At 32.7% G+C, this 72,089-nt stretch overlaps 1 protein-coding gene across 1 annotated transcript; it reads left to right on the top strand.

The window, feature by feature from the left end:
• Positions 1 to 48,734: 48,734 nt before the first annotated feature.
• LOC130963369 (probable aminotransferase ACS12) lies at positions 48,735 to 54,510 on the top strand. The gene is made up of 4 exons (XM_057889496.1): positions 48,735 to 49,517; positions 49,639 to 49,779; positions 52,855 to 53,015; positions 53,150 to 54,510. The coding sequence occupies exons 1-4, from the start codon at positions 49,047 to 49,049 to the stop codon at positions 53,994 to 53,996; spliced, it is 1,620 nt and encodes a 539-aa protein (XP_057745479.1). The 5' UTR covers positions 48,735 to 49,046; the 3' UTR covers positions 53,997 to 54,510.
• The last annotated feature ends 17,579 nt before the right edge of the window (positions 54,511 to 72,089 follow it).

Here is a 72,089-nt window from a genome sequence, read left to right as displayed (position 1 = left end):
CCTCTCTATTTCTTTCCTTCCAACCAAACATAGCCTGAGTGTTGTATGGTGTGTTTAGGAATTTAGGGTAAATTGGAAAATTTGGGATATTAGGGTTTTTATTAGAAATTTTTAAAATTAAGATAAAATATATATAAGTAATATAATAATTTTATAAAATATTTGAGATAAAATAATAATTTAGAATTTAAATATAATACTGTAAAGATTGTTTTCAGAACACATAAAATTTTATTTATCAAGATATCATTGAGTTTAAATAATTATTTTTAATTTAAATTATAAAGTAAACATACTAATTATGTTTTATAAAATACGGTTAAATTCAAAATATCAATTACCTAAATTAAATTATATGACGTTTTATTATTTTTCCATCATAACTTTAATTTCAATTTATATAAAATAACTAATTAAAATAAAAACTGTACATAAATATTAATTGACTTAAATCTAAAGTATTTACAAAAATCCATTTAATCATTCCTAATAAATTAATTCCTAATAAATTAATCTCTAACTCTAAGAACTCAATTTAATAAATAAACTATAATTTATTCATAATAAAAATTTCTTAAATTTAATTATATAACACTTCTATTATTAAGTTATTAAATTATTTTTTATGTTATTAAGTTTTAAATCTTTTTTTAATTTAAAATTAATAGTATTCAACTTAATTTTTTATTTATAAAATTAAATTTAAAATTTTAATATTTAAAATAAATCATATAAAAATATTATTAGTTTTTAATTATTAAAATTTTTAAAAGATAAAATATTTAAAATTATAAAAAATACATAAAAATCTTCATTAATTTAAACTCAAATGATTAAAATTATGATCATAGACCCCTTTAGGTCACCCTCCAAAACCGTAACTATAGACCATTTTAGGTCATCCTTTTGAAAAATCGTGACTATAGACTTTTTGTGGTCACTGTAAAAAATCGTGACCATAGACCCCTTTAGGTCACCCTCAAAACCGTGACCATAGACCCTTTTTGGTCACTGTAAAAAACTGTGACCATAGACACCTTTAAGTTACCCCCAGAACTGTGACCATAGACCCTTTTAGGTCACTCTCCAAAATCGTGACCATAGACTCTTTTAGGTCACCCTTTTTTTAAAAACCGTGACCATAGCCCCTTTTTGGTCACTGTAAAAAACCGTGACCATAGACCCCTTTAGGTTACCCCTAAAACCGTGACCATAGACCCTTTTAGGTCACCCAAAAAATCGTGACCATAGACCCCTTTAGGCCACCCCCCAAAACCGTGACCATAGACCCATTTAGGTCACCCCCCAAAATCGTGACCATAGACTATTTTAGGTCACCATTTTTTGAAAAATCGTGATCATAGCCCCTTTTTGGTCACTATAAAAAACTGTGACCATAGACCCCTTTAGGTCACCCCCAAAACCGTGACCATAGACCCTTTTAGGCCACCCTCCAAAACCGTGACCATAGACCCCTTTAGGCCACCCCCCAAAACCGTGACCATAAACTCTTTTAGGTCACTCTTTTTTGAAAAACCGTGACCATAGACCCTTTTTGGTCACTGTAAAAAACCGTGACCATAGACCCCTTTAAGTCACCCTTCAAAACCGTGACCATAGACCCTTTTAGGCCACCCTTTTTTAAAAAACCGTGACCATAAGTACTCTATGGTCACCCTTTCCAAAAAAACTGTGACCATAGCTTGTCGCCATAGAGGCAAAACAGACGAAATAAAAAAACTCAATTTCCATCGGTGCTAGCAACCTATACCCAACCATTCCAACTTCTTTTCTCCCATTAGCACAAATGCCTCTCAATATCAGACTCTTTAGCTCAGACAAAGAACTTACTCGTCGAGTGCGCAACAAAATGGGGTTATCATACTCGAATATCACCCCAGTGCTACTATTTCCCATATGACAATTGGGATACACACTTACAACCACATATCTACCACTACTAGACATTTTATATTAATTTTTGGATGAAAAAACAGAAGGAAGAAAAATTGAAATGTTTGTGGAAAATACAAATGGTTGCAGCTCTTTTTATAGCTATTGAAAATTTGTCGTATCGTATCTCTTTTACAGTATAAATGTCGTAACTTACCACTTATCTCGTTTACAGTGTAAACGAAATAAGTGATAAAATTTAAATTGGTAAAAACGCTACAAATTACATATTTTCGTAATTAAAAAGTTTATTTTATTTATTTAAAAAAAATCCTATATTGTTAGCATAGTCAAATAATTATTTTTAAGATTCATTTTTTAATTTGTATTTATTGTTAGTGTAAAGAATTAAATCATAAATTGTCACATTAAATAAATAAATGATAATTTATCACTCAAGAAATTAAAATATTTTTCTAAACTCAAATTAATATCTAATAATTAGAAGTATAGCAATTGAACTCTTATATTTTCATTAGTTTTTTAACAAATATAATATATAACCAATAATATTATTTTTAATTGGTTTATATTTTTTATACTAACTTTATGTTAGATTAAAAAAATTGTCGACTAGATATGATACCTAATTTAAAAAGATCTTGTCATGAAGGATCAACAAGCAGCAAAAGAGTTAGATGCATGGTGGTTCTAATACATGACATGGAAAAGAAAATCCTTCTCTTTCCAACCATTAACTCTTCCAACCATTTTTATATCTCTTGGTACTTGGTACCATCTATGTTGTTTCCTAAAGCTGATTCTTCTACATATCAGAACTGAATATAATGCATCTAACTTAATCCTAAACATTAATTTGAGAATGGAATTAGTTATCATTTTAAAAGTTTATGTGGGTTCTAGACTATATATTTTTTTCAAGTATTATAGAACTCCTATGTCCTAATATACCTATCAGGTATCAGCAATCTCCGGTTTCCACCTTCTGAAAAGTTTGAATTTCATAATATGTAATAATTTTTTTTAATACCAAGTTGAAGGTTCCAATTGAATTGCGTGAATAATTACTGTTCGGTGGTCGGTTACCGGACAATTCGGGTAGATGTTTGAGGGGGGTGAGAACGCTTCAATCGTGATCGTGCTGGGTTCGGACCTGCTGGGTAGTCGAGCTCTCGTTGTGGGAGGAAAGAGGGGGTGCCACCTGCAAAGACACTCCGACGCTCTAGTCAGCTAGTGTGCAGGCGGAGAAATGGTTAAGTGGAAAAGTGTAACGTACCTCGAGGGAAGGGCAAGTCCTTCCCTATTTATACCGTGTCAGAGGTGGGCCCTGAGGGGACAGGCCCATTTTCCCTGAAGCTTCCTCAACTGTGTTGAGAGAATGGCGGGGACGCGTGTCCTGGCATCGTGGCGTGTGTTGAGGACTCGGCCGCTCGAGTCGGGTTCTCGATGGGTCGGGCCGACCCATTCGTGGTCTGGGCCGGACCGTAACAGTGCCCCCACGCGCCGGCAATCAGCCGTATAGGCTGTTGGCGGCCAGTCGCTTCTGTCTTTATAGTCGCTAGGTCGGTCGTTCGTGTTGGAGACGCGCTACCCGCATGCGTGCCCGTTCGCGATTCGGGGCGTTCATTCGTCGCCTCGTTTCTCGCACGGGACATTAAATGCTCATAAAGGATTGAAAAACCCCGTGTGTAAAGACTATCTTGCCCCCAAGCCTTTCGCGCTTCCTCTAAGGCAGTTTTAAACAGTTTCGCATTTTTCTCTTCCCTACTTGCTTCTTCTGATCATTTTGCTCTTCCTTCTTCTTGCATTCCCCATCATCCAGAAGTTCTTTCCGTCGTTCCAGCGTGTTTCATTCCTGCCCGAATTTTTCTGATAATCCAGGTAACCACCATTTTCCTTCTGCCTCAATGGTTCTTTGCATGTTCATTATAGGCATTTTTTGTGTGCTTGTTTTTACTTTTGTGCATAGACGCACTTTCTTTCCATCGACTATGGTGTGCCATGGGGGGTTATTGTTCTGACCTTGGTTTTGTTTGGTCTCCCTTTTAGCTATACTTAGTTTGGGTTGTGGGGTAGATGGCGTGTGGGTTTTTGGGTTTTTTCCTGGCTTCCGACCTCATGGACTAACCGAGCGGTGCCCCCACTGTAGGTATGCCTCGTGTCGTTAGCCGGGCTTCTAGTTCCGCCGTGGGTTATGACCCATATGCCTGGGTTGTTTTCGACCTCAGGGACTCCCCCAATCAGATGGGTGAGGAGGAGTTCACGGAATTTTGTCAGGCTGAGTACCTTTGTGGGGGTACCGACGAGGAGGCTAATTACGACGTTTATGTCCCTGCTCCCCACGAGCGGCTGTATGAGATTAATTTCAACGCCCCCCGGGTTGCCGATTGGATCTGGTTTTACAAGGCCATGTTCACCCAGGTTGGGGTTCGCATCCCTTTTTCTCCCTTCCAGATGAGCCTCCTTAATCAGATCTCGGTGGCGCCATCTCAGTTGCATCCGAACAGTTGGGCTTCTATCCGCTGCTTCGAGATGGTATGTGAGTACTTAGAGCTGCCGATCTCCGTCGATGTCTTCCTCTATTTCTTTAATCTAACGAACCCTTCGAAGGAGGGAAAACATAAGAAAGGGTTCATGTCCTTCCGGTCTGCCCAAGGTCGGAGGATTTTCGGCTTGTTTGAGGACTCCTACCACGGGTTCAAGGACAAGTATTTTAAGGTCCGTCCAGTCAAGGGTCGTCACCCTTTTTGGTTGTCCTTAGAAAAGGAGCGCCTTATCCCGACATACTGGAGCTTCGGGGCGGGGTCTAATCCTTTTATCAAGGTTACTTATAAAGGGATGTCGGCTGTGGATCGGCGGATAGCCGACATACTGTGGGCAGTTCTTTGGAGAAATAATGTGAATCCTCATCTCCTAATGGGTAACCGGGAGGCCGCCCGAGATTATATTCGTGAGTTGCTCTTGTCGTGTAGTCGTTCGCATGACTGTTTACTCTCGCTTTCACTAACTTGTTCATTTTTCATTTCTTGTTTGTAGTGGAACTTTCTGCCGAAGTAACCGGCATGGAAAACTTGTTTCAAACCTTCCTTCAGGAGGATGATGGTGGGGAGACTGGAGGACAATCAGCGGCGGTTCCTGCTGGCGGGGCAGTCCAGACGGCACCCTCTCCTCCTGACGTCGTCATGACCACGAATGTTGCCACTCCGACGTCCGCGTCCCCAATCCCTCAAGAAGTACCTATTCCTGGGCACTCGTCTTCTTCACGTCAGGAGGAGGAGGAAGAGCTGTCTGTCATCCCCACTCCCAAGAGACAGAGGTCACAGTCTAGTCCCGAGGGGGTCCTGACTGTCATGGAAAGGAACTTTGATGCCGGGGCGTTCATAGATGCTCAGTTGCTTCCGGGCACAGAGGAACATTTCCATGGCACTGACCTCTCGGGGCAGGCTCGGTGGATGTACCGCACTCTCCTTCGCGGCGCGGCCATAGCCCGGAAGGCTGAGTTTGAGCTTTTGGGTATGGCCTCGCTTTGTCGGAAGCTTGAGTCTGAAGTCGCTGCCAACAATAAGTACAAGACTCAAGTTGAAACGCTTCAAGGGCGGTTGGTCGAGGCGGGGAATAAACTCGAGGCCGCCGAGAAAAAGACTGCGTCAGCAGAGGAGAAGTTAAAATCTGCCGACGCATCTGTATCTCGTCTGACGGAGCAAAAGATGACCTTGAAGAGCCAGCTAAGTGCCGCGTAAGGTCGGGTGTCCGCTTTGGAGAAAGAACGGGATGAGGCGGTTGCAACTGCTAAGGCTGCTCGGGACGAGGCCGAGATGTTCAAGCAGAGGCATAAAGAGGTTAAGGAGCAGGGCAAAAATGCGATTTTCATGACTGAAGATGCCCTCAAAGCTCAAGTGAAGGTTGTTGCTCCCGACTTCGATGTGTCGGCAATTGGCGTTTTCAAGACCATCAAGGATGGGAAGATTGTCGACATGCCGAAGAAATGATATTTGTAATACCAAATTCTTCTTTTTTGTTGAGCCGTTGTATCGAAACTTTTTGTGCCCGTTAGTGGGTTTGTTGGTTCGTTTGCACGCTTGTTTGATTGCTTGTTTTATTTTTGTCTGTTGGTTTGCTCGCATTTGCGTTATGGCATTTTTTCTTGTTATAGCCGTTTATTATGCTTTTGGCCTGAAGGGCTCCCGGGGTGATCAGTCCCGGGGCCGCGTATCCTTATTTGCATAGTGGTCGCTCAAAAAAGTTAAACACAATAAGAAAACATAGGCAAACATAGCATGTGGCAATTGAACAGATCTAATCACTGTAACAAGGATATCGAGGTGCTATTACAGAGTAAGTGGCTTAGGAATAAAACCTTCTTAAGTTATCTGCGTTCCATGTCCTCGGGATCTCCTTGCCGTTGAGTCTTTCCAGCTTGTATACGCCCTTACCGATCACCTCTTTGACTCTGTATGGTCCTTCCCAGTTTGCTGCTAGTTTTACGTCATTACGCCTTAGGACGAGGTCGTTTTCTTCGAATTTTCTTTCGAGTGCTTTGGCGTTGTAGCGCAAGGCCATTCTTTGCTTTAGCGCTGTTTCAGCCAGGTGGGCCATTTCCCTGGCTTCATCTATCAGGTCCTTCTCTACAGCTTCCTCTACTCCCTTCAAGAGTAGTCGTGGGCTCGGCTCCCCAATTTCTACGGGCATTACCGCATCTAGCCCATACGTTAGTCGAAAGGGGGTCTCTTTAGTGGAGGATTGCTCGGTTGTACGGTAGGACCAGAGGACCGAGGCGAGCTCGTCGGCCCAAGCGCCCTTCTTGTTGTCCAGCCGCTTCTTGAGTCCTAGCAGGATGATCTTGTTTGCGGACTCGACCTGCCCATTTGTTTGTGGATGTTCCACCGAGGAAAACCTCTGCTTTATGCCCAGGCTGGTGAGGAATTCTGTGAATTTCTTGTCGGTGAACTGTGTCCCGTTGTCCGAGATGACGGTTTCTGGGAGACCGAATCGCGTTATAACCTGCCTCCACATGAATTTCCTGCAATTGGACGAGGATATGCTGGCCAGTGGTTCGGCCTCTATCCATTTTGTGTAGTAGTCAATAGCGACTATAAGGTACTTGACTTGCCCGGGGCCAACGGGGAAAGGTCCTAAGAGGTCGACTCCCTATTGTGAGAATGGCCGGGAGGACGTTAGCAAGCTGAGCTCAGAGGCTGGTGCTCTGTGGAAGTTGGCATTTTCTTGGCACTTGACACACTTCCTAACAAATTCTTTGGAGTCAGCCATCATCGACGGCCAATAGTATCCGGCTCGGATTAATTTTCTTGCTAAGGCTTTGCCTCCTATGTGGTGGCCGCAGCACCCTTCATGGATTTCCCTGAGGACGTAATCCGTCTGGTCGGGGTGCAAACATTTTAGCAGGGGCTGGTTGAATCCTTTCCTGAACAACTGACCTTGGAAGATCGCGTATCTGGCTGCTTCCCTTCTCAGTTTCTTAGCATCCTTTTCGTTGCCGGGAAGCTTGCCGTTCTCCAAGAAGTCGGCAATAGGGTCCAACCACGAGGGGTTGAGCTTCGAGAGGTGTAGGGTGATTGCCGGTTCCTTCATCATTCTTTGGATTAGAGATCGGTTGCCTTCTCCCGGTTTTGTTCTAGCTAATTTCGACAAGAGGTCTGCTCGTGTATTCCTTTCTCTCGGAACATGGTGGATCGTAACTTTCTCAAACTTTCGGCTCAAATCTTTGACTTTCTCCAAGTATTTTTGTAATAGCGAGTCCCTGGCTTGGTAGCTCCCGTTCACTTGGGAGGTGACGACCTGTGAATCGCTGCATATCTCCAACCTTGTTGCCCCGACTTCCGCCGCTAGGGTTAGGCCTCCTATAAGGACTTCATATTCCGCTTGGTTGTTTGAAACGGGGAATTTGAACTTAATCGACTGTTCGTACACGACCCCGGCCGGGCTCTCTAGGATGATCCCGGTGCCCCCGAACGTCTGGTTAGAGGCCCCGTCCACATGGAGCCTCCACCGTGTGCCCGTTTCTTCGGTTGGTTCTCCCGTCACCTCTACCAGGAAGTCCGCCATCACTTGCGCCTTGATTGCTTGTCGAGGCTCGTACCGTATGTCGTACTGGGAGAGTTCAATGGACCACGTCATCATCCTTCCGGCCAAATCCGGTTTCTGGAGTACTTGCCGGATTCCTTGGTCCGTCCTTACGACGATCTGGTGACTTTGGAAGTACTGTTTTAGCCTCCTCGAAGTGGTCAAGAGTGCCAGAGCTAGCTTTTCAGTTTGCTGTACCTTAGTTCTGCCCCTTGTAGCGCCCTGCTCACGAAATAGATCGGCTGTTGAGCCCTTCCTTCCTCTCGTACTAGAACCGCGGCCAGGGCTTCCCCTGTTATGGCGAGGTATAAGTATAGTGGCTCCCCGTCCTTTGGCTTTCCGAGCACAGGGGGTGCCGCCAGGATTTCTTTGAAGTGTTTAAAGGCTTCCTCACATGCGAGCGTCCATTCGAACACTATTCCTTTCTTCATGAGGTTAAAAAAGGGCAGGGCCTTTGTTGCCGATGCTCCGAGAAATCGGGATAACGAGGTCAGCCGTCCTGCCAACCTTTGGACGTCCTTGATACAACCTGGGCTCTTCATCTGGAGTATCGCTTGGCATTTCTCCGGGTTGGCTTCTACCCCCCTCTGGGTTATCATGAATCCTAGGAATTTTTCAGCTTCCATGGCGAAGGCACACTTCATGGGATTGAGCCTCATTCCGTATTGTCGGAGAGATCCGAACACACTTCTTAAGTCATTTAGAAGGTCCTCGGGTTGCGCAGTTTTCGCGAGTATGTCATCTACATAAACCTCCACTGTCTTGCCTATGAGGTCGCCAAATATTTTGCTCATCAGCCTTTGGTATGTTGCTCCTGCATTTTTCAGGCCGAATGGCATTACCCTGTAGCAGAATGTTCCTCCTGGCATTATAAATGATGTTTTAGCCTCGTCGGGCCGGTGCATCGGTATCTGGTTGTAGCCGGAGTAGGCATCCATGAAGCTCAGATACCGGTAGCCCGCTGCCGCGTCGACGAGTGCATCTATGTTTGGAAGGGGGAAGCAGTCTTTAGGGCATGCCTTGTTGAGGTCGGAGTAGTCTACGCACATTCTCCATTTACCATTGTGCTTCTTTACTAGCACTACGTTCGAGAGCCAGGTCGAATAGTCTAGTTCCCGTATGAAGCCGGCTTCAAGGAGGCTGGCCGTCTGCCTGGCCACCTCCTCCGCCCTTTCGCACGACATCTTTCTCCTCCTCTGAGCCACCGGATGGGCTTCTGCTTTGACGGCCAGGTGATGTGACATGACTTCGGGGTCTATGCCCGGCATGTCGGCCGGTGTCCAGGCGAACAAGTCGCCATTGGCCTTGATCATTTCTACCAAGGGTTCCTTCAGTTCTTGTGGAAGATTTCTATTGACAAAGGTGAACTTGTCCTCCGTGTCGCCGATCCTAAACTTCTCCAAGTCCCCCTCCGGTTCTGGTCTGGGTTTGTCGTCCACCCTGGCGTCCAAGTCAGCCAGGAACACCCCTGACGCCTCTTTGGATTTCTTCCTTAGGGAGAGGCTGGCGTTGTCGCAAGCGACCGCCGTCTCCAGGTCTCCCCTTATGGACTCTACAGATCTGTCGTCGGCAACAAACTTCATGACTAGTAGCTTTGTGTTGATTATTGCCTCAATATCGTTAATCGTCTTTCTCCCCAAAATGATGTTGTAGGCCGTAGAATCTCGGAGAACCACGAATTCAGCCATTGCCGATATTCGACCTTGGACCTGTCCCACGGAAATCGGCAGAGATATCATTCCATCTGGCTTGATGAAGTGGTCGCCCAATCCGATGACCCCGTGCTGATGAGTCGATAGGTCGGCATCCTTTAACCCCAGGGCGTCGAACACGTTGCGGAACATAATGTTGGAGTCTGCCCCCGTGTCAACAAGGATCCGCTTTACGAGCCATGTTCTTACCCTGGCCGTAATGACCATTGGTGGATTTTCGGGGGCTTCGTCGAACCACTGATCTTCCGGGCCGAATGAGATAGACGGGGGCTTCTTGGAGCTTCGGATTGGCACGGAGGAGACCACCAGGATCTTGGCGTCTTTCTTGTGTGCCGATCTTGACCTAGGTGCCGCGTTTTTGGCGGTCACTACGTTTATCACGGTGAGACCGTGGTCTTTGTCTTCTGGCTCTTGTCGTCGCTTTGTCGATCGGGTCTTTCCTTCTTCGTCCTGGTCCCTATGTCGCCTCCTCGGCTCCCTTATAAGATGGGAGAATTCTGAAAGTTTACCGTCCCTGATGGCTTGCTCTAATGCATCCCTTAGGTCAAAACAGTCCTGTGTTTGGTGTCCATAGCCCTTGTGGTAGTCACAGTAGAGGCTCTTGTTTCCACCCGTACGGTTCTTGAGTGGTCGGGGCTTCGACAAGATCCGTCTCTCGGCTATTTGTTGGTAAACTTCCACGATGGGGAGGGTGAGTGGGGTGTAGTTTGTGAACTTCCCGATTCGGGGAAATGGTCTGGGTGCTTTGCCCGGCCCTCCCTCTTTGGCCTGCTCTTTCTGCCTCTCCCCGACCACCTGTTGCCTTGGTTGATTGTAGCCGTAGTGCCGTTTATTGGCGGCTACGACCTGACTGACTTCCTCGTCATTTATATATTCCTTAGCCACCGTTTGGATTTCGTGCATCGTCCAAACCGGTTTCGTGGTGAGGTATTTTCGGAAGTCTTCGTTGAGGAGGCCGTTTGTCAGACAGAGGCTGGCCACAGAGTCGGTTAGGCCGTCAATTTCTAGGCATTCATCGTTGAACCGGTCCAGGTATTTCCTGGTCGGCTCTCCTTGTCTCTGGGTTATCCCCAGAAGATTGATTGGGTACTTTGCCTTTGCTATTCGTGTTGTGAATTGGGCTAGGAAGGCACGGCTGATGTCCGAAAACCCATAGATGGACTCCTGCGGGAGGCCGTTAAACCATCTGATCGCGGGTCCTGCCAGAGTCACCGGGAAGGCTCGGCATCTCACCTCGTCCCCTACTCCCTCCAGATTCATTCTAGCTTCGAAGGCCGTGAGATGTTCCAGAGGGTCTTGAGTTCCATCGTACCTTATGTCCGTTGGTTTGTCGAAGTGCTTCGGCAACCGGACTTCGAGGATGGATCGGTGGAACGGGGTGGCGCCCATTATCACGGGTTGCCGTGTCCTCTCGGACCTCTCTTCGTCCCGTGCGGCGCATTTTCTTGCCTCGGGAGTAGATGATTGTGTCATTTCGTCTTCTCGGGATGGGTGACTCTTCACGAGTACTCTCCGCTTCCGTTCGGGATGCGGAGGCGCGTCGTAGACGGCTTAGATGGGAATCTCTCTCTTGGCTTTCGGGAGATGGGGAGTAGCTGGGATCGGTGGTCCGTCGGTCGTGCTCCTGGTCGGCCAGTTGCCGTTCCAGGTTCTGGACCCTGTGGCGTAGCTCCTGCATTATTATGGCGCTGTCGGCGCCCGTTCCCCCAAAAGGTCGTGTCCTTGTGTGTGGTTCAGTGCGTTGTCGGGGGGACCTTCGCCGTCCTCTTAGTGAGGCGACAGAGGCTGCCCCCTCTGCTCCGGCTCCTCGGCCTTGGTCTCCGGGACCCGACACGACGTCCATTTAAGCAATCCCCACAGACGGCGCCAATGTTCGGTGGTCGGTTACCGGACAATTCGGGTGGATGTTTGACGGGGGTGAGAACGCTTCAATCGTGATCGTGCTGGGTTCGGACCTGCCGGGTAGTCGAGCTCTCGTTGTGGGAGGAAAGAGGGGGTGCCACCTGCAAAGACACTCCGACGCACTAGTCAGCTAGTGTGCAGGCGGAGAAATGGTTAAGTGAAAAAGTGTGACGTACCTCGAGGGAAGGGCAAGTCCTTCCCTATTTATACCGTGTCAGAGGTGGGCCCTGAGGGGACAGGCCCATTTTCCCCGAAGCTTCCTCAACTGTGTTGAGAGAATGGCGGGGACGCGTGTCCTGGCATCGTGGCGTGTGTTGAGGACTCGGCCGCTCAGGTCAGGTTCTCGATGGGTCGGGCCAACCCGTTCGTGGTCTGGGCCGGACTGTAACAATTACTAAATTTTTCTTAGGAAAAAATATGGTGTTCAATTTCTTAGTAAGCAGGAGATGAAGTTAATAGTATTTGAGAATAACGACACTGAAAAGAGACCAATAAGGACCAGCTTTATTTGCATCACCCGAGCATATAATTTGCCGTGACATTATTACTTTCACCTCTTTCATACAACAAATTAAACAAAATCTATGTGTGAGAATGTGAGATTAGACACTATTATTATTAATATATGTCTAAAAATTTGATGTCTAATTACTAAAGAAATTAAATAATTAATATTTAATTTAAAAATATAAAAATAAAAAAATTTAAATATCTAAAATTTATTATAAAAAATAAGTTAGATAATATTTGGCCATATAATATTTTTCTACACAGTAATGTATGTCTGTGCAATAAAAACGTTAATCCTGCTAAGATGAAAGGATTAAAGTTAAAACCTGAGAATCTTACTATGTTCCATTATTCCTGCTAGAATATGTGAATATATAGAATTTTATTTATTAATTTAATTAAAGTCATGAAAAATACTAGTTACAATAATGTATAATCACTATAAGATTTATATTTAATTGAGAAAAAATTTTAGTAGAGATTTTTAAAAATTTTTAAAATACACTTAATTTATAAAAATTTATAAAATTTCCTCCAATAGTTAATTCATAATTAAAATTTACATTCTTACTCAACACCTCTCTTTTTTTGAGTTTTCAAAACTAAGACTGAGTCAAAGAGAAGAGAAGAGAAAGGCGATAAAACTCTAAGTTCTCCACCATCGTGTAGCTGTCATTGCAGCCGCCGTTTCTGTCGTCATTTCTGCTACCATTTTCGCTACCGTTGCCGCCACAGTTGTTGTGGAAAGCTTCTCAATCGAGCTACCTTCTCTATCAACATTATGGTTGTAGATATGTTTGCTCTGTAGCCACTCTTGCTGTAACACCCTACCATACAAAGCTTTACGCATAGGTCGTAAATCAAAGGTGGTGAGACGTTACGACCTCTAAAGACTAATATATATATAAGATAATTTAACTAGGAGCCTTGAACAAAAAGACAAGCAAAACAAAGTATAAATCTCATCGCACTCGAAACATTGAGAATAGAAAGCGTGTGTATATATATATAACAAACTCTAATCTCGACCTATGAAGTAAAGGCTAGCTGGTGCGGTATTTTATAACCCACAAACTAATCGGCAAGTGCACCAGGTCGTACCAAATAATACCTTACGTGAGTAAGGGTCGATCCCACGAGGATTGATGGATCAAGCAACAATGATTGATTGATTGGCTTAGTTAGGCAAGCAGAAAAGGGTTTTGAGATATTCAAAAGGTTTAAGTTCGAACACAGAATATCAAAAGGAAAAATAAATAAGTTGGAAATAAAATATCGAGAAAACAGTTAAGGCTTCAGAGTTATCTATTTTCCGGATTAATTTTTCTTACTTACTATTTTAATCATGCAAGATTTAATTCATGGCAAACTATATGTGACTAGACCCTAATTTCTTAGACCTTTCTAGTCTCCTCTAAAATTCATTAACTGCCAATTTCTTGGTCAATTAATTCCAATTAGAGGGTGATGATCAAATTCTAGTTTATATGCCACAAGAATCCTAATTATCCAAAAATAAGGGGATTATATGTCACGTATCCCGTTAAATACAAACAATTAGAAATTTAAGATAATATGTTTTCAAGCTGTTGTTCAAGTAAAGAGCTTTTTCCAAATTTTACAAGAACACAATTAGAATATGAGTCATACTTCCGTTCCACCCAAATTCATAAAATAAAGAACGAAAACAACTATTGAGATATAAATCAAAACATGAATTAAATTAGAAAGAGCAAACGAATCAATCCATACAAATAGACAGAGCTCCTAACCTTAACAGTGGAGGTTTAGTTGCTCATGATTGAGAGATGTAAATTTGTATAAAATTCCTTAATGAAATCCCCCTCAATGGAATCTCTTCTAATAGAAGAGAAGTCTCCCCTTTTTATAACTAATCATAATTAATTTAAAATCTAATATCTAAAATTAAGAAAATATCTTTTCCTATCTTAAAATCAAATTTGAATTTAAATCAGAATTAACTAACTACTCCGCGTCTTGTAACATGGGGACCACTTGGCTTCACTGGATCCGCACCTAACTTGGGTGCTAAAATGTGGCCCAGAAATCACCCCCAGTGTTTTCTGCGTATTCTGCACGTGGCGCATGTCACGCGTACGCGTCAGTCACGCGTACGCGTCGATGGTCTTTTTCCGCAAGTCACGTGGACGCGTCGGACACGCGCACGCGTCACCATAGAAAGCTCTAAATCACGCGTACGCATCAGTCACTCGTACGCGTCAGTCACGCGTACGCGTCGCTCCTCGTTGCCATCTCCTTTAATTCATGTGCTGCAGAAACTCCATCAAATTCTGCTGAATGCTACCTAAAATAAACAAAATTGCACAAGATTCAAAGTAGCATCCATAGTGGCTAAAATATAATTAATTCTTTATTAAACTCAACAAATTAGATGCAAATTCACTAGAAAAAGATAGGAAAGATGCTCACGCATCACAACACCAAACTTAAACTGTTGCTTTTCCTCAAGTAACCAAAACTAATATAAGCTTCAAGCAACCAAAACTAATATAAGCTTAGGATGTGAATTTGCATGAGAATGAGAGTTCGATTAAGCTCAGTGTCTCTTCTTATAGTGGGGTTTACAACTGCAATCCTGAATAGTTTTGGCATTTCACTTTATCCTTTGAAGTTCAGAATGATTGGAATCATAGGAACTCAGAATTCAGATAGTGTTATTGATTCTCCTAGTTCAGTATGTTGATTCTTGAACACAGCTACTTTATGAGTCTTGGTCGTGACCCTAAGCATTTTGTTTTCCAATATTACCATCGGATACATAAATGCCACAGACATATAACTGGGTGAACCTTTTCAGATTGTGACTCAGGTTTGCTAAAGTCCCCAGTTAAAGGTGCCCAGAGTTCTTAAGCACACTCTTTTTGCTTTGAATCCTTTTTTTCTTTTTTTTATTTTTTTCGCAAACTTTGTGTTTTTCACTGCTTTTTCTTGCTTCAAGAATCAATTTTATGATTTTTCATATTATCAATAACATTTCTCTTTTTTCATCATTCTTTCAAGAGCCAACAATTTTAACATTCATAAACTTCACTATCAAAAATATGCATTGTTCATGTCATACATTCAGAATTACAGAAAATACCACTGATGAGCGGATAATTTATACGCTTTTTGGCATTGTTTTTAGGTAGTTTTTAGTAAGTTCAAGCTACTTTTAGGGATGTTTTCATTAGTTTTTATGTTAAATTCACATTTTTGGACTTTACTATGAGTTTGTGTGTTTTTCTGTGATTTCAGGTAATTTCTGGCTGAAATTAAGGGACTTGAGCAAAACTCTAAAAAAGGCTGACAAAAGGACTGCTGATGCTGTTGGAATCTGACATCCCTGCACTTAAAATGGATTTTCTGGAGCTACAGAACTTCAAATGGCGCGCTCTCAACGGCGTTGGAAAGTAGACATCCAGAGCTTTCCATAAATATATAATACTCCATACTTTATTCGGGAATTGATAACGTAAAGTGGCACTAAACGCCAAGTACATGCTGCTGTCTGGAGTCAAACGCCAGAAACACATCACAACCCGGAGTTGAATGCCAAAAACACGCTATAACTCGGCGTTCAACTCCAAAGGAAGCCTCAGCTCATGGATAGATCAAGCTCAGCCCAAACACACACCAAGTGGGCCCCGGAAGTGAATTTATGCATCAATTACTTACCTCTGTAAACCCTAGTAGCTAGTTTATTATAAATAGAACTTTTTACTAGTGTATTAGACATCTTGGGACGATTTGTTCTCAGATCATGGGGGCTGGCTATTCGGCCATGCCTGAACCTTTCACTTATGTATTTTCAACGGTGGAGTTTCTACACACCATAGATTAAGGGTGTGGAGCTTTGCTGTACCTCAAGTTTCAATACAATTACTATTATTTTCTATCCAATTCTCTTTTATTCTTATTCCAAGATATACGTTGTACTTCAACTTGATGAATGTGATGATCCGTGACACTCATCATCATTCTCACCTATGAACGCGCGTGACTGACAACCACTTCCGTTCTACTTTAGGCCGGGCGCATATCTCTTAGATTCCCCAACAGAATCTTCGTGGTATAAGCTAGATAGATGGCGGCATTCATGGGAATCCGAAAAGTCTAACCTTGTCTGTGGTATTCCGAGTAGGATTCCGAGAATCCGGAAACTCTAACCTTGTCTGTGGTATTCCGAGTAGGATTCTGGTATTGAATGACTGTGACGAGCTTCAAACTCCTGAAGGCTGGGCGTTAGTGACAGACGCAAAAGAATCAAGGGATTCTATTCCAACCTGATTGAGAACCGACAGATGATTAGCCGTGCTGTGACTGAGCATAGGACCATTTTCACTGAGAGGATGGGATATAGCCATTGACAACGGTGATGCCCTACATACAGCTTGCCATGGAAAGGAGTAAGAAAGATTGGATGAATGTAATAAGAAAGTAGAGATTCGAGAGGAGCATAGCATCTCCATATGCCTATCTGAAATTCCCACCATGGAATTATATGAGTAACTATTTACTAATTTATTTTCTGTTTATTATTTATTTTCGAACTTATCATAACCATTTAATCTGCCTAACTGAGATTTACAAGGTAACCATAGCTTGCTTCATACCAACAATCTCTGTGGGATCGACCCTTACTCACCTAAGGTATTACTTGGATGACCCAGTACACTTGCTGGTTAAGTTGAACGGAGTTGTGAGATTCTCTAACAGTATCTGTACCTCTTTTGGTCCAACAACAACACTAAGCTGTTGGTGCCATTACCAGGGATTATTAAGATTCCAATTCATCATACCATGATCTCTTCGGGGTATTTTTTAGAACTAATATTTAAATTTCATACAAGTGCAAAGAGACCAACTTTGAGGATCACAATTTTGTCCACCAACCACCACATTTAAGTAAATAAGACTACTTTTAAATTTAACTCAATTTCTCATGCAATATATCACTTCTATATTTTTTATTTGAATTCAAGCTCAGTGAGTAATACATGAGACATCTTTTCAAAATTAAAGCAATTAAGAAAAAAGCTAAACTAGCCCTAGGATTCTAACTAATAATGGATCATGCAACAAATAAAGCAAAATAGCAGAAAACCGGAACGTAACATAGAAAAAGAGGGGAGGAATAAAAAAAAATGAAAGGAGCTCAACCACCTTAGTTATCCTAGCGGTCGCATTATTCTTCAGGTTGTGCTCCTTCGTGAAGATGATTTGCCTCCCTTTTGGTGCCATAGGAATAAACAGAAAACCCTTAAGCGAAGCGTCAACACCAAACTTAAAGGTTTGCTTGTCCTCAAGCAAAGAAGAACTGAAAATAGAAAGAGACAAATATTATGAAAGAAAAAGAAAAGGATAAAATAACAAGAGAGAATTACGATTGGGAGAGGGGGAAAGAAAATTAAAACTGGGCGGCGAACTAGTGTAGTTTGTGCGGCGCAGGCGACGCGTATGCGTGCAGCACGCGTACGCGTGGGTCACGGAATTTTCTTAATGACACGTGAGCGTTGGGCACATGTCCGCGTGTCCTGAATTTTGTGCGATTCGCGTGAAGGCAGCCGCGCGCACGCACAACTTGCTATTCGCGTGTCTTGGGAACCCAGATTTTCAATCGATGCATGCGCGTCATGCATGCGCACGCGTGGATGGCCATTTATGCAAATGACGCATACGCGTGAACAAGTTTTGTGCTTCTAGCACACTTCCAGCCCCAAGCCAGCACAACTCTCTGCCCAAACATATATTTACGTCATTTTTCCAGGTCACGCGTACACGTTAGTGACGCGTACGCGTGGTGTGCCAAAATCACGAATGACGCGAACGCGTCATGGACGCATATGCGTGAGGATATTCGTGCGTATGGCATCATTCCTGCACCACTCCCGTGCAACTCTCTGTTCACTCTTTATTTTTCACGCACGCACCTATGAAGCGTACGTGTCAGCGACGCTTGCGCGTCGTGTGCTCGTTTTTTTTTTTGGTTCCTGTTCTAAAATAGCTGCATGATCAGAAAATTAGTAAGAACTCAATAAAAATCAAATAAGTAAGAAAACTACTACTATGAAAAACAACTAAGAATGAAAAGGAACAATCATACCACGGTGGGTTGTCTCCCACCAAGCACTTTTAATTAAAGTCCTTAAGTTGGACATGTGGTGAGCTCCTTATCATGGTGGCTTATGCTTGTACTGATCCAGGAATCTCCACCAATATTTGTAATTCCAATGGCTACCGGGATCCCAAACTAGGTGCATAACGCCTTTGAGCAAGTTGAAGCAAGTGACAAGGCCCCAAGAGTATTGATTGTGGGAATGAATTCCAGGATCCCAAACCTTGCTTTTATACCCGTCTCCTTGTGGATCACCATTATTCCCACCGGGTGGCAAGCGATCTGAATTCTCACAGAGACATCCAAACAACCTTCTAGACCCATTCAATTGATCTCTACACCAATCCTTGCACTTCAATTTGGAGCATGCAACCATATTGGACCTTGCTTGACAACTCTTGCCACTAACCATCTTCCTTTTACTCTTAATGCCACAAAGAGCTCTTAGTTGACCATCCGTCTCCAGTAGCCCATATTCAAGTGGGAAAGTAAAGGTTAAGGATAGGAATTTTACTCACTTGAATGTTGTATTGGATGGTGATGGCTTTGGAAGAGGTCTTGCAAGCTCCACTCCCTTGTGTTCTTCTTTGACTTTTTCTACCTCTTTGTAAGCTTCCTCAATTTCAACCTCTTCCTCTTAGTAGCTTTCTTCTAATTCAATCTCTTCTTCATTTCTTACCAAGGGTATGGGAGGTTGTGCATCTTCCTCTTCTTCCATATGTGAGGGTGGAAAGTTCCCTAATTCAGTGGAGTATAAACTCCTTTGATTGGATTCTTCACTTTCTTCCATAGGATCTTGCATTGTATCTCTTGGGAAGGAATTTGCTTGTTTCCCTTCTTGGTTCTTGATCATCGTCTGCACATAATTCTCTATATTTTTGACACTCGTCTTTATATCATGTAGGAATTCTTTCATGAGGAGCTCAAGATCTGATGGTATTTGAGATGAATAAGGAGATTGTGGATTTTGATGTGAAAAAGAAGGAGATAATGGTTCTTGATAATTGTAAAAAGAGGATGGTTCTTGGTATGGATAGGTAGATGGTGGCTCTTGGTATGGGTGGAAAGATGATGGTTCTTGATATGGATAGAAAGGTGGTGGTTCTTGGTACGAATATGGAGATGGTGGTTCGTGGTATGAATGTGGAGGTGGTGGCTCTTGATAGTTGAAACATGGAGCATTGAAGTTTCCTTGGTTTTGACTTTTCCAACCAAAATTTGGATAGTTCCTCCATCCACCATAATATGAATCACTACTTGGTTGTAAGTAGTAACCCATGTGATCTCTCTCCATTATTTTTTCTTAGCACAAAACACCAAAAAAGATTAAACGCACCATGTGGTAAACAGGAAAGCAAAGAAGACAGAACTGAATTCTAAAAATTAAAATAAGAAAAATTAAAATAAAACTAACTAGGAAACACCAAACTTAATTTCAGAAATTAAGAAAAATATTGGTGCTATTTATTTATGTAAAAAATAGTTTTTTTCGAATTTTTTTTAAAAAAATAGATTTTAATAAAATTAAAAATAAAACGCATAATCTAAGCAATCAAACAACTGATAGTTGTTAATCACAGTCAATCCCCGGCAACGGCGTCAAAAACTTGGTGCGGTATTTTATAACCCACAAACTAACCGGCAAGTGCACCAGGTCGTACCAAGTAATACCTTACGTGAGTAAAGGTCGATCCCACGAGGATTGATGGATCAAGCAACAATGATTGATTGATTGGCTTAGTTAGGCAAGCAGAAAAGGGTTTTGAGATATTCAAAAGGTTTAAGTTCAAACTCAGAATATCAAAAGGAAAAATAAATAAGTTGGGAATAAAATATTGAGAAAACAGTTAAGGCTTCAGAGTTATCTATTTTCCGGATTGATTTTTCTTACTAACTATTTTAATCATGCAAGATTTAATTCATGACAAACTATATGTGACTAGACCCTAATTCCTTAGACCTTCCTAGTCTCCGCTAAAATTCATTAACTGCCAATTCCTTGGTCAATTAATTCCAATTAGAGGGTGATGATCAAATTCCAGTTTATATGCCACAAGAATCCTAATTATCCAAAAATAAGGGGATTATATGTCACGTATCCCGTTAAATACAAACAATTAGAAATTTAGGATAATATGTTTTCAAGCTGTTGTTCAAGTAAAGAGCTTTTCCAAGTTTTACAAGAACTCAATTAGAACATGGGTCATACTTCCGTTCCACCCAAATTCATAAAATAAAGAACGAAAACAACTATTGAGATATAAATCAAAATATGAATTAAATTAGAAAGAGCAAACGAATCAATCCATAAAAATAGGCAGAGCTCTTAACCTTAACAGTGGAGGTTTAGTTGCTCATGATTGAGAGATGTAAATTTGTATAGAATTTCCTAATGGAATCCCCCTCAATGGAATCTCTTCCAATAGAAGAGAAGTCTCCCCTTTTTATAACTAATCCTAATTAATTTAAAATCTAATATCTAAAATTAAGATAATATCTTTTCTTATTTTAAAATCAAATTTGAATTTAAATCAGAATTAACTAACTACTCCGCGTCTTGTAACCTGGGGACCACTTGTCTTCACTGGATCCGCACCTAACTTGGGTGCTAAAATGGGGCCCAGAAATCACCCTCCAGCATTTTCTGTGTTTTCTGCACATGGCGCATGTCATGCGTACGCATCAGTCACGCATACGCATCGATGGTCTTTTTCCGCAAGTCATGCGGACGCGTCGATCACGTGCACGCGTCGCTGTGTAATTCTCCAAATCATGCGTACGCGTCGCCATGGAAAGCTCCACACGCATACGCGTCAGTCACGCGTACGCGTCACTCCTCGCTGCCATCTCCTTTAATTCTTGTGCTGCAGAAACTCCATCAAATTCCGCCGAATGCTACCTAAAATAAAAAAATTGCACAAGATTCAAAGTAGCATCTATAATGGCTAAAATATAATTAATTCTTTATTAAACTCAACAAATTATATGCAAATTCACTAGGAAAAGATAGGAAAGATGCTCACGCATCACTGGCCAAAGTATATATATATATATATATATATATATATATATATATATATATGAACTAAAAACTCAAAATAACATTTCCCAAAAGTAGATCTTCGCTTGCCAAAGAGTCTCCAGCACGCTCAACGAGGTGCCTCACGTCCTACATCTAAAAAATAACAGATCTAGAATATGTATGGAATGAGAACCGGAGGTTTTCAGTATGATAAAGATGCCCATATAACTAATACATAAGGTCTTGGGAAGCCAGAGGCATTCCAACAACCCATATCAAATCCTAGAGTTCTCACTAAACCCTAAATATGGTAACTATATCTAAGGATCGTAGTCTAACTCTTCGTTTTACGTCCTCTACAAACCTCCCAATCTATAAATGGAACAACCCTCAGCGTCTCCTCCATCAGTATGAGGGATCTCTCAGAAACAAACACAAATAACACAAATAGGGAAAACACAAATATCGGAAGCAGATACAGCAAATAGATCAGGTAGCAGTTAATTATAGTTAAGCAAATAGGCAAGCTAAAACAAATGCATACTCAAACAAAATATACAAGTCATATGATACGTGTCTGGTTATATAGCCAAACCAACATGTCGAGTAGCTAACTCGAATATGAAACACCACAACACGGAATAGGTATTACTCGTCCACCTATGCCAGTGTTTCACCCAACTAGGAGTAAGCATTATTCATCTACTCAGACAGGTGCCTCAAACCATAACTCTAATAGGGATTACTCATCTATCCTCGGGCCATGACTCGAATAGGAATTACTCGTCTACTCTCAAAATCACATCTCGAATAGGAATTACGCATCTATCCTCAAATTCATTACTCAACAACTCAACATTTATAGATGTACTCATACATAATCCTCATTATCATTGCCTCATTCAACAATATTGGTTCATCGTGAACACAATTCTCCACTCTACAATCTCCCTGAATATCAATCTAACATTTTCAATATGTTCGCTATTAATTCGAAACCTAAAAACTAGCTATCGAACCTTAAAAAGGGGTTACAGAGGTGAAAGAGCAGAGTGGATAGGCAAAAATAGTTAAAATAAACATTTTCGGCAAAACAGGACATTCGTGCATACGCATGCCTCATGTCTACGCGCGAGTTGCCTTCTATGCGTACGCATGGTACGCGCACGAAAAACATTTGATTCTGAAAATGCAAGTCGTTCGTACGTGTACGCATGACGTTGCTTTTGTGCATACGCATGGTATGCGCACAATACTTGGACAAAGCTCTTTCCAGTCTGTAATACTCATCATGCGTACGCATGGATCATGCATACACATTACCTCAATTTTTTGCAATTTCTATAGAATTCATTTTTTAACCTTAAACTTCAAATGCGCATAACTTTTTTGTTAAAAATCATTTTCATCCGTTCTTCGAACGTTATAAACTTCACAGACCCAATTTTCATTCAAAATAAGTTTTACAAATAGGAGTCTGGAAGCCATGTTATGACCCGCCGAAGTTGTTGAAACATCGATCTTTACCAAAAGTTACAAACCCTCTAGTTTTCCAAAACTCACAATTCAAAACCAAACCATTCACAACCAAATCAATTTCAATTACTCCTAACCATTATGACATAGTTTTCAATCACTCCACAAACATATCAACACCTAAATTCTTTGATCTATTCAACAAATTTCACTCATAATTTTCACCAATTTCAACATTTATCATCGTTAAGCATCAACTATTCACATTACATGCATATACCATATCTAATCAACCAATTCATATCATTCAAACTTATCTTAAGGCAACTAGCGTAAGGTTCATATAACATTATATATTAACTACAAGAAACAAAAATCATACCTTGACCGATTTCTCCCAAGTTTTAAGACACCACCAAACCTCTTTTTCACCAACTTCCAAAGCTCCAACCCAAAATTCAACAATTCCCAGCCACCGAAGCTTAGTTCCAAACACTCAAATCACCAATTCACCAACAACTCAAATACGAAATTCAATCTAGTTCTACATAATATACCAAAATCAATACTAGGGTTTACAATTATCCATAAACCATAACGGTTAGAGTTTTCTTACCTTATCCATGGATGATTGGGGCAAAACCCAACAATTATCCAATGCTAGAGTACACCTAAACCATCAAAATCATGAAAATTCTCAATACCCATAACCAAAATCACAAAATCAGAATGGAAGAGGGAACTGGGCAAGAATTCAAAGTGCCTTACCACTTTGTTCAAATAGAATTGAATAGCTCGGCAAGGTGAATAAGTGGTCGCAAACGGTACCGGGATCGTTGCTTCGGATCGAAAGTTATGGGCAAGAGAAGATAGAGGTGAATAGTGAAACTTAGGTTTGCTTCTCTTCTTCTAACCAAATGTGGCCCGGTTCAACCGGTTTAGCTTGTTGGCCCAACTTTGAGACAAAATATTTAAAATTAGTGTTTTAATTTGTATCCTAAATATCTCTAATTTTTCATATTATAAATTTTAATTTCTTAATCTCCGTGGCTCATAATTAATTTATTAATTAATTATTTATTAATTAACTAGAATTTTACACTTGCCGCTACAGTTTTTGCCGCCGTTGTCACCGCAGTTTCCACCATCATTGCTACTGTAGTTGCCACAGTAAAAGGTTTATGGATCGAGCTTCTTCTTTGTAAAATCCCTAAAATGCCCTTACTCCTCTTTTTCCCAAACCAAATCCTAACCCCATTTTCTCAAATTAAACCCATTAACACTCACTCTCTCATATATACCCCCCACCCCACACACAGAAGACATAACAGAAGAGAGAAAGCGAATCAAAAGGAGAAATGAAGAAATGGGATAAAGAAAAGGAAAGAGAGGAGGATGATGCCGGCAAGGGGCTGCTTCCGTTGTCGTTGCTGCTGAGGAGAGGGAAAATGAGAACGCGAGCAGAGAGAAAGGCGTCGTCGCGGTTAGAGCTAGGGGATGCTTCTATTTCCGTTGAGCCACACTGACCTTGTCGCCGTCACCACAGCTGCAGGCGTGGAGGCTCGAAGTGAGACAGCTTGAGAGAAAGTGACGCAAACAGAGGGTCTTTGAAGAGAGAGAAAAGGAGTTCACAGAGAGAGTGAAATGCGAAGGAGGAGGAACCGTCCACTGCCACCACTGTTACCGTCGTCGTCGCCACTGTTGGGGCTTGCAGTTGCCGTTCGGGTGAACCTAAACCAATCCCGTCCTTGTTGCCGGAGCTATTGGTGCCGCTAGAGTTGAATCGTTCCTATCACTATCCCAGTCCAGCCTTTTTTCCTGATTCTGTTCTAGCTTTTATGTCCTATTCTATCACCATTTAATCTGCCTTGTCTTTGTTTTAATTCGATTTTAGTTTTGCTTTGTTTTGGATTCCCAGAACTATCGCCAGCTCCATCTTGTCGCTACTCCGGTCTAAATTCTACGCTCATTTGTTCCATTTCACTTCAATCCTCCTTACCTTGAATTTGGCACTCCGGGTTTGGTATCTTCGGTCCCTTGGGACCACGTTGTGAGTAGGCTTTACATTTATAATTGTTTGATTGTGCATCTATAATTATTTTGACATATATCTATTATGATCTTTGAATTATAGCTATATTTACTTTGAACGATTTTAAATTGATTAGAATAATTGATTTATTAGAATTAAATAATTCATTTTTATGAAGTTTATACTTTTGAAACTATACATGAGACTATATATATTTTTTATGAAGTTTTACATTATTTCAAAATGTTTGATTTTATTTGAATATCCGTTTTTGAAGCGTTGAAGTATTTGTTGATACTCACTTTAAAAATTGTGAAATATATTTAAAATCTCTTATGATTGAAAAATTATGATTGAGAAAAGATTTCTGATGAAAAAGTATTATCTGATTTGATTCGATACCTTATATATTTGAAAGATAAAATATTTGTTGTATTTGAAATTATATGTTTTGAATTAGTTTGGGAGGCTCGTATTAGAAAACCGTAGTTAACGGCGGTTATGACGTTAACTTAGATGCTTCTAACTCAGACTCCAGTAAGTAGGGGTGTTGCTAGCCTAACGTGTAGGCCACACGTTAGAGATGTTATTATGTTAGGACACACAAGAAGAAAGGGCTACCCATAGAGGTGGAGCCACCCAAGTGTGGACTTTTGATTTGATTTCTGTATGAGAACTCCCTTATTGATTCACTTATTATTATCAACTATTATTTTTTAATTAAAGTTACCTCGATAATAATGTTTATATGGTCTCATGTCGATTATAGATGTATTGTCTAGTCACTGAATTGTAAAACTCGCCCCGTTTTTTTCAAATATTTTTCAGAAACAAATACTTGACTATGTGAAACTTTTTATTTAAGAGTAACAATCTGCAACGTGTACGTTTCTTTGTCGAGTTCCTAGATGTATATGTTCTATATGTCACAGGCAGGATCCAACCATTCATAATTATTTTATTTTTGTTAAAAATATATAATTATTTATTTTAAAACTTGTAAAATATTTATAACTTTCTTATTCAACTTATATTTGAGTCGGTTTAGACTTACTAAAGGACTATTTTCCTAAACACCGGTCATAACTCATTTTGGATTGTGACATTCTTCAACGCAACTTTTTCTCTCTCCATATTTTTCCTTTGAGCTGTCGCTATTATTTTTCTTCTTCTTTTCTATATTTCACTTATTTTTTTATATTTCTGTATTTTTTTATTTTGTGAATTGTAATTGCTTAATTAATTAATTGTTCTTTTCTCCATACTCATACCACACTTGGTGTATAATAATAATAATCAAAGTTCATGATTCTTCACTATTTTCTCTGTTCTCGATGGTCACAACTACTGCAAACTCAGTCTGCATCAGCTTCCTAGTGGAACTAATGGTACTAATCGATAGTCACTAATGGATCTGCATATAAATAAACACATAATAATCAAAGTAAATTAAAGCAGGTTTTATTGAGGAGTTTTACTAATACATTGATGAGTTCATTTGATCCATCAAAAAATTTTACTCTCCCACACATATTAGTATCATTATTAATATCTCAAATATGGAGCCTAATTATAGGTTGGACCAACATGAATCATTTTCCTAATTTCCATCGAGTTTTGAAGCTTTTCTTTGTCATTATTACTGGTTTGGGTCTTTTGAATTATAATTAACTAGTTTAATGATTCGTGGGTTGCACGAAATAGCTGAATCAATAATTTAAGATCAAATATTAATACAGAAAAAAAAAAGTCAAAAACCCTATTGATTACAACTTTATCTAAAAAATATATTTAATATTAATTATATATTTATAGATGAAAGATACGTAACTTAAGTTTAACATTGTAAAAAAGAACCTACCATAAAGTAAACAAATTATAAAAAGTTAATCGTACAGCAAAAATATTTAGTTATAAAATCATACATCAAGCCCTAAATAATATACAGTACATCAACAGGTAATGAAAATATACTTATTTATTATAAACAATAAGTCTCGGAAATTAAATATGACCCAAACAAATGAATATCATTAAGCATTAATTAAAAAAAAAAATCATATACCGATCAAATATTGATAAATAAGCATTTGGCAAATATCGATGATTTTACATATAAATTATAATATAAGATACAAAAGATAAAATTTAGTACAGCAGTTTTCAATTAAAATTCATAAGACAAAACAACGATAAACAAAAATAATTTCAAATCATAAGAAAATAAATAAACTTCAACAAATATAAGATTAATTAAAAAATTAACAAAATCACAAAAGTAAAAAAAAACGAAGAAATCGAACAGAAAATACTTAAAAGAGGTTAAAAAAATGAAAAGAATGTAAAAAAAAAAAAAATCACGCCAGTAAAAAAAGAGGATATAACTCGTATTTACAATCAACGAGTGAAAGGAAAAGTTTCTAGTATTGGTGAGTTAGTCTTGAAAGTTATTTAACCGATAGATAAAAAATTGACAGTTCATGAAAAATGCACAACAAAAAAAATGTTGAGTACCGTTGAAAAAATGAATAAAATCGACGGTATTTTAATTACCGTCGATTAGATTTATCGTCGAAAATAATCAAATGGTATAAATCTTGTAGGTAATTAATTAATCGTCGGAATAGTCCGATGGTAATTACCATCAGATGTTGCTATGGATTATCGGTTTGGAAAACCAATTGGTTACTGACGGATTCTTTCCACAATATTGTTGATGCCAAAAAATATTGTTTCGCACACTATTACCGTCAGATTATTCCTACGATAATTCTAACGGTAATGTCATTTTTTTATTTTTAAAATTTGAAATAAATGGTCAATTTTTTTATTTTAAATTTAAATTTTTTCACACAATTAGTGGTCCATTCATAAATAATGAAAAAATTTTATTTAAAATAAATAATACAATGTTCAAATAAATTAAAAGTCAAGTACATCAAATAAATACAATAAAACAATAAAACGAAAAACTAATAACTACAAATCTAAGTAGTTGTCGTCGTCGTCGGTCTCGTGGCTCTAAGTTGGCGGCGCACAAGGCGGTGATATCTGTATGCCACTAGTAGAACCACTGCCACTTGCAGCAGGACCACTGCCACTGTAACACCCTACCACAAAGATCTTTACACATAGGATGTAAATTAGAGGTGGCGAGGCACTATGACCTTTAAAAGTAAAATACATACGTATATAACAAGGATAATATAGTTAGAAGCCTTAAGAAAAAGGGGTACGATCAAAACAAAACTAAAAAAGACATCGCTCACGAAAAATGATAAGAGAGAAAGCTTGTATCGAAGACCAAAAGACGTATATATATATATATATATATATATATATATATATATATATATATATATATATATATATATAGTTCCAAAGGGTAAGTATAATCAAGCTCTAAACTTCACCTGCGAAGCAAAGGCCAGCCAAAGTATACATATACATATATACAACCCAAAATATTTTTCAAAAGACAAAATATAAATTCTATTTCTCCAAGTCAACCACTAGGAGGGACAATATACAATTATATACATAATGGAGAGTATTATATGTAACACCCTAACTTTTAACACCTCATTATCGTACTATAAATCCGAGCGCTACTTACCTCTATTCTTTTAATTATATATTATGTTTATTTAATATTGAGTCTTCGCAAAAACGAACCGAAACTTTAATTAAGAAAACGGAAAGTTTTTGCTTTTAATCACTTAAACACAAAGTTTATATATACTTATTCATAGATCCTCAAAATACAAGTCCTACCCCTCTAAAAATAAAAAACAATAAATGGCGGGGAGAAGTCTAAGACTAAACCAACTACAGAAAATACAGATACATATTTACAAAAAGCTCTGATGTTCAGTCGTGGCTCTGCGCCAAGGATTTCTGAACCTGTTGCTGAAAAGAAATCTGTAGGGGGGTGAGAACATCGTCCTTGCATGTTCTCAGTATGAAAAGTGAATGCCGTAAAAGTAATGAACCAAATGCGAATAATTGACTTTACTTGGAAAAACTATTCTTTTATCAAGCCTTTGAAAATGCTTTTTAATTTTACTTTAGACAATTAATTTCTTTCTTTAAAATTTCTAATTTAAAACAAGAACTCATCTACAACATTAATTCTTAATCACTTCAATACATTAACTAGTAGTACCAGAGATCCAATTAAACACACAAGCAAGGCAGAATAAGACAACCATCACATTCACAAGAAGAATATAATAAGAAAAATACAACCAAACGCAAATGTGCAAACAATATGATGTATGTCTTTTCTAAGTAGGCCATGAGCTCACACGTCGATTGTCTACTGATGGGAGGAAAAATGCCGGTTAAGAATTTCTGAAATGTATTTTTCAAAATGGCGTTGCAAGTACAGCCTTAACCGACGAAATTTACACTATCAAATTAGAATGTATCACAATTAATAATAAATAACCGGGAGTAGAATTCCGGGTCATTTCCTAAGAGTTGACACGAGATGCAAATTATTGGTTAGAATTTTTCTGACTTTTTTTTAAATTAAGAACGGAAAAATAAATAGCTAGGAGTTAAAGCAATGAATAACTAACAAGAGGCGTTAAGTATTCAAAATAAAAGGCCTTGGTTAGGAGAGAGAATTGGAGTTTCTATTTTTGTTGTCTTTTCCAAGTGTAAAAATAAAGGTTCATTACTCCCACTTAGTTATCCTCTAGCAATTAAAGAAAAGTGGCGTCACTAACTCTAGCTTACAAATCCTAGTCACTTCATGGAAAGGACTAGAGTTGGTGAGAATTGAGCTAGCCAACAATTTCCAATTACAGATTAAGTTCTTGTTTGGGCGTCATTATTTTGATAAAAAAAGATTTTTTTCAATGAAAAAAGATCTTTTTTTTATTTTTAAGTGTGTTTAGCAAATTTCTAGCAGTAAAAGTAAAAGCACTAAAAAAATAAAAAAAAAACAACTTTTTTGAGAAGCTGTAATTCACATATTTTTTTAAAAGATCTTTTTTCCTTAAAAAAAAAGATGTTTTTCATGTAATAAATAAATAAAAAATACTTTTATATTGTTATACCCAAACATAATTGATAGATAAAAAGATCTTTTTGGATGAGATACCCAAACATAAAATTACTTTTACTTTTTCATAAGATCTTTTAAAAAAAGATAACTCAAAAAAAGATATTTTCTTAGAAGCTCACCCAAACAAACCCTAAGACTTGGGTATAACAACTCAAGGAGTTCCAATTACTCAACCCCCAACCATGTTGGGAGCTTTACTCCATTAACATGAATGCCATTTTCATATACACATAGTAGGAATAAATAAAAGACATGATAATTATGAAAAATTAATTAAATCAAAATTGGCACTAACAATAATTAACAAGGATCAAACAAGCAATAAAAATAGAAATAAAAATAGTTCAATGCATTAATAAAATTTAAGAGTGACAAGATTCAAACATGAATCCAAAGCAATCAAATGAAAAAGAGTAATAGAGATATTAGAGAGGAAAATTGTAAGGACAATGACTTCAATTGAAGGTAGCAGTAGCTCTCTCAAGATCTAATTCAAAGAAAACTAAGCATATCAAAAACCCTAGAGATAAGTAGGTGTTTTTCTCTCTAAAACTCAAAACTAATAAAAAACTAAAGTGAAAAGTGAAGTGTGTTCAGTATCAGCTCCATCCAGCCTCTAGTCTGGGTTTTCAGGCTTGAAACTCGGTCCAAATTAGCCCAGAAATCGCCCCCAGCGAGTTCTGTTAAGTGCAGCACATGACGTTCTGTCACGCGTACGCGTTGGCCACGCGTATGCGTCATCTGAACTTCTGCGCCTAGCCACGCGTACACGTCACTCACGCGTACACGTCACTGAATGATGCTCCTGGTCACGCGCACGCGTCAGCCATGCGTGCGCGTCGCTCCTCGCTCATAAAGTCTTCGATTTCTTGTGTTCCTTCTACTTTAACATGATTCATCTTTATCCTTTAAGCTATTCATACCCTGTAAACCTGAAAACACTTAACAAACACATCACGGCATCGAATAGTAATAAAGGAGAATTAAAAATTAACAATTTTAAGGCATAGGAAGCATGTTTTCAATCATAGCACAAAATTAGGAAGGAAACTTAAAAACATGTAATTTAGATTAATAAGTGTGAGAATAGTTGACAAAACTCACTCAATTCAATCCAAAATATATCATAAAATAGTAGTGTATCATCTACCTGCAACCTGATGTTACTCGGGGCGAATCCCGAATATGATTTCTTTACCGTGTCAGTCAGGCACAATTATCATCATGGGCGAATCCATGTAAGTTAGGATATCTTGGCATCACGGTAGAAATAGGCTATCCGTTAGACGAACATTCCCGCATTAGCAATCTCAGGCTATCAGTTAGGCGAGCACTTTCATATTAGCAATTTGGCACAAAGGCCCATTCAATCAGGCAATATGCTATCAGTTAGACGGATATTCCCGCATTAGCAATCTTAGGCTATCAATCAGGCGGGCACTTCCGCATTAGCACTTTTCATTCTCTTTCTCTTTATTATGTCTCTACATCACCAATTACATACACACACCTCCGCATCACCTAAATTATTAAACGTACCTCCGCATCACCAAATAATCAATCACTCTAACCTCCACATCACCATATAGGTATACTTTTATTCTTAGCATTAAAACCATTAATTTCTATATACCCAAACATCTTTAACATTTAATCAAGATAAAAGTCATTTTCTTAATAAATCATACTGAAAACAAGAGTCTTTTCTTAATAAATTGAAAGCAATTAATACAATTATTAAATCAATTTTTCTTTTAAATAATGCTTTAAATAAGCCTCGAAGTTTTATAAAAATTTCTACAACACTTCCACTAAACTTCGAGCTTTATCACTCTACCAAACCATCCTCAATTCTCAAAAACTCTTTTTGATAATTCAAACAGATCAAATTCCATATTATAAATTCATTTTCAAGTCTTAAAAATCACTTCCAATAAATTAAATTTTTAATACAAAATCCTTTGTTCAATTATGAATAAATATGTAAACCAAATCTTTTTCTAACATAGAGTTATTTTTCAAAATAAGCTTGTAAATCAAGTTTTCAAAATAAAATTACTTTTTCGTATATTTTTTACAATAATTTGGACAAAACCTCTTCTTAAAAATAGACTTCACCACCCTCACGGTTCACTCACTTTCATCATTTCTTAACTTATCTCACTCCAAACCAGTACTCAATTCATACATCATTTTACTAAAGTATACACATAATTTATTCACAGTACATTCATAAAACCAAACACATATTCATCAAATTCAATTATTTTCACAATCACAAATCCAACACAAATTCATCATTCAACTAGGTCAGACAGTTATAAATTATTTGTAATTATTCATTAAACTTTTGAGCATTTATAAATTAAAAACTTATAATTTTAAAAATGAACCCCCTACTTCTGTACATAATTAAAATCAACGAAAATTTTGGAGAAACTTTTTGATTGAACTGCTGGAGAAAAAAATTTCAAAAACTGCCTGTGTTTCCTAAAACTCTAATTGGCCGAACTCAAAGAGAAAAAAAGGTACGTCATTGTCAATTTTTATTGAACAAAAATAATATCAATGTGTAAAAAAAGAAAATAAGAATATTTTTATCAAATTAGATTTTTAATTAGGGTTACAAATCTTAAGAAATTAGAGTTGAAAACTCATAATTTTCATAGAAGCTCACATTTTCTCTTTGGGCCTTTCTTTCTTCTTCTTGTCTGTGACAAGAATGAGGAAAGGGACAAGTGGATATTATGATTAATAAAATATGATTAATAAAAATTTGTGTTGTAAAACCTTATTAGCTGTCATGGCTAAAAGAAAGCATGTGTCATGAATATATATGTATATATATGCACTAAGCCACATTAACACTTTCTTTTCTTTCCTTTCTTGATATGATTTGGTGGTGATAATGATGAATGATTAATAAGCTTATATGTTTAATAAGTGAGTGTTATATATATATATATATATATATATATCCATTTGTATATAAGTCACGTCTTTCATTTCTTTTTTTTTTTTTTCATTCCTTTATGGCTTTGGCGAAATAAATTAAATGAAACAAAGATAATAATAATAATAATAATAATAATAATAATAATAATATATTATTATTATTATTATTATTATTATTATTATTATTTTAAAATATCTCATTATAATAAAAATTATTTAAAAAATTTAATAAATTTTAAATTCAAAATATCTTAAAATTTAATTTATTTATTTTTTGAAAAAAATATTTTTTTTAAATAAAATTCTAAACAAATATAATAAATTATGAATTATTCACCATTTAATTTTTAAAAACTGAGGTTGTTATATTCTACCTACCTTATAAAAATTTTCGCCTTCCAAAATTGATATAAGATGAAAAAGATTCATATCAACTCCACTTTCAAAACATCAAAAAAAAGAAATAGAAAGGTTTGGCACGTTTAGTTTTCAAATATGAAAAAGATCATGTCTTATGATCGTAACAGAAAAGATGTAGTGTGCTACGGAGATTTAGAAAGGTGCTTAAAATTAGACTCTAACAAGGATGTACAAAACAATGATAGGTAAATAGCGATAAGGGTGAATGTTCCAAAAGATTCAAGCAATGCATAGACACATAATCAAACAAGGATATGCATTGACGATAAGATGTGGTTGGAATATAAATCAATCATATCCCAAAAAAAAAATTTGAAATAAAGAAATTCACTACAAGTAATCAAGGAAGAGATTCACATTAGTATGAATAAGGATTATACGTTGAAACAGAGCCAACCCCTAAAACTTAACTTCTAACGTTCCCAAATCCCGTGATTTGTATTACCTATTAACTCTATTTCGTCCATGACAACCCATTAGTGTTTCCACATGAATCATTAGTATTAAGTTGACCAGACCTAATACCATGAGGAATGCAACAGTCGACTAACAAATTAATCAATAGACAGTCATGCACGTGAAACTCAAACTCTTGTCATTAGGACAAGTCCTATTGCATGACAGACACTCAGAGTATACAGTGAAGTATAGTCAGTCCATTCCCAAGACTCTAACATGAAACAACTGTTCTGATACCATAATGTAACACTCTAACTTTTAACACCTCATGATCGTACTAAAAGTCCGAGCGCTACTTACTTCTATTCCTTTAATTATATACTATGTTTATTAAATATTGAGCCTTCGCAAATATGAATCGAAAATTTAATTAAGAAAATGGAAATTATATATATATATATTCAAAGATCCTTAAAATACAAGTCCTACCTGTTCATTCTTAGCATTAAAACGTTTAATTTTCATATACCCAGACTTCTTTAACATTTAATCAAGATAAAAGTCATTTTCTTAATAAATCGTACTGAAAATAAGAGTCTTTTCTTAATAAGTCGAAAGCAAGTAATACGATTCTTAAATCAAAGTTTCTTTTAAATAACGCTTTAAACAAGTCTCAGAGTTTTAAAAAAATTCTATAGCACTTCCTCTAAAATTCGAGATTTGCCACCTTTCAAGAGTCTCTACCAAACCATCCTCAATTCTCAAAAACCCTTCTTGATAATTCAAACAAATCAAATTCAATATTATAAATTCATTTTCAAGTCTTAAAGATCACTTCCAATAAATCAAATTTTTAAGACAAAAATTCTTTTCTCATTATGAGTAAATATGTAAACCAAATCTTTTTCTAACATAGAGTTATTTTTTAAAATAAGTTTATAAATAAGGTTTCCAAAATAAAATTACTTTTTCGTATATTTTTACAAGAATTTAGACAGAACCTCTTCTTAAAAACAGACTTCACCACCCTCACGGCTCACTCACTTTCATCATTCCTTAACTTATCTCAATCCAAACCAATACTCATTTCATACATCATTTTATCAAAGCATACACATAATTTATTCACAGCCACAGTCTTAACAATTCTCAAGTATTCATAAAACCAAACACATATTCATCAAATTCAATTATTTTCACAATCACAAATCCAACACAAATTCATCATTCAACCAATCCAGACAGTCATAAATTATTTGTAATTACTCATTAAATTTTTGAGCATTCATAAATTAAAAACTTATAATTTTAAAAATGAACTCCCTACCTCCATATAGAATCAAAATCAACAAAAATTTTGGAGAAGTTTTTTGATCGAGCTCTTGGAGAAAAAAACATCAGAAATTATTTGTGCCTCCTAGAATTTCAATTGACCGAATTCAAGAAGAAGAAGCATTACGTTACCGTCAACTTCTACTAAATAAAAATAATGCCAACGTATAAAAAAAGAAGATACAAACATTTTTATTGAATTAAATTTTTAATTGAAGTGTTGGATCTTAAAAAATTGGAGTTAGAAACTCATAGTTTTCATGGAAGCTCACATTCTCTCTCTCAGCCTTTCTTTCTTCTTTTTGTCCGTGACAAGAATGAATGAATAGAAGGGGGAGAAGTGGATATTTTGATTAATAAAAATTTGTGTTGTAAAATCTTATTAGCTGTCATGGCTAATTAATAAAAGAAAGCATGTGTTATATATATGTATCCATTTTTCTTTTCTTTGTATGATTCAGTGGTGATGATGATAAATGATTAATAAGCTTATATATTTAATAAGTGAGTGTTATATATATGTATCCATTTGTACATAAGCCACGTCTTTCATTTTTTTTTATTCCTTTAGTGGCTTTCGCGAAATAAATTAAATGAAACAATAATAATAATAATAATAATAATAATAATAATAATAATAATAATAATAATAATAATAATAATATATTATTATTATTATTATTATTATTATTATTATTATTATTATTATAAATATTTTATTATAATAAAAATTATTTACAAATTTTAATAAATTTTAAATTTAAAATATTTTAAAATTTAATTTACTTACTTTTAAAAAAAATTTAAATAAAATTTTTAAAAAACATAATAAATCATTAATTACTCATTATTTATTTTTCAAAAACTCTGGTTGTTATATATATATATATATATATATATAATACAAAGAATAAAGTCCCAAAGATAAGTCTTTGTTTTCAAGAAAGCAAATCCAACACGTTCAGGGAGACGCATCACGTCCTGCATCTGAAAAATAACATAATATATTTAGAATTAAAACCGGGAGGTTCTCAGCATGATAAAGGTGCCCGCATAGATAATTTCTCCCAAGTTCAAAACATCACAATTCAAACTTCTAAGAGTCCCAATCAAAGTTCAATAAGTTTTAGTCACCAAAATTTTATTCGAAGTACTCCAATCACCAATTTAACTACAATCAACAAGGAATTCAATCTAGCTAGTTCATAAAATTTACCACAAATCAACACTAGTGTTCACCAATTCAACAAACTACAAAGATTTAATGATTCCTTACCTTACCTACTTATGCTTGGGGTGAAATCCAACAATTATCCAAGTTAGATAACACTTAAACAACCAAAAATACAAAATTCTTCAATACCATCCATAACAAAAAATGTGAATCTGAATGAAAGGGAGAACTAGGCATGAAATTTAGAATTTCTTACCACTTTTTTCGGATAAAATTAAAGAGGAGAAGACAGGCTTCGCGTGGCCATGATGAAAGCCAAATGCCAGTTTAAAAATTTTTCAAAAAGAATCGTGTTGTAAGTATTGTTCCAAACCAACAATTGGTCCTAATCAAAGTTTAAATGATTGTCACAATACAAATCAAAATAATCGAGAATAGAATTTCGGGTTGTTCTCCCTAAGAATTGCAATCAAGTACTCAATTATTGACTAATGAGAAAAATCGACGGTGAGATAGCAATTAACACAAAATTAAATAGCAAGAAAGCAAATAAAAATCAACTAATAGAGGAAAGAAAATTTAAATGAAAAAAAGATATTGGCAAGGGTTGATGGTTAAGGATCACTATCCTTGTTACTAACCATAACATGGTAATTACAAGGAGCAATTTCACTTTGTCATCCTCAACATCGGAGGAAAGTTAAATGGGCTTAACTAATCCTAATCCATAAGTCATAGCTAATTCACTAATCAACTTAGTGAAAGACTAGCGTCAATAGAAATAAGATTAATCAAGATCTCCAAATTATCAATTCAACTTGGGCATTAATAACTCAAGGACACCCAAGTTACCGACCCAAGTCAAGAATACAAAAATCTACTCTATAACTAAAAGGAGCATTTCATCAAACACATGGTAGGCATAAAAAAAAATCATAAATTACAAAAAATAATAACAATTACAACTATCCAATGCAAGAAAGCAATAATATCAACTCAATTAAACATGAATAAAATATTAAACATAAGTTTACATTAAAAAAATTAGAATCCAACAATTATTCATAAACTAAAATAAACAAAATAAAGAACTAACAAGAGAAATTGGGCAAATTGAGATAATAGACAAGAAAACGTATAGAGAACTACACAAGAACAAGAATTAAAATTTATATCTAAGAGAATTTAACCTAAGACTACTCTAAATTTTAGAGAGAAAAGAGAACTTCTCTCTCTAGATTCTATCCTAAAACATGATTCTAAACTATTCTATTACTAGTTCCTACTCCCCTTTGATTCTCTTTGAGAATTGTATCAAATACTTTAGAAATGAGTTGGATTGGGACAAAAAAATTCTGAAATCGTGACCCACATGTTCACTTAAGAAAAATTATGTGTTGACAGTCATGCGTACGCATGAGGAATGCGTACGCGCAAATAAGCGAGATTCCAAAACATGCATAAGCGAGATTCCAAAACATGCGTACGCACAACTTGAGATTTATAACAATTTGAATTTTTGAAAATTAAATAATGAGTGATTTACGATTTATTATATTTGTTGATAATTTTATTTAAAAAAAGTTATTTTTCTAAAAGTAATTAAATTAAATTTTATGATATTTTGAGTTTAAAATTTATTAAGATTTTTAAATAATTTTTATTATAATAAAATGTTTTAAAAAATGATAAAAGAATTATTATTATTATTATTATTATTATTATTATTATTATTATTATTATTATTATATATGAGCCCATTATGTATATATAATGAAAAATTTCTAATGAAGCCATTTGATAACAAAGGAAAAGAAATTGCCTTTTATATATATGTATATGCCACCTAATTATAATCATCATTTTCTATCATATTAATAATCATCACCAACGAAGCTATTAAGGGAATAAAAGAAAGAAATGGAAATATGACTTATAAGCATATATACATATATAATCATGATACATGTTTCATTTTATTTATTAGCTATGACACCTAATAACACTTGTTCTTGTATGGATATCTGAAGGGAGAGTTCGATCTCTGAGAGTTGACGCCAAGTTGTTATTTTTGGTGCCGACCTTTGAGCTTTTGTGAAAGTCCGAGCTTTTCTCTAAGGAGATGTCCAATTGCGTAAAGCGTGAGTAAGGAATAAGGGGGGAGTGTACCTACAAAGGCACTCCGAAAATTAAGTCAGTATTGAGAATTCAATGTCTCCTTTGAAGATAAAATAGGTCGGTTACGTTTCTATTGATCATCTGAATTGAAGAGCAATTAAGAGATTTTAACAAGTGATAATGTCTGATTGTAACGTATAACACCGAGTTATAACGTAAAGTGCCGAGTTATGGTGCATAATGCCGAGTTATTGTATATAATGCCGAATTATGACATCGAATTTGTAACGGCCGTATCATAGCCCCCAAGCTTAGCCTGGCTATATTTTGATAAAGCAGGTTGAGCTTTTTTTAGTTATAACTCGGCGATTTGAATTATAGGTATGGAGCCCCCAGATCAACTTACTTTATTAAAATAATGAATAATTTGAATTTTCAGACGTAATTTGAAGTTAACGTGTATTGAAAATTGTAGTAGTCTTGTCATTGATTGTGCTTTTGATTTTTCCAATGAAAATTTGAACCGTTGATTTAATAGATGCAACTGTTAGATTTTTTCATGGAACCGAGTAGTTAATTTGAATAGTTGCTTAGACGATGTTGATAAAAGTGAATTGGTTGGGCGAGAATATTGAGTTAGTTCACCGTTGTTTGGTGATTTGATTGAGTTTGATTGTGCATGTGTAAACGATGCGACTTTGAATTGAAGAGTTGTCGCGAATGGATAAGTGTTTGTACTTGTATGATATGTGATTGAGTTTGTTGACTGTTTATAGTCATAGTTCAAAATTGAAGACTGAGTTTGATTGCGCATGTGTAAACGATGCGACTTTGAATTTAAGAATTATCGCGAATGGATAATTGATTGAAGATTGTGTTTGATTGCGCATGTGTAAATGATGCGACTTTGAATTGAAGATTTATCGCGAATGGATAATTGATTGAAGATCGTTGATAGTCATAGTTCGGAAGATAATTGATATAGATATGATGATAGTTGATATAGATTTGACAAAGAGTGATAATGATTGATATAGAAATGATAATGATTGATATAGCTCGGATAATTATTGATATAAATCTGAAAACAAAGATAATAGATATAGATTTGAAAATAGAAAAATAGATATAGGTCAGCGAATAGGGATAACAGATATAGGTCGGCAAATAGAGATGCAGATATAGATCAGCAAATAGAGATAACAGATGTAGATCGACAAATAGAGATAATAGATATAGATATGCAAATAGAGATGATAGATATGGATCGAAAAATAGATATAACAGATATAGATTGGCAAATAGAGATAACAGATATAAATCGAAAAGTAGAGATGACATAAATAGATCGGTAAATATATTTAACAGATGTAGATCGGAAAATCAGATATAGATCGGCAAATAGAGAGATCAGATATAAATTGACAAATAGATATAAGAGATGTAGATCGAAAAATCAGATATAGATAGGCAAATAGAGAGATCAGATATCAATTGGCAAATAGAGATAATAGATATAAATTGAAAAATATAGATGATTGATATAAATCAGAAAATAGAGATGACTGATATAAATTGGATAATAGAGTGACTGTTTTAGATCGAAAAATAGAGATTTTTGATATAAATCGGCAATTAGAGATGATTGATATAAATCTGACAATAGATATAACAGATATAAGTTGGCAAATAGAGATAACAGATATAAATCGAAAAATAGAGATGATTGATATAAATCGAAAAATAGAGATGACTGATATAAATCGGATAATAAAGTGACTGTTATAGATCGGCAAATAGAGATTTTTGATATAAATCGGCAATTAGAGATGATTGATATAAATCGGACAATAGATATAACAGATATAAGTTGGCAAATCGCAAATAGAGATTTTTTATATAAATTGGGAAATAAAGATGATTGATATAAATCGGACAATAGATATAACAGATATAAGTTGGCAAATAGGGAAAATAGATATAAATCGGAATATAGAGATGATTGATATAAATCGGAAAATAGAGTGACTGTTATAGATCGGAAAATGGAGATTTTTGATATAAATCGGGAATTAAAGATGATTGATATAAATCGGACAATATATATAACAGATATAAGTTGGCAAATAGGGATAACAGATATAAATCGGAAAATAGAGATGATTGATATAAATAGAAAAATAGAGATGACTGATATAAATTAGAAAATAGATATGACAGATATAGATCAGAAAATAGATATAGATCGACAAATAGATATAATAGATATAGATTGACAAATAGAGATGACTGATATATAAATTGAAAAATAGAGATGACTGATATAAATTGACAAATAGAGATGACTGATATAAATTAGAAAATACAGATGACAGATATATATCAGAAAATAGATATAGATAGGAAAAATAGATATAGATCGGCAAAACAGATATACCAGAGATGAATTGAAAAATAGAGAGATGATAGATAATGATCAGAAAAACAGATATAGATCGAAAAAATAGATATAGATCAGCAAATAGATATACCATAGATGAATTGAAAAATAAAGATGATAGATATTGATCAGAAAAATAGATATAGATCGAAAAAACATATATAGATCGGCATATAGATATACCATAAATGAATTGAAAAATAAAGATGATAGATATAGATCGAAAAAACAGATATAGATCGGCAAAATAGATATAGATCGGCAAATAGATAAACCAGAGATGAATTGAAAAATAGAGACATGACAGATAATGATCTGAAAAATAGATATAGATCGAAAAAACAGATATAGATCGACAAATAGATATACCAGAGATGAATTGAAAAATAGAGAGATGACAGATAATGATCTGAAAAATAGATATAGATCGAAAAAATAGATATAGATCGACAAATAGATATACCATAGATGAATTGAAAAATAGAGAGATGACAGCTAATGATAAAAAAATAGATATAGATCGAAAAAACAGATATAGATCAGCGAATAGATATACCATAGATGAATCGAAAAATAAAGATGACAGATATTGATCGGAAAAGCAGATATAGATCAGCAAATAAATATATCAGATGATTTGAAAAATACAGAGATGACAGATAATGATCGAAAAAGCAGATATAGATCAGAAAAACAGATATAGATTGGCAAAACATATATAGATCGGCAAATAGATAAACCAGAGATGAATTGAAAAATAGAGAGATGACAGATAATGATCGGAAAAACTGATATAGATCGAAAAAATAGATATAGATCGGCGAATAGATATACTGGAGATGAATTAAAAAATAGAGAGATAACAGATAATGATCGGAAAAACTGATATAGATCGAAAAATAGATATAGATCGGCAAATAGATATACCAGAGATGAATTGAAAAATAGAGAGATGACAGATAATGATCGAAAAAATAGATATAAATAAAAAATATATATATAGATCGGCAAATAGATATACCATAGATGAATTGAAAAATAAAGATGATAGATATTGATCAGAAAAACAGATATAGATCGAAAAAATATATATAGATCGGCATATAGATATACCATAGATGAATTGAAAAATAAAGATGACAGATATTGATCGAAAAAATAGATATAGATCGAAAAAACAGATATAGATCGGCAAATAGATATACCAGAGATGAATTGAAAAATAGAGAGATGACTGATAATGATCGAAAAAATAGATATAGATCAGCCTTTTTTCGAGCCTTAATGATCTACTATATGACCTTTGTTTACAAAGGTGCAGGTAAGTTTGAAGCCATTGAAAGGAAATGTGGCCTATAGAAAGAATGGTGTTTATTTCGAGGCCCCACGGTGGGCGCCAATTGTTCTTGTATGGATACCTGAAGGGAGAGCTCGATCCCTGGGAGTTGACATCGAGTTGTTATCTTCGGTGCCGACCTTTGAGCTTTTGTGGAAGTCCGAGCTTTTCTCCAAGGAGATGTTCAATTGCGCAGAGTGTGAGTAAGGAACAAGGGGGGAGTGTACCTGCAAAGGCACTCCGAAGATTAAGTCAGTATTGAGAATTCAATGTCCCCTTTGAAGATAAAATATCATACTTTTATAGGTGAGATAAAATAGGTCGGTTACGTTTCTATTGATCATCTGAATTGAAGAGCAATTAAAAGGTTTTAACAAGTGATAATGTCTAATTGTAATGTATAACACCGAGTTATAACGTAAAGTGCTGAATTATAGTGCATAATGCCGAATTATTATATATAATGTCGAATTATGATATTAAATTTGTAACGGCCGTATCAACACTAAACACCACAAATTATAACTTATCGCCAATTTTTTTTTAACCATTCAGTCCTTTTCCTCCGAACTTGAAAAAAATAAAAGAAAGAAAATGGAAACGTGACTTAGGTGCATGAATATATATATAACCTGACACCTAATAAATTTTTTACATTCACAAATTACCATTAGCTTTAATCATCTTCATTTTCTTTCATTCACTACCGAACCTGAATCCAAAGAAAAGAAAAGAGAAAGGCCGTGAGAGAAAGAGATTGAGAAATCATGGAATCTTTGAACTTCCGATTTCAATTTCTTGAGATTTGTAACTTCAATAAAAAATTTAATTTAATAAAAATGTTTGTATCTTTCTCCTTTATAGGTTGGCGTCACTTTTCTTTAGTAGAAATTGACGATGAAATTACTCTCTTTTTCTTGAAGTTCGGCTCTTTGGTGTTTTTAGTAGAAAAATCGATTTCTAACGTTTTTCTTTTCAGTTATTCAATCAAAAAGGTTTTTCAGAGTTTCGAGTATTTTAATTTCATATGGGAGATAGAGTTTTAATAATTTTATAATAATTAAATGTGTTCTCGATGTGTGATTGTTGATTTGATATTTATGGCTTAAAATTAAGTAATTTTGTGATTGATTTGTGATTAAATCTTGTTGATTTCTAGGATTCATGGTTCGGTTACCATTGGACAACAAAAAACCAATTGTTTGTGACTTTATTTGGGATTGTTTTTAAGTATAAGCTCTTGAAAATCTGATAAGATTTAGTAATTTGATTATTAAAGTGAAAGTTGAAAGAAATTGGTAACTGTAAAGTTTGAAAATGAATTAAAAATTAAGTATGTATTTTGAAGAATCACAAGAGAGGGTCTTGGTTTTAAGAAAAAATATTTATCACCAATACTAAATTATTTTCGAGAATGAAAATGTATTTTAATAAAATATTGAGATTAAAAATAGTAATTATATAAGTTTTGGGGTATTATAAATAATAAATAAAAGTTCAGGAGTAAAATAAGTATTTTATGAAAGTTCAAGATTACATTTAAAATATTAAAAGATATGAAATTAAATTGGAGATTTTATGAAAATGTGAGGTTAAAAATAAAATATTTAAAGATTGGAGGTTTAAAGTATAATTTTAAAAGTTGAAGAATGAAGCTTTAACCAAACTAGTTTTTTTATATATAAGAAATAGATATATTGAAATATTAATATTTTTTTAATATTATCATATTATATATAAATAATTATATAGTTTATTAAAACCATTATTTTCAGTAAATAGGAAAAGTAAAATAATAAGACTTTTTAGAATAATTAGAAACACATGAAGTTAAACATTTTATAATTCTCTCTTCATAAAATATTTAAGGAGAGAGGAGAGAAGAGTGTGAAGACAATTTGTAATATTAAAACAAGAAAAATAAAAGAATGAAGAAAAGAAAGAAAGTATTAGAAGATAAGAAAAGAAAAGATTAAAAGGATCTAAAATGAATCTCTGCTAAAAAAATGTTTAAGAAGGATAACAAAGAGTGTGAATACTTATAAACTAAGCATTTTGATGTTGAGTGATGAACGACCAAAAATGTATTTTTATGGTGATATAGAGGTATGATTGATTTTGTGGTGATGCGGAGGTATGATTAAATTTATGATGATGTGGAGGCATGATTGAAAAGAAAGAAAAACAAGAAATAATGAATGAAAAAGATAATTGAATATTGTTTGTTTGATTGGGCCTTTGTGCCACATCGCTAATGCAGAAGCACCTGCCTGACTGATAGCCTAAGGTTGCTAATGCTGGAATAGAATTGGTTGTTTGATTGGGCTTTTGTGCCAATTGCTAATGTGGAAGCGCCCGCCTGACTAATAGCCTAAGGTTGCTAATGTGGAATGTTCGCCTAACTAATAACCCATTTTTTACTGTGATGCACATAGAAATATTATTGTGATTTGGCCTAACTGACATCGGTAACCGTGATGCCAAGGTATCCTAACTGACATGGGTTCACCCATGATGATACCAATGTGCCTAACTGACACAGTAGAGAAACCATATTCGGTGTTCGCTTCGAGTAATGTCGGGTTGCAGGTAGACAACCGACGCATGAGCTCATGGCCTGCATAGGGATAAACATGCATCATACTTGTTTGTGCATACTTCTCTGTGATATATGTTTTCTGTGATTTTGTGTGTGTGCTTCTAGATTTGTGATTTTCTCTGTATCTCTGGTTTGTTAAAGTTGTTTGTATTATGAGGTTTGTTGCTATTAGCCATTTGTTGAAGATTGTAAGTACGCTATTGTAGAATTCCTGTGTAGCAAATAATAAAACAAATATAAATATACATCTTGACCCTACTAAGAACTCCCCATTTCTTATCCCCTATTTTCATCCCTTTCAGCTACAGGTGTGAAGGTTTAGTATGAAGCTACAAGAGCATAGAAGATTATGTTTACGAGTTGAATTGTTAGATTTTATTTTTCTTTCGTCATTTATTCTTTCGGTTTTTAGAGGATTAGGACTTGTATTTGAGGTTATTTGAATAAGTTTATGTATATAATGTTATGTGAATATATATATTTTTGTGATTAAATGGTTTAAAGTACAAACTTTTTGTTTTCTTGATTAAAATTCTGGTTCGTATTCGCAAGGGCTCGATATTAAATAAAGATAGTATAAAATAAAAAGGTTTAGAGGTAAGTAACGCCTGAGTTTTTAGTACGATCATGAGGTGCTAAAAGTTGGTGTTACAAGATTCATGTGTATGCATAAGGCATGCATATGCATGATCATGGGGATCTCCAAACTTCATTCCTTCATGAATTCTCCACTTTTTCATTCTTTATTTTTATTTCTTCAAGTCATCATTGTCTTCTAAACTTGAAATCACTCAACAAATATATCATGACATCGAATGGAATTAAAGTGAATTAAATTTAGCAATTTAAGAGATTAAATAGTATATTTTTACTTTTAAGCACAATTTAGGAAGAAATCACGAAATTATGCTATCTCAGCAAATAAATGCAAAATAAGTCGATACAATTTACTCATTTCAATACAAAATTTACTATAAAATTATAGTTTATCAGGACACAAATAGTACGACGATTAAAATTTTGGATCAAAAGTTATGAGAAATTGAAGATTTGATTGAGTTAGGATTTGTTTCTTCTTTCTCTGTTCAATCTCACCGTGAAACTCAAAATGAAAGAGGTTGGAGTGTTGAAATTTGGCTAATTAATGGTTATATGGGTTGGGTTTGAACCTAACTTGAGCTCGGTTTATTCGACTTAATCCGTTAATTTACTTTTAAACCAAAATTTTTAAAATTAATATTTTAATTTATATCCTAAATATTTTTACTTTCTCAAATAATAAAATTTAATTTTTTAACTTTCCTAGTTGATAAATAATTTATCAATTAATTATTTATTAATTAATCCAAAGTTTACATGTAACGTATAACACAGGTACTCACACAATTCAATAAAACAATATCACTCCCTAGAGAAAATCCTAGCAGGGCACTTGAAAGAATAAAATCCGCACTAATTAAATACTAATTGAAACTTGAATCTGAATATTATATACAGTAGCTAATTGATTGATGATTTTTAATGTATATAATTGTTTAAATATTGATGGACCTAGTTCAACTCTAGTGTTATTGGGTTAAGGCTAAAAAACTTAAATGACTAAATATTTATATAAATGGAAGGATTTCAAGTGTACCGGGAGTACCGGTGTACCAGTTGTTTTAACCGTCGATCTAAATTATAAAAAATATATATAATATATATTAATTAAAATCAACGGTTAAAACAATTGGTGCACCGGTGCTCCCTGGTGCACTTGAAATGTTTCCTAAATGATGATATATAGATATGATGTTAGAGCACACTATAGGAAGTGACATAAGGTGAGTATCTGCTTTTAATAATTCACATGGTTGATCATTGATGTACGAGACGACTGAAATTTTTATGGGGACACATGATGTCGTTTTTGCTACACTGGACATGGTTTCGTTCGTCAATGGTTGGTGGTGGACACCAGGTAGAATCATCGATACAGAAGTTGCAAGTTTTAACGGCGAGGGTTATTTCGAGATGCAAATTGCAAAGATGTCACGGCATGGGTTGATTGCTATTTTTTCGTGTATAATGTTGGTTGTTGAAAGGAGACTTGAAATAAAAGATGAAAAATAGTGAATTAGATTGCCAATATTTGAATAAATTTAACATTAATTTAATCAAGGATAAAAATTCATTAGGCTAAAGGATTCTAATCAAGTGACAAAACTAATTTCAAAAGATTGCGTTAGACTTTAGAGAGCTAAATGCCTTGGGTTGGGTTAGGGAAAAAGAAACAACTAAAAGATCAACGGAAACATTATTCTATTTTTAAAATATTCGTGACATTTATTTAATTCATAACACGTGTGTGTGTTATTTTTACATTTTAGTATCATATTTGTCTAAAATTTTCTATCTAAGTTTCATAAGATATAAAATATAAAGCATAGTTAATTATTAAATATAGTATTTTAGTTCATTTATAATTAATTTTATTTTGGTTTGTAATTAATTTAAAATAAGTAAAGTAAAAAATATTGAAAATGAAGTAGAAGTGACGTTAATTTTAATTTTATGAAATGATCATATAATAATAATTGAAGAGTAAACAACTATTTCTTATCATTAAAGATTTGATAGCAGACAAAACTAATTATAAAAAAATTAAACTAACTTTATATTTATGAAAAAAGAATTACGTTAAACAAAAATATTCAATAATTAAATTTATATTAATTCTATTAAAAAAATATATTAAATATCAAAATTATCCTGCACTATCATCTTCAATTTCTTAATTTTGATAAAAAAAAAAGGAGAACATCAGAAAATAAAAATTGTCAAGTTCTTTTCTTTTAGAAAATAAAAAAAAAAGAATTTTTATTTTTCAAGAAATAAGAAGCATTAATAAGCAAAAAAAATCAATAATAATATAAAATTATAAAATATGACTAAAAAAATTAAAAATATCATGAAAAAAAATAGATTGTCGAAGAACATTAAATAATATGTCATATTTATTTGTTTTAATTTTAAATTTTTTTGAAAAAAAAACACACACATAAGAAGAGAAACAGAAAAGATAAAAAGAAGAGGAAGAAGGAGAAAAATCGATAAAATGAGTCGCTACCTTCATCGCAAAGAAGAGAGAGAAAAAGACGAGAAAAACAAAAACAAAAAAAAAATATGGAGAAAGGAAAGAGGAGAGGAGGACGACGACCATGGAGAGAATCGTAGCTGTCACCTCTCTCTCTCTCATATTAAGTTAATTTAATTTTTTATGGTTAGTTTTGTCAATAATCAAATCTTTAATGGCTAAAATTCATTATCTTTGATAACTAAAAATCGTTATTTACTATGTTAATAAGAAGGTAAGTTGAAAAAAACATGTTATTATTATAAAATATTTGTGATGAAAAAGCACAAAGACAAAGAATTAGTGATGGACGCATGCATTTTTTTTTTCAGACATGTATTAACTTGGTTACCAAAAACCATTGTATATCTAGGATTACTAGATAATAAAATGAAGGTTAACCTACCAAAATTGCTCTGTATTTTTAATACGTTGATAAAAATATTATTTATTTTTATTAATGATAAAAATATTTTTAAAATATTTTAAGATATATTTTCAAAAGGTGTTTTAAAAATTGAATTTTGATGTAATTTTTTATAAATATGATTAAAAAATAAAATAATTTTATTTTTAAAATTAGATAATTTTACGTTAAATAATTTTTTAATGAAAAATTTTTATCAATGATCAAGAATACTCTTGAAAAATAAAAAATCTAAAGATTGAACTTTTATTTTGTTTTTTGTATGTATTCTCTATACAGTTTAGTTTTATCACGTTTTGTAACATTTGAGATGTTTTTGTTTTGATCAAAAGTAAATGTTATTCAAACAACAAAAAAAGTGAAAATGGTTTTTTTTAATATTTTTAAAAATTAAGTGTGATTTTAGTAGTTTATCCTAAAATAAAATTATTGCGGAATTTTGGGAAGAAGGAAGCAATGATTAATGAATATAGCTTGGAAATAGGGTAGGGAGGGTGCGCGTCAGGGTATGGAGCTGTATGGACAGAATATTCAGTTATTTGAAAGAGAGGGGGGAAGAGGCAAGTGACCAAGCAAAGCAATAGGAAGGCAGAAATGAGCGGCAAAAAATGAGTCCCACTTGGACATAAGCCTGAAATTGAGTCCCACTTTGTCCTCATTCAAAAGATCTGAATCAAACCAAAGCCAGCCAGAGCGCAAAATATTCAACACCATGACCAGCAGGATACTACTACTACTACTACTAAAATCCAAATCACAAAACCCCTTCCCTTCTCACATTCCACACTCTCCCCCTCTTGCGTTTCCGTCTCTCCTAACCCAACCAAACCCAACCCAATAAGCCACGTCTCAGCTCTGAAGCGTGTAGAATGACGAGGAAGGAGAACAAGAAGCCACAGCCGTCACCGCCGTCGTCGTCCTCCTCAACAAGTGGCGGAGGAGGAACTGCCATGAGAGTGATAGTCCCTCTTCAAGGAGTTTTTCAAGGCAGAGGGGGACTCTTCTTGGGCTCTGTAATCCCCTGTGCACTCTACTACCTATTTCAGCTCTACGTCAAAACACGAACACGACACCGTTTTAACTCTCCTCCTACTTCGCCTCACTCCAATTCAACTCCCTCACCCTCTCACAACAACCTTCCAGAACTTTCCGTCCACCCGCGCTCACTCTCCCGAACTCATCTTTCCTCTCCCACACCTTCCGCTTTCCTTTCCGGTCGGGCCGCTTCACTTGCTGCCGACTCGCCTTACTACGCCGGTTTATACAAAGCCGCGGAGAATTCTTACCATGAGGTTGATAATCCCGAGGGTGTAATTCATCTCGCCGTTGGAGATAACAAGGTCAGTTTCTTTTTCATTTTTTTGGCGTTGTCACTGTTTGTGTTTTTGTTTTTTTGTTACACGACCAATCATATATATATATTTTCTAATAAATCTAATTTAGTTTAATTTCTGTGTATAGATTTGTGTGGACTTGGTGGAAGATTGGATGGAGAAGAATTTAAGTGGCGCTGTGTTGGAGGAAGGAGGAGATTTTACCGGGATTGGAATTACCGGGATTTCTGGATGCCAACCGTTTGATGGAGTCATGAAGTTGAAAGTGGTAATTAATTCGACCATTTCTCTGCTTATTTCTCGTTGAAAATGAACTAAATTGATTGTATGTTGACTTGATTATTTTTATGTTTGTTTGATTATTATTGTAACATTGCAACTAAAGTGATTAGAATTTAGAAGTTTAATAAGTGAAATTGAGAATGAGAGCGCTAACGTTTATCTTTAACGAAAACAGTATTGCTACACCAAATAATTCTAACACTTGTTCACTAGTTGCTATTTATTAATTATTTGTTTAGAATATCTTTTAATTAAAAAAATACAAAGAGAACGTGTACTGGTAGTTAACAAATTAGTTCATTGCTTTCTTACAGGAGGTGTTGTTAAGGATTTTGTTTTTCGTGGTTAAGTCAAGTGTTCTTACCTGTTACCTCTTAGACATCATATATTTTTTGTCTTGAGTAGTGATCATATCAAAGAGATCAGCTCAAATGAAATACATTCTAGTGTGTGATAGTATATTTTATAGATTATTTTTTCTTTGCTTTCAAGCAAAAGTGGATTATGAGCTAATTTCATTGCTTTCCGTTAGTCTTACCTTTCTGCTGTCTTGTTTTGTTTTTTCCATTTCTTTGGGAATGGTCTAAAAAGTCCCTTAGTATTGAGGCCTTGAGGGGACAAAACTTTAGAAGCAAAAATAATACTAAATGAATACTTTCGAAATTAGACTAATTGGCTAACTGAGAATTATTCATTTATTTAAAGAAGTTGAGTTTGCTAGCTAGAAAAACAAAACTAAAGTTGCAGAGAAAGATCTAATTTATTTTCAACAATAAAACTTTTGCTGGCCTAGGAGCACCTACCTTATTAATAAGCTAATATGACAATCACAGTCATATGGAGATGCTAATAGAATCACATAATTAGTGGTTGGGTATATTTCTTGTAAACTAAATGCCGTCTACAGAGACATCTCACTTTGCAAGTAAGTTCCTTTAACAAATTATTACATAAATAATGCTTGCCTTTGCTTTTAATACTGTAAGATAGATCTAAGTTAAAGAAGAAAGAAATAATAAATTTTGGCAAACACAATGAAAGAAAGAAGCCAAAGGAAAAGAAAGACCATAATGGCATCGGTGATCAACAAATCTGAAATCCTGATTAAATCAGGTTACCCTTGTTTCATGGATTGCGGGCCCTTCAATGCAAGGCCTTGTTGGAATCAAGAAGGCATGGATCGCTTTAGGTACAGGCATAGGCATCATTGCAGAGTCGTTTACATCGAAATATAGGAAAGAAAGGGATAAGAACGATGATAAGTAATGTTGATTCATGGCAAGGACTATGGCTCTAAACGGGGTTTATAAAGAAGAAATAATATAGGTCTTGGAGGAAGAAATAATAATTCACAATTTCACATTGATATCTCTCGTTGTATCATACTTGGATTCTCTTTTAATAATTATAAATAGGCATAGTTTTTTGTATTGCGGATAGTGGCTCATGGCGGTAAGTCAAAAATCCGCCATAAAATTATAATGGATAGTCTTATGAAAAATGGAAAAATGGCGGATTACTTACAAAATACATATGCAAAAAAATTATAAATATAATAAATTATAAATTTTTTTTATACAAGCAACTTTTTAATCATAAAGCATTTAATTAATATAGTAAATATAATAGTAAATTTAGCAAATAAATATAGCATCAAGTTTAAATCATAGGTCAAAAGTCATAAGAAAGCCATAAAACAAAAAACATAAAATATAAAAATTATAAACTATCTAAATTTTAGTTCTCATTAACTTCATTCAAATTAACACGTTTATTATCTAGAAGTGAAAATAGTAAACTGAATGAAAAAAAAATTGGAAGAAGGGAGGTTTAACACTGCTTATTGATAACATCTATAAAGGAGGGGCAGCAGGGAAGAGAGAAAAGAAAAGACTAGGACTAGAGAAGTTGAAACAAGATGTACGAAATAGGGAGGGAACGTGGTTAGCAGTGGTTAGCAGTGGCAGCAAAGAGTGGCTGTAGTGATGAGTGGCAGTAATGATCGGTGCTACGAGCGGCGGCGATGGGTGGCACAGAGAGCGGTGGCACAGAAAGTAGCATCGCAGAGAACAGAGACTACGGAGAGAAATTTTTGTGAAGATGAGGCAGAGGGGGGAGTTTTTGAATAAGAGGCTGATTATTAGGGTTAGTGGGTTAGAGGAATCACTTAAGTTTCTTAAATTAGCCAAAACACCCTCAGATTTTGAGTGAATACTCCACCTGGTCCCTGACAATTATCTCGAAAAGACAACGAGGTCCATACTTTTTTTGGGACTGATTAGCCCCTATGCCAAAAAAAACATTAACTTTTTTTTTTGGCACAAGGGCCTCGTTGTTCTTTCGAAATAATTGTCGAGGCCGCGTTAAATTTTTTTTGTTAAGGACTTTGTTGTCTTTCGAAGTAATTATCAGGGGATGTTTTGAATTTTATTCTCGGAATTTTTTTAAAAATCCGAAAAACCCCTCAATTTCCGCCATTTACATTGGGTTCCGCCATGGCGCCACCACAATTGCGGCCGCCATTTTGCCCGCCGTAAAAATGACGTTGCGGCGACCATTATATGGCGGCAAGGTCAAAACCCGCCACGCCATAACCGCAATTTCAAAACACTGTAAATAGGTTGATGCAGTATGTTACAAATGCCATTTTTTACCACTATATGGAGCTCCTTGAAAAAAAAAAAAAGGGGAGCAATCCCGAGTCCATCCATGTTGAACTGTGGTTCATGAATACATAATTTAACATATGATACATCTTCAAATGTAATTGGGAAGGCAAATACAAGTGAAAATAGAGACAGAACAAATGATTGTAAACTTCCCAAACGAAGATCCTTTATCTACTTTGTTTGCAACAAGCATCTTTATACAATTTTGATTTGACGAATAAATGTCTATTTCTTTAGCCTATCTTTGATTAAACCTTTTGATGTTTTCTTTAAAATGGTAGTCAGCTTGTAGCTCTTTCTCCCATTGATGCTGATAGCATATTTATTCATTTTCTCGTACTTGTTTCTTTTTTTTACTTGGAATGTTTGTGCATAATTCTTCATTCCTGCAGGCTGTGGCAAGTTTCATGTCCCAAGCTGTCGATAATTCAGTATTCTTCAACCCCTCACAGATGGTAATAACTTCTGGTGTTGACCCTGCAATCGAGATTCTTAGCTTCTGCTTAGCAGATTATGGAAATGCATTTCTAGTTCCCACTCCTCATAGCCCTAGGTAACAATAATTTTTGCTTCATTAACTTAATTCCTGTTCTTATGCTTTTTTTTTTTCAATAACCTTAAGTTCCCACTTCATTACCTATTTTTTTACCCTAGAAATAAGTATTTTATTTTTGACACATTATGCAGCTTTGATGGGGCTGCAAAATGGCGAACTGGTGTGGAGATAGTACCTGTTCCCTGCCGCAGTGCTGATAACTTCAACTTAAATATAGCTGCACTTGACCAAGCCTTCAATCAGGCAAAGAAACGAGGTCAAAAAGTTCGTGGAATCATAATAACAAATCCCTCAAATCCTGTTGGCAATCTATTAAGTCATGAAACGCTACTCAGTCTACTGGACTTTGCTAGAGAGAAGAACATCCACATAATCTCTAATGAAATATATGCTGGGTCTACGTATGGAAATGAGGAGTTTGTGAGTATGGCAGAAATCTTGGAAGTAGAAGATCATGACAGAGAAAGAGTCCATATAGTATATGGCTTATCAGATGACATATCTGTTCCAAGTTATAAAGCATGTGTTATCTACTCCTGCAACAAGAATGTCCTAGCTGCTGCAAAAAAACTGGCAAGGTTATCTTCAATATCTGCTCCAACCCAACAATTGCTTACCTCCATGCTCTCAGATGCAAGATTTATGCAAAATTTCATTGAGATTAACAGATTAAGGCTTCAGAAAATGTGCCAAGCATTTGTGGCAAGACTGAAGCAGTTAGGGATTGAGTGTGCTAGAAGTGACGGGGGATTTCACTGTTGGGCTGACATGAGTGCGTTGATGCGCTCTTACAGTGAAAAAGGGGAGCTTGAGCTCTGGGATAGACTTTTGAATGTAGCCAAGATCAATGTTACCCCTGGAACCTCATGTCACTGCATTGAACCTGGATGGTTTGGTTTTTGTTTTACCTTGTTGTCTGAAAAGGATATTCCTGTAGTTGTGGAACGGTTACAGAGAATTTCTGAAGCGACAAAATGACATCGTTGATATTGGTATCAATTATTACTTCTACAACTTTAGTTGGTTTAGAGATTCTTTATTCTTTTGGAGAAACTCATTTGATTGATTTGAACACATTCCTGTAAGGAATTATCATTGGTGAAGGAGTAGTTGAATGAAAGGATGCCTTACAATATCATGGAGTTGCTTCAAAATGATCGGTTGAGGCTCGTATATCAGATGTCTTCAAATCAAGTAGTTTTCTTAGATTTGTGCAGTTATACATGGTTATTAGTGTTAGGAAGAATCTTTTTGAGTGGTCTGCTTGTCTCATACTCATTGAAGAAATTCTTGTGAGCTGATATCATAGCAAAGCTGAAAGTGAATCATGTTGGGCCCAAGAACTCCCACACCCTTCTTCCTCCTCCTCAAAGTTCTATCTGGTTGAATCCATGCATTATGATGCATTGATTTACCAAAGATGTGTCTCCTTTGACTAGAAACGTTCAACGCAGACAATAGCATGAGTCACATGGTTCACCTACATTAAAGTTTGAACAAATCATAGGCACTTTATCTGTTCTGAAAACAAGTGCTAAAATGGAATATCTTTTATAATTTTATTGAAAATTATAAAATGAGATTAGTAACATAAAATTAACACAAAAGAGTGCCTTTTCTTAAAGACTTAAGTTTCTCCTTTGGAAAGTTAATTGACATCCTAAACCCCATGAGAATAATCAATCAATTCCAATCTCCTGATTTTGCACTACAGAAGAATATATAAATCAGTATTTAATTAATTCTGCTTTCACAAATAAGTTCTTTGTTGTCACTCATTATGTTTCTTTATTGTTTGAATAGAGATAAAATAGAAAAAGAAAAGGAGAGAAGAGAAAACAATCAGTTTAGAAAATGACACATTTATTTTTAGTATATAATAAAGTTTAAGAATTTATTTATTTATTTTTTAATTTCATTTTATAAATATCTTAAATTTATACATTCATTTAAATTATATATTTAATAATCATAATATTTGAAGTACAAGACAAAACATATTCTCCCTAGCTGCAGTTATGTCATAAATGTGAACTAAATTTTTTCTAACATAAAGCCAACATTTTAGATATAGGGATAACTAAAATTAAAAATAAAGATAGCCAAAAAATTTTTTTGCATTATATTATTATCGGTACTAAAGATGTACATAGTCATGTTGACCAAATTTTCACTTAACCTCATATATTTTGGTAGTTTGAATTTATAATTAAGAATCTTCACATAATAAAAAATGTTATCCACAATATACATATATAAATACTGTACTGACGAATGTTTATAACTATACGAAATACTTTTGGAATAGAAGTTAATTTGAATGCCATTGTTTGTTTTTTCGCATAATTTATTCTATTGATTAACCATATATTGTCTATGTTAAAAGTTAATGGGCATTTGCGTTGTCTAATTTCTGCCATCTTGCTTGATAATTGAACAAAGTATTCATAACACGTAGCGGAAGTAATAAAGTAATCTTAATGATCTGTTTTGTGTTTAAAATATTATAGAAATAAGACGGATTAGATGTCAATACCTGAGTACGCTATTGAATAAAACTTTTTCCTTCGATAGTACGAAAGTACTATGTGTATCCACACCGAAACTGATCCTTGTTGTCAACTTCTTGACCGATGGATTTAACTGAAAAATCTCTTGCAACTCCTTACATCAACAATTCTTCACAAAAAATTGGACTATTTGTATATGTGGAGGTAGAAAAAAAAACTTTGGTGTTTGTTTATGTTACCAATCTCATTTTTAAGAAAAGGCACTCTTTAGGAACTGTTTGGCATTTTTATCCTCAATAATTGAGCCCCGAAACGCCTTAGGAATTGAGTTCTTCATGATCATAATACTCATTCAATTGGATCTCTCTCACTTCTCTATTTTAACCTCATTGAGATTTTCTGGAGTGGAAGTGAGTTTCTCCTTTTGAAGAACTATATCTAGATCCATACAACCAATGACAATCTCCACGGTATCCTTCCAAACTTTAAAGTTTGAACCATAATACTGCTAATTTGTGTAGAAACATTAGTAGATAAAGCCATATTTTTTGGATTAGAACAAATAGAACATGCAATAAAAATTAGTTAAATAATGAGAAAAATTTATATTGAGATATATAGAACAACATTAATTTTCAATCTTTGGATAGAAAAATTAACTGTAATTAAACCTTTCTTTGGACCGACTTAATGCGTACATGAAAACTTAAACTTCGCAACCTATTTATTACTGCATATATTTTCTATTAATTGGCCAAACAATAACATTCCTTTAGACTGATTATTGACCGCATAATTAATAAAAAATAAACAAAAGTGTGCAATGCTTATTATTTGACCAAACAATAAATTTTCTTTGGGTCGATTATTGTTCACATAAATAATAAGTATTACTTTATTCTTAATCAGTTACCCAAATATGTATTTACCATCAATATGTGTATGTAATTCGGCCAAATACAAACTTTCCTTTGGGCCGATCAATATTCGCATGAATTACATATTACCATATTCCTAATGTTTTAAATAAATCAATTTTTACAAAAGAGGTTACTTTGGCAACATAATGTTCAATTAATTTATTCCAAAACTAAATCTTTATAAAATAGATGGGTATACTAATCCAAATTGTTACTAATTTTTTTATATAACAATTAAATAATATTTTTTATTATTCAAATATTATTAATATGTATACATAATTTTAGCCAAATATAAATCTCCTTTTTTATCGATTAATATTCTCATAAATAACATATACATATTAATTCTTATATCCTAAAAAGATAATGAATTAATTTTATACCAAATTAATGGCATACACAATTAGATCCGAAACAATCATAGTAATACTTTGTACTAATCTTTCAAAATTAATCAATTACTATATCAAATTAAAAAAAATGAATACAGTAAAATATATATATAAGCCGCCGAAAGTATATATATATATATATATATATATATATATAATAATAATAATAATAATAATAATAATAATATAAAGTAATCTAAATGGCCACAATAACTTGTATGTCGAAACAGTACTAAAGTTATATATATATATATACACGAAGTCACGAACAGTCGCGCATACATAATAAAGAATTCATGATGCATCTGTGAAAATACTAATATACATATACACATATGACGCACGCGCATAGTGGAAACAGTTTCACCAAACGCGCAACAATTTTATACGTAAACAACGCATATGTATATATATTGATCCAATAAAATAAAATCGAATATTTTGATAATTTAATTATGAATTGTTCTAATATTACTTGTTAAAATAAATTAATTTCAATTAGTTCAGATCATCCATATTAAATTACAAAAAATAGATCATAATGCGGAAGCGTACCTTTATTCATAAGAGTCAAAAATTGATGGAAGAATTTGGATCTTGTGGTTCTTTCGATCTTCCTCAACCAAAGCCTTCTATATTCCTAGACGGCTTAACTGTGACTTTTTTGATGGGAAAAAAGCAACAAAGACGGCTTTGATATGTTGGGACCGAAACCCTGAATGCCTATTTATATTTGAGAATGGCATCCATTAAATCCTAAATCCCAAATAAAATAGTATCTAAAGTCCAAAAGATAATATATCTAAAATCCAAAAGATAATTATCTAAGAAACAAACGATAATATCTGATTTTATTCTCATTTAATTCCAAATTAAAAGTAAAAATGACTTATTCAATTTAGCGTTTATAACAATAAATGAGATCGCCATTATATAAGTCATTTAATTTGAAATAGCATAATTTGTGATTATAATTAATATATGTATTGTTCACAAATAAATTAGAAAATTAAATAATTTCCTAACAAGAATCATTTAAGATCTTATCCATATTTAATACTCATCATAGAATAAATAATTAATTATTTAATAATCTCAATTATCATATTATTATATTTATGATGTTAGCAAAGAATATAATAATATTTTATTTGATCAAATCAAAATAATTATTAAATAATTTTTTATTAAGGATTAGAACAATCGTTAGTGTTTGACCTATAGGCTCAATACTAAGCAAGTAGTAAATTAGTTATACTAAATTTACTAATCAAGATTGGCATCTAACAACACTCCTTAATATGAAATATAGCTCCTGATTATTCTTTATTGAGTAATAATATTTTTACTAAGAACTTAAGAAGAACAAAAATATAACTCCTTCCATCTTTTCATCTCTTGGCTAACTTTTAGAGTACGGTTTGATTGTCAAACTCTAACTTATTACTAATATTATATTGAATTATGAAAGACTTAAGAGACACCTATTTTTATTCATTCAAACCCCTTGGCCAATCGTTTAATTCATTCATTATAATCGCAGAGTTCGAACTCATTACCATAGTTGATGGATTACATATTGATTAATAATTAATTCTGCAAGAATTTAAATCATACCCAATATCCTTTCAACTAGCATTATGGGATATTAGATGTCCTGAATTAAAGTATAATAAATACATTGTCATTTACTACGATAGTCGCAGATCAAAGAAAAATTCTAATATTATATTCATTATGAGAATATCCTATTGACAAATATATAGTAACTATAACTATTAAAATTTCTCAAAATAGTCAGTTTAATAGTCATATCTTTATATATATACCATTTATATTTATAATTTGATAAATAAAATCTACTAATCTTTATTCATGAAATATATATATATATATATATATATATATATATATATATATATATATATATATATATAAATCTATCCGAATCACTAATATTCTAAAAATTTACTTGTAACGGACAAGAGTTCTTTTTTATTACATCCCTAAAAATTTATTCTTTGAAACATATACGTTTGTATGATTACATTCCTCATGACCTTGCATAACTAGAAAATGGATTAATACAGACAGATTTACAGATGGATTTAGTCTTTATTACAGACGGATTTTTGGTTACCGACGAAATTACCGACGGATTTTATCCCTCTGTAAAAGCCCTGTCGGAAATTATTTACCGACGGATTTTTTTCCGTCAGAAAATTACAGACGGATTTTTACCAGTTACCGACGGATTTTTTCTCTGTAAATTTTCTACCCATTTCCCAAAGGCGACGCACTTTCAGACGGATTTTCCGTCTGTAATTACAAACGGATTTTCAGACGAATTTTCCGTCTGTAATTACAGACGGATTTTCCGACAAATTTTTCGTCTGTAATTTAAACTTTGGAAAATCATCCCACGTTCTGATTACAGACAGAAAATCCGTCTATAAATCCGTCAGTAAGGTAAAATAGAATTTTTTATTTTTCTAATTGCAAAATAAACTTGTTTTCATACAAAATAAATATAAATTTAATACAAATTTTTATCTAATTTGTATTCGAATATTTATAATATTTCAAAAAATAAACAAATTCATCGTATTATGAAGTACTATAAACAAGCAAGTCAATATAATTCAAAACATAAACAAAATGTGTTGATCATCAACTATAATTCCTAGTATATTGTTCAACCATACTAAAACTATCAGCTATAGTCTTCAGTGTCATCTCATCCTCATCATCATAGTCCTCTTGTTTCTTCTTTCTCAGCAGTAAGAGAAGAATCAGGTGATGTTCTTCTTCTCAGCAGTAAGAACTTGAGAGAGAGCAGCTACTGCTGCTCTTTGTGATCCATGACTTCTTCCGGTTGTCTTAGGACTAGAACTTTTGGTTCCGGATGATGATTTAAATGCAGAGTTTAAAGCAGCCAAAGCTTCTGCTCTTTGTCTTGGTCCTCCTTGATTCAGCCCATTCAATCTATCCTGTGACTGTGAGAGTAGAAAGTATTAGAAAGAAAGGCAAGTTCCAACGGGGTATGAAATCTTTTCTCAATAAGACTTATGACTCCACCGTTGATGCTTCACTCGGGCCTCTCCAGAATTAGGGATTGTCCAGATTTAAAAGGGTCTTTGGCAGCATCAATGGTTGAAAGTAGAAGAATATTTTTAGGTTTGAGGTCAGTGTGGATTAGACCAAGTTCTCTGTGCAAGTAATCCAAACCAATCAAAATGTATTTGCACATTTCCCTAACTTTATTCAATGGAAGGCATTTGTATCGGTTATATTTGATCAGACGTAGCAAGCTATCACCAAGAAACTCGATAACCATGCAAAGGTGCTGCCCATTCGGGCCAGTGTGTTTAAAGTGGTCAATTAATTGAACAACAAACTTCGAATTTGAAGGGTCACCCTTAGCAATGTATGAAAGAACATCAATCTCATGAAGTGCTGCCTGAACAAACTGGGCTGCACTTTTTTGGATCTTGAGAGCAACATATGACTGCCAAAAAAATTAAAACAGAAGCAAAATACTAACTTAGAGATGATCTAAAAATGAAAATACTGGTTCACTAAAATAATAAAAAGTAATTAGAATTTTTTGTGACATAATTAAAAATGAAGACGCATAGCCATAAATGTTTAACCTTTAAAGAAGATTTACGAATCAAACATGAATACTGAATAAAGGTCAAAGGATAAAACTTAGACATAGTTATATCTTTTCATTTTCTTCTTTCTTTTGGCGCTTCTCATTTTATTTTAATTTTTCTAAATTTAAGCATTTACCAAGGTCCCATAAGAAATAATCCTACTTACGATTATAATCTATAAATACAAAAGGCTCCTATAACAGTCACCTCTGGTTCCTCAGCATTGAAGTTCAGAGCATAGTTATTTCCAATTTCCATATACATCCCACACTATCTACCTTCCAACAAAGTTAAATATAACGAATGCATTATAAACAAACAAAAGAAAACCAGAATCAGTTTTCATTTTCTCATGAGATCCCATGTGTTTAATGTTACAACAAAGGAGCATGAGATTATAAACCAAATCAGCATAAGAACATATTCAAGGATTAAAAATAGAATTAAAAAAATAAATACTGCAATCAGCAATTCAGCATCCAAAAAATAATATATCATTAAAGTTCAAACAAGGAAAATAACCAAAAAAGCCATCAGATCAATGAAGGACCTCATCAATATTGATTTTATCCATTGACATTAGGTAGCAAATTTAGCATTCTTATCTAAGAATCCAGTAAATATAGTAGTTTCTAATGCAGTATTCTATCAACAGAAAAGAGAAAACATGTGAATACATACATAGTGAAGGAACTTACTGATAAAACATTGTCAATCTCATTTTCTGATGCATGTTCTGAAATATGAAGTAAAATATTTTAGGGGAAAAAAGGAGGGATTTATTAAAATAAGAGTAAAAAAAAGGAGGGATTTATTTATTTATTTTGAAGGTTGTGAAGAACACACCATTTTCCATCATGGATTGCAACTGCTTGACTGCATCCTGGTTGCAAATACCCATCTTCAACTGAAACAAGGACAAATCTGCAACTGGGTTCTTGAAAAAGTGTGACCTTTAACACTAGCACAGGAAGATTCTACCCATTAAAGAAAGAGAAACTAAAATTGATTGATTCAGGTTCCCCAATGGGTTAGAGAAGAAGGTGAGGGTTGCTAATGCTTCTCCACCATAAAAGGATTCAAACTTTGTTTTGTTCAAGTCATGTGAAAGCATGGAAGGGAAAGGGTGGTGGTGTTGTTTTTGGCTTATGTAGCAAAGAACAAACAAACAAAAGTCCGAACATTATGCTAAGTACCTGAACAAATTTGCATTATCTTTGTCTCCTTCCAAGTAGTCTCAAGATATCAAATCTTCAATCCACTTTTTAATCGCCTTGACATCAGGCTGTGCAATTACACCATTTAATATTAAGAATTCGGAATTTTAATAGATAGCAGACTATGTTAGGAAAGGGTGAAAGGCTAACCTTAAACATGCGACCTAACTGCTCGACACATTCCATAACTAACTGTTGGTAGTTCAGAACTTTCCGACTCTTCATAATACGCACAATTGAGGCATCAATAGCATATCTTCTTTTCTTGTCAACATCCTCAATTACCTTTTTCTTCTCATCCACAGGAGGAAGAGGAATCTGCACATCAAATGACGTACAAGTCTCATTCAAAATAGATTGATATAACTAAAGTAAAAGAAATACAGAAAAGATTAGAATAATACATTTTAAACAAAACTGTACCTTAATCCTCCTCATTTTGTTCGTATATTTTGCATTGAATTCAAAATAATCAATAGATGATATTGTCTTTGTGCTTGGTTCCTTGTTAAGAATCTTGTACTTTGCACATGACAAGGAATGCAGCAGTCTAATAACATCATCATCCGATAAGTTTAACTGAGTCATTATCTCAGAATAACTCAGTCTATCCGAGGAATTAAATAAAAGGACAAGGAAGCATGAGGTGAGAAATATAACCTGGTATGTTGTCACAATTAGTTCCATAGTTTTTGGTTCGAATTTTCCACTTATATTGCAACTAGCAAAGAAGAAAGAACTAACTTCAATCATGGTCATGCACAGAATGCATAAAAACAAATATGCATACAAGTTATCTCTGCATTTCAATTTTTTTAAAGTTACTCATCTGCATCAGAAGAGAAAAAAAACAATCAAAGAAAAACCCTTAAACTTGCTCAAAACTATTATCAAATCAAAACTATTAAGTACTAGGACCTGCTTTATATCTTCATCATAATCGTTGACGTTGAAATTGATATCTGCATCAATGCCACGGAACTTGATCGCAGCTCGATCATATGCCCTGAAAATTAAATCAAACTTACACACTAAAATTCAAATCCATGAAATATTTTTCATTAGCCAAAAAGAAAAAAAAAAAGAACCGATAACAAAATTACCTAGCTGCAGCATGTGCTGTGTCAAATCCACCTATTAAAATATATAAATAAATAAATTCAGTGGCACCAACAAAATAGAAGAAACAATCAATTAGGGTTTTGTTGACTGAATTTCGCTGTTAGCTATTATACGTTAGAATTTAGAAACTCGGTTCTCTGCAACAGCAACAGGGAAGGAACAGGGCCAGGGCTAGGGATAATGAAATCAGAATAAAATCAAACATGTAAAACCAAACAAAATTAAATAATACAACCTATCTTCTACTGTATATGCATATATACTTATTAACTCCAATGTTTATAAACATGTCCTCCTTAGCAATTAAATAATAATAAGAAGGGACTGGGGTTAGTTACGTTGTTATTCTATGCACCACATACACATTGGGTTTTGATGAACAAGTAAATTGATCTGAAATCTGCACCACGTATTGATGCCTTTTTTTGTTTATAATCCAAATGAGTACGGAACAGAAAGAGAAGAACTAAATTTGTACCTTCTAATTGCTTGAAGTCGTTCTTCAAAGTCAAGATCGAAAGTATCGTTGCGAGACTTGCCGTCGAGCTGTGGTGCGGGTGCCTCTGCAGAGAAAAAAGCATCCAAAGTTTGATGACTATACAGTGAGTAGTGAGTGGTGAATAGAATAAGAAGAGGATTGCAATTACGAGTGGATGGAGGACGAGATGTTGACCCCCTGCTATTGAGTTGAGCCTGTTAGCATCTTTTACGAACAACCATCCCTAAAATAAAATACAATACAAAGAGGAAATAGGAACACCTTTGCTTTGACACCAAATATTCTTCTACTGATGATACCCTTGCAAGTAAAAATTTAAATTACAGACAGATTTTCCGTCTGTAATAATTTAATAAAAATGCAACGTTTTGTCTATTTAATTACAGACGGATTTTTCGTCTGTAACCATTTGTCACGGAAAAAAAAATTAATTTTTTCGACGGAATTATCGACGGATTCTCTTTTCCGTCTGTAATTTATGCTAATTTATTTTTTTTATTTTCCAACAAAAAATTCCTCTAAAATTCTCTCTGTATTTCAATGGGATAAAATCTGTCAAAAATATCTGTTTGTAATAACTAATTTTCTAGTAGTATTAGCACTTCTCATCGATTTTATATTAAAGGGAAGTTAGTTTGTCAAGTGACTTCTTCACCTACCACGTTAGTTTCTCTATTTCATTAACTCTATTGGTTAGATATTGCTCAGGAAAAAAAAGAATTAGTATCAATATATTTAAATGGCCTTATACGAATTGGATATTTTATCTCAATTGCATGTAGAATTTGCTTTATTGGAAAAGTTTTAATAATATCCATAGAAAAAATTCTATGTGATCATCTGCTTCTATCTCTTCGATTATTCTATTGAGTTGTAATTTTAGTTTTTGTGAGTAATAGTACGACATAATAGTTAATAATATTATTTACTTAAATGTTTAAATATAATTACAAAAATTGGACTTAAACAACTAATTCTGTTTAAATAATTTAAATATGTTAGCCAATAATTTAATATTTGAATTAAAATTAAAAATCAAAACTTAGTCTAAAATTAATAAATTTACAACTATATCTTTGTATTTTTTTTATTTTATAATAACATTATAAATAATGAATATGATGTTATATTTTATAATTAGTTTTTTTTTGTAAAAAAAAAATCAGAACATTTTTTAAATTCTTATTATTAACTTATTTTATTTTACGCTATTCAGTTTATGATTTATAATTAGTCTTTTAAAAAAAAGATAAAATAAAAATATTTTTAAAACTCTTATTCTTATTATTATTTTATTTTATCTTATTCTAATCAGTTTATCTTTTATAATTAGTATTTTTTAATAAAAAATAAAAATATTTAAAATTTTTATTATTTTATTTTTCTCTAATTAGTTTATCTTTTTATAATTAATTATCTTTATATAATAAAAATAAAATAAGAATATTTTTAAAAATAAGATAAATTTATTATTGAAAAAAATAAATATTTACCTAATTTTATTTTATTAGAATACTCTTGCTACATTGTTTTTTTTGCATCAATTGATTTAGATAACAATCAGTGCACAAATGATAAATATTCAAATTAATTTAATTTGTCCAAATATAAAATAATATAAAAAAGACATCAAAAAATAAATAGAAGCATAATTACATGAAGCAGAAAAGCCATAATCGCCCCCTGTACCCACCCACTCACTCTAACTACTTTATCTTTTATAATTAATTTTTTTTATAAAAAACATAAATGAGAGATTTTTTTATTATTTTTATTTTATTTTATCTTTTATAATCAAATTTGTTAGGTATTCATCCTAACTAGATATACTACATTAAAGTGGCACTTTATCTGTTCTGAAAACAAGTGCTAAAATGGAATATCTTTTATAATTTTATTGAAAATTATAAAATGACATTGGTAACATAAAATTAACACAAAATAGTGCCTTTTCTTAAAGACTTCAGTTTCCCTTTGGAATGTTAATTGACATCCTACACCCCCATGAGAATAATCAATCAATTCCAATCTCTTGTTTTTGCACTACAGAAGAATATATAAATCAGTATTTAATTAATTCTGAGTTCTTTGTTGTCACTCATTATGTTTCTTTATTATTTGAATAGAGATAAAATAGAAAAAGAAAAGGAGAGAATAGAAAACAATCACTTTAGAAAATGACACATTTATCTTTAGTATATAATAAAGTTTAAGAATTTATTTATTTTTTTAATTTCATTTTATAAATATCTTAATTTTATACATTCATTTAAATTATATATTTAATAATCATAATATTTGAAGTACCACACAAAACATATTCTCCCTAGTCGCAGCTATGTCATAAATGTGAACTAAATTTTTTCGGACATAAAGCTAACATTTTACACATACAGGCATAACTAAAATTAAAAATAAAGATAGCCAAAAAAAAAATTCTTACTTTATATTATTATCGATACTAACACTTAGCCTCGTATTTTTTTGTGGTTTGAATTTATAATTAAGATTCTTTACATAATAAAAAAATTTATCCACAATGTACATATTTAAATACTATATTAACGAATGTTTATAACTATACGAAATATTTTTGAAATAGAAGTTAACTTGAATGCCATTGTTTGTTTTTTCGCATAATTTATTCTATTGATTAATCATGCATTGTCTATGTTAAAAGTTAATAGGCATTTGCGTTGTCTAATTTTTGCCATCTTACTTAATAATTGAACAAATTGTTTATAACACGCAGAAGAAGTAATAAAATAATTTTATTGATCTGTTTTATGCTTAAAATATTATAAAAATAAGATGGGTTAGATGTTAATATCTGGGTATGTTATTGAATAAAATTTTCTTTTTCGATAGTATAAAGTTATTATTTATATCCACACCGAAACTGATCCTTATTGTCAACTCCTTGACCGATGGATTTAATTGAGAAACTTTTTGCAACTCCTTGCACTAACAAATCTTCACCAAGAATTAGATTATTTGTGTATGTGGAGGTAGAAAAAAACACGGTAGTGTTTTCTTTACCACATATATATATATAGTATGAGATTGGTAACTGATTTTAGGAGCAAATCTTATCGATCAAATCTACTTAATATACTAAAATTGGGTTTTCTCCCAACTAATGAAGGTGAGGTGTCGATCCCTCGTGATTCCGTTTTCCCTCCAAAATAATTTTTTTATTCTCTATTCTAAATTATTTTATAAAAAATATATTTATTATAATTATATTATAATTAATATTTAATGAATAATACATAATTATACTAATTTAGGAACATATCTTTATTATAATTATATCAAATCAATATTTAATGCATTATTAAACTACTTATCAATTATCAATTGAAAATACTTTTAATAATAATAATAATAATAATAATAATAATAATAATAATAATAATATGATAATTATATGATAATGACACCGGTTATTAATAACCAATTTATATTTCTCTAAATAAATTTATTTTAGAAAAATATCTTTATTATAATTATATTACAATATTACAATTAATATCTAATGAATAATGCACAACTATACTAATTTAAGAAAATATCTTTATTATCTATCTATTCTATTATAAAAAAATTATATTTTTGTACTTAATAACAGAACTGATGCGGCATGCTCTTAAGGTGTTTCCTGATTTATTTTATTTGATTCGTTATAGCAAATCAATTATAATATTAATTAATTTGATTAGACATTCAAATCTCACCATTTATTATCATTTATATAAATGTATTAATTAATTGATTTGATTGGAGTAAATATCAAATTATTTAATAAATAATAAATATGATAAAGAAATATATGAATTAATTTAATTTGTTTATTTTTTCAGTACCATCTATTTATACCAGATCAAATATTTTTTACTCATTCGCTTTCTTTTCTCTCTCTCTTCCTCCCTCCCTCTCTTCTCCCTCTCTCGTGTTTAGGTACAATTTTTGTAATTTATTGAATTTTTGTTTCTTTTATCTTTATTTATACATTTCATTTTTTATTTTTTTAAATTTTTGTTTATTTTAATTGTTTATTTTAGGTGCACACTTTTTTTTTAACTTTTGATTAACAAAAAAATGTGTCATTTTTATGTTATTTTTAAATAATCTTACAATAATTCTGTTTTGTAATATTCTATTTTGTCATGTGTACTTTAATTCATATATATATATTGTCTTTTTTTTGTGATTCACAATTAATATATACATTGTTCGTGTATGTGGTTTATATGTTAATGTTTTTATTGATTCTCTTTATTTTATTTTATTTTATTTTGTGTGTCTCTTTGTTGCTCTTTATTTTAGTTATATATATTCATTGATTTCTCTGTATTGATGCTCTTTTTATTTAAAATATTGTGACAATTTAGAGTGTATATTGTGACCCATGTGATATTCGTTAATTTGGTGTATCTTTTTAGATGGTTTATGTTATAATGCGTTTAAAGAGTTGACTTAAAATTATAATATAATATATAAATTTATAATATGATTTAAAGTATGCTAAAATATTATGACATTATCATATAGATATTTTTTTATTTATGCGTTAGATTCAACTATTTAGAATCTTAAAAATTATATTATGTAATTATGTAATTAATTATTTTTTTATATAATTATTGTATTGATTATATTAGTGAGACTATTTTTAATATTAATATTTATAAATATGTTATTATTTATACAATTAATTGAATAATCTTATTTCTTTAAATTTAAATCTATTGAATTAATTATTCAAGGTGCCATCACTATTTCTATTTTCAAATTTTTTTTTAATATTATTTAACAATTCTAATAGCATAATAACAATTAAAAAAAGTAAGACAATACAAAATTACAATGACGATAAGATTAAAATACCCGTAATAAAATTATGTTAATAATATACACTTGAGTATTACTAACAACTATGTTAGTAATTACTTAAAATAAATAATAAAATAAGTTATAGGGTATTATTTTATTTAAATTATTAATAATTAAAAAATAAAAGGTCAATAATTATTTTTAAAATAGACATTAAATTTAATTTTATGGTACTAATTTATTTGAATTGTTAATAAAATTTATAATTTTCAGATTTATATCTACTCAATTTATATATTTTATTTTATTTTACTTTAACAAAAAATTGAGACGTACATTTTTAATTATTTATTTAAACTATATAGCAAAATGAGTTATATCAATTATAATTAATTATTGATAATTGATATCAATTAATTGATTGTATTAATTTGTAAGCTGAATAACGTATAATAAATATTGTGAAATTAATTATAATAAATTAATAATTAATAAATAAAAAATTAAAAGAGACTTTTTTTATTGCTTTTTAATGGCTACACATTTTTATAATTTCAATTTTTCTTTATCTCTTCCTTTCACATTTATTTTTCTTTTAATATTAAACTAAATCAATTACACTAATTATTTGTATTAACTAATTAAGTACTCTTTAATGGGTTATTATAATTGTGTCTTTAGACTATAGATTAAAAATATTGTAAAAAATATTTTATAAAAATTGTTGAAAAATAAATATTTTTAAAATGTGTCCTTAAGACACAAATTAACTAAATTATTTTTCAATTTAATGTGTTTGATTCATTCAATTGTATTAATTATAACTAATCAATTATGTAATTTGATTTTGATTAGGATAAATATTTCATCATTTAATATTTTATTTGATTCATTAAATTACATTAATCATAACTTCAAATATTTAATTTAATTAGAGTAAATATCAAATTATTTTAATTTTTTTATTCATTAAACCAAATTAATTATAACTAATTTATTATTTAATTTGATCGAGATAAATATTAAATTATTTAATAAATAATATATAAATCAATGAAATAAATGAATTCAATTAATTCAATTTATTATTTTATTATTTTATATATATCCCTTTTCTCCTTCTTTATTCTGTATTTCATGTAAAATATTTATAATTTTTTATTTTTGTTTTTTATTTAATTTTGCTAATATTTTTTTATGATTTTGTTTTATATTAATTTTTTTATTTTGATTAATAATTTTTAAGGGTATTATTATTTTATTTAAAGATAATTTAAATTTTTCGTAATATTTTTATAAAAGTTGATTAATAGGTTCTTCTTTAAAATATTTTATTGAAGTTTTTTTAATAAAATTATATTTTGATTTTTCTCTTTCATTCTTTGTATTAATTAATTATATTAATCGTCTATTGTAATACATTTTTTATCTACTCCACACATTATCTTTTCTATCTTCTTTTATTTTTTTAATTGCTATTTTTACTTTATTTTTAATTATTTATTTTACTTTTACTCCTCATATATAGATTTATTATAATTCATCATAGGTTATTTTTTAATTTAAGTGATTTTTAGGTTATATTTTACCATTGATACTTTTATTTTGTTTAGTGTGTTTTTTTTAGTCTGTGTTTAATATAATAATCTGTAAATATCTATTCTATTATATAAAAATTAAATTTCTACACTTAATGATAAAAATATCGTGACATATTTCCGATGATGGTGTTTTTTTTATTTATTTCCTTTAACTCATTAAATTCAATTTATTATAATAAATTAATTATATCAACTAATTGATTTGGTTAATTATTTAAATATTATATAATTTATTATAATTTCTGTCAATCAATTAATTGTAATTCAAATTGAATTAAAACATCACTATTAGAAAAAAATTGTTAATATACGTATGAATGGAGCTAAAATTGAGAAATATATATACATATAAAAAATAAAAAATTATTGCACAATTGTTGAATAAAAAAGAATCATATATATAAAACAAAATAATTATAATAAAAAAATAATTAACACATATGATTTAAATGTTTTTAATAACCGGTAATATGGAGTTTAACAAAATATAATTCATATATTTTTTATGTATATGTAAATAATTATATATATATATATAATTATTTAACAAAATTAATATATATATATACATAAATAAAAAAGTTATTATAATTTTTGGAAATTACACATGAACTCTTTTTTTCTTTCAAATAAATTTATTCTAATTATATTACAATTAGCTCATGAATAATGTATGATTATATTAATTTAAGAAAATATCTTCATTATAATTATATCAAATCAATATTTAATGCGTTATTAAACTACTTATCAATCATCGATATTTTTAATCATTCTAATTATATTAATTGATATAGTTCTAATTCTCATTTAAGTGCAATAATTTTATTAGGAGATAGTTAGTGCACACATTAATAGTGACCCATTTAATTTGATAATAATAATAATAAAGGTCTACACGATACATGCATTATATTTTAAAAAGGTAAAATATATTTTTAAAAAATTAGGGTATCAATAATCAATTGTGATTAATATCAATATCAATAATTAATTCTTATAATTATTTTTGTACTACTAAAAGCTACATATAGTATTTTTTTTATAGAATAAAAAAGGTTGTGATTCATAACATTTTCGTAAAGTTATGACACAAAATTAATTAGATAATAAATTGAATTTTAATTAATATATTTTATTTTCTGCTCATATTTTTTCATTAATTATTTTACATTTTATAATTACAGTAAATATTGAATGTAAAAAAGAAAAAAATATTGAATGTTATCTATTTTATTTATTTAGAGTCATAATTAAATTTGATATAATTATAGCAAGTATCTAGAATTAATAATAACATGATACTATAATTTTAAGTTGTATAATATAATAAAAAAATGTAGCAATTTATGTATACTTTTTATATAGTAATAATATTATATATATTTATATCTCCTCTTTTAGCTCTTTCCTAAACATATTGGCATATAATTAATGTCAATAACATATATATTGAGTAACTATCTCAATTGAATTAATCATAAAGGTTAATAAAATATAATGGCATAAATTTCACCTAATTGTAGCAAGTATCTCCATTGAAAATATTTGCTAATTATTACCATGTATAATTAGTGTGTGTATATATATAAGGATTAATAGTAAATTGTTACAATTATTTATCATCTAGAAAATTCGTACCCCGATTTTATCAACAGTATTGCCTATGGTAGATTATGTAATGAAAACGTTTGAAAAATAAAAGCAAGAATTATAAAGTTATGGAAAGTCCCATCTAAATTTGACAAGAACAAGACGACTTACATAAAAATGATTCTCATGGATGATAAGGTAAGTTGATTATTTTTCATGATTCTTTCAAGTAATGCTAGGTCCATTTTATAAATATTTTTTGTTCATTTTTTAAGTTTATTTGATAAGTAAACCCTTGCACGAATCAAAGACAGTGCAATTTTATAGATTTATAAGTGCTAGTATCCTTTATATTTAATTTGTTTTATATTGTGATAATAGCCAATATATTTGTTGGTGGATTTGACTATTACTATATTATATTTATGATCACATTCAGTATATATGTCTGATTTATTAAAGAAAGTAGATTATTAAAACCGACTAATAACTATTTTAGAGTTAATCGAATTAACATTAGATTAAAAAAAATCAAACAATGCATAACATATTATTTTTTTATTAATCAAATTATTGTAATTCAAATTAATTTTAAAAAAATAATTTAAAATTATAATTTCAATCTTATCACGTGCATGGCACGGGTAATTAAGCTTGTTACAATTTAATTTGAAATAGAATCATTTAAGATCTTATCCATATTTAATACTCATCATAGA

Source organism: Arachis stenosperma, chromosome 1, assembly GCF_014773155.1.
Source record: "Arachis stenosperma cultivar V10309 chromosome 1, arast.V10309.gnm1.PFL2, whole genome shotgun sequence".
Classification (NCBI taxonomy): Eukaryota; Viridiplantae; Streptophyta; class Magnoliopsida; order Fabales; family Fabaceae; genus Arachis; species Arachis stenosperma.
Note: the sequence above shows the minus strand (reverse complement) of the source record. Positions and strands in the feature narration are given on the sequence as shown.

Bases quoted from the DNA above. Each gene is read 5' to 3' on its own strand.
- LOC130963369 (XM_057889496.1), top strand. From the start codon at position 49,047: ATGACGAGGAAGGAGAACAAGAAGCCACAGCCGTCACCGCCGTCGTCG. The intron at 49,780-52,854 runs GTAATTAATTCG...TCATTCCTGCAG, and splicing joins GAGTCATGAAGTTGAAAGTG to GCTGTGGCAAGTTTCATGTC. The intron at 53,016-53,149 runs GTAACAATAATT...CACATTATGCAG, and splicing joins CCCACTCCTCATAGCCCTAG to CTTTGATGGGGCTGCAAAAT.